The following is a 72,089-nucleotide window of genomic DNA, read 5'->3' as shown; positions in this document are numbered from 1 at the left end:
ATTTTAGCAAACAAATCTAAGAGCAAGATGGCTGAAGAAATATCATCCCTATTGATACAATCAGAATTTAACACTATTTACAAAAGGATTGTGACAGGATAAAATTTTAATTATTGAGATGGGGCGGAAGGACTTTGGTCGATAGTACTTTTTAGACTTAATATAGAATGTACATTATGTTGTTGTTTATGTTATATATTGCTTTTAATTGTCGAAAATACATCCATTGTCTCCCTCTGCTCCAGCAAACATTTGTTCAAAAAAATCAGAACACTCGATTTTTGAGATATCAATTTAGGATTCAGAAAATGCTTAAGCAACATGATGGAGTATGTTTTGGTGCCGAGAACGGCTGTCTAGATCGTTTGGTCACTTTACTATGGCATGTTAACTTTTCGAAATTTGGAAGTACCATAACTTAATTTTTTTAGATGGCACCCCCTATATTTTATTACTTAGTCGTCTTCGTCGTCTCATTTTACATCTTTTATACTCCATATGTCTTATACCTATACCTAACGATTCACGAATCACGTGTTAAACTGACCAAACAATTAAGTAGATAATGCAGTGGAAGAGGTGAATACCTTGCCTTTTTTCAAGCCCAGTCCCAACGCCTCAAGTCGAACTGCCAAAGAAGATCTGGGAATCATACTAGGAACTTTGTCGCGCTTTTCATGTATAAAAAATAAATTAAGAATTTCTGGATTTGTGTAAATATTATTTTCGTTATTGTTATCATTTTAACTCTTTTTAGTACTAATATTAAGGGACCTAACAGATAATTATTAGCTCACATGCATCAAGTGACGTAAACAAGTGAGATTTTGACAAGAAGTCATTGAGAAGGTTTGTTTTCCATGGCACACTAGGCTAAATATCCATATGATATGTCGGCATTTTTCAAAAAACCCTAATCTATATCAGTTTGTATCTCCCAAACTGTTAATGTTAGGTATGGGACATATCGGATATAAAAGATGTAGAATGAGACTAAATAAAATAGTACTAATACTTCCAAATTTCGAAAAGTTAACATGCCATAGTAAAGTGACCAAACGTTCTAGGCAGCCGTTCTCGGCATCAAAACATACTCCATCATGTTGCTTAAGTAAAAAATGTTGCTTATTTATTTTAAAGAAAACCAAGCAGGAGATTTTTTCCTCAATCCCGTTAGCAGTTTGAAGGATAATTATTATTCTCAGGAAGGATTGTGGGCAATAAAATCGCAATTAATTGATTCACCAATATTTCGCATCTATTTTCAGGTGAGGTTCAGTTTGAGGTCGCTGAAAAATAACAAATATAAAAATACTACGGAATATAAAATCGATTGGAAAGAGGGAGGAAAAGTTGAAAGTGGTCGCTACCGATTATGATAATTTGTCGACATGGTATCCTTGCCAACCGAAACAACCCTCTAGGGGAATGTTGCTTATTAGAAGGAGAGAAAAAAGAATTCAAATAAAGCAGAGCAGATCATTTCCGATGTTATAATTAAATTTACTAAATCTTTATTAATTAAATTTACAATTAGTTGTGATGTCTTATATCGATATTGTTGGTTGAAGAGGTAGAATGTGTTCTAAATTCCAGAATTTTTCGTTGAAATTTTGAATACACGACTGAGCTAAAATTCAAATTCAAGCGACAATGTGTTTTTTAAAGTATTTGTTTTCATTCCTTTCACAAGATTTAGCTTTAAGATATTGCTCCGTTACGGGCTCTTACAAAACCCCTTGGATTAGATAAGTAAGAACAATCTTCACACGATTTATCTGTGTTAGTTAAATCTACTGCCCTCCATGAACCTCCACGTATCTTGCTTTCAAAAAAATGTTTACAATCTGTTATTTCGTCTACTCTCGACTTTAAATTCTTTAAGAGTTGGTCTTTCATTTCTGATTTAGCTTTGAGTTTAACTCCTCTAGAACATTTTTCTTAGCCATCTTGAAACATTAATAAATAGAAATTAAAAGATAATTTTTTTGCACTTGATAAGTACTTGAAATAACGAAATAATACTTCACTTGATGACTATTATAAATATATCAATAATTTTCACAACAACTTTAAGTATACTCTGGAATTAGAAAAAGACATCCAATTGGTCTGGAGGTCATCCTCGTTCATCGCATTGTCTGCATAGCATAGGATTTTGATGTTCTTATTTTCCATTTTGTATCCTCTTAGTTTACGTACTTACTTGCGTACGAAGAATTACAACAAAAACATAACATCTTCAACATGCACAAAAGAATGAAAGACATAACTGGAAATAAAATGATTCACTAACATAGCATATTAGTTTCAAATAATAACAAACAAACAATGGATTCAGCAGAAGTAGTAACAATATGGCCACATTATATACAGGAATTCTTTGATGATAATTGATTGGAACAGAAACCAAGAGAAATAGACCAGCAGGGCCAATCAATGATAATTCTTATGTCAGAGATGAATCGCGCAATAGAACTGTCAAAGATACGGAAACTAATTTATGGAATATTTATTTTATTCTGGGTATTACACACAAATTTGTGCAGGATGTTACATAACGGGCCGTTCTTATAGAATACAGATAGAAACGACTTGCGTGCTAAACCTGGTAGTAAATTTAGGTAAATATCTGTTTCATACAATGCTCAAATCTTGGACTGATTAAATAACGACTAAACTTTAGAGCGCTTTTATTCCTCTAATGTTCTTACACTTGTTCTCTCGCACACTCCTCCTGCGATAATGTTGTTATAATATTTATAAGGTATAGTAGAATGTACCATAACCCTAACCCTATAATTCGTAGTTATGTAGGTGGTTATACAGACCATGATATTATGCAAAGAGAGCAAATGTGGACTAAATAAAACATTTAATCCTCTCATTACTCAAACGACACGCGTGAGAACTTGGTCCACTTTTGCTCATCTTGCCTCATTTGTGTTATTTGCAGGAAAATATGTAAGAAAATTTTTATTTTATATGTATTGTTGATAAAATTCCTGCATTAATGCATTCTTTTTTTAAAAATAACAGGTAAACCATTTTTGCTTGTTAAAATAACTCCAGATAAGTTTGCTTCATGATTACTGATTGGATGTAACTTGAATTGTCTAATGATGTAGCTGAGAAAAAATTTCATTTCAACAATTGCAACGGTTTTACCTAAAAACATTAATATAAAATTATTAATAATTATTTGATAAATATTGGATTTTTTCACCTATACAATCCCTTGGCCCTAATGAAAATGGTAAATAGGCGTTAGCAGGAATGTTCAAGATATTTTCTGGAAAAAATCTTTCCGGTTTAAATTCTGTAGGATTATCGAAATTTGAATAGTGCGAATCAATTATTGAAAATATTATGTCGATATTGCCAGGAAAAAGTTTACCATCTAAAAATAATTAATAAAAATAGTTTTTATTAATTAATTATCAAATTAGTTTACCAATTTCTGTTGGTTTAATTAAAGTTCTAAAAATAAAAGGACCGGAAGGAAAAAGTCTTAAACTTTCCTTTACAACACATTCAGTAAACGTCATTTGTTGGATATCTCTAAATTCTGCAAAAACATTTTTATCCATACCCAAAATAGAAATGTACTCCTGATAAATTTTTTCCTGTAATTCAGGGTGTTTAGCAAGTCTATAAAGAGCAAATCCAGTTGCGGATGAAACAGATTCAGCACCCTTAAAACAAATATTAAACTAACGTAACAAAGTAATAGTAAACAATTACAGCAACGACGAGTGTACGAATCTGAGCTAAAATTCTTTCATAACTCAAATTAGATTCTAAAAGTAAATCGACAAAATCTTTACGATCACTTGTATTTGGTGATTCCTTTTTTAATTTGATAACTTTCTTTAATGTACTTTCTACAAACTCTCTGGCTTCATCAGAAGATTTAATCCAAGTCTTATAATTTTCGGTTAATTTAAAAATTGTATCATTTATCTTCAAAGGAGAATTAATTCTATCGAGGTAAACTTCGAAAAATGCCTTCATAGATTTGGTGTAACGATTTACACGATTATCTTGTTTACTTAAATCTTCATTAAGTAATAAATCTAGAAAAGTAAATTAGCTTATTTGTAATGACGTAAGATTCTTGGTATTAATTATATTTTACCATAAACAATGTTCAATCCATATCTTAATAACAACATTTGTAAATCAATAGGTTGGTTTAAGTTTTCATTTATAAATTCATACAAATTAATGGCATGTCTTTTAAATGTTGATGTATAATCGATGATGAATTGGTTGTTAAAAACATGGGAAAATGTTTTTCGTTCTTGTCTCCACAAATTTACTAAAAACAGATATATTTGGATTTCTATTTCGAAACAAAAATGTTTTTTTTGTAGTGTCTAAATAACATCGATTATTAATTTTAGGACTTCTTGAATTGTTTAAACCTCCAAGATTTTAGCGATGTTATTTAGAAATTAAAATAAATCTAATGTACGAATTAATTACTATCAGTCATAATGGGTAATCCATATCCCATGAACGCTCCCAATAATGCGAAATGACTTGGTTTATTAAGATGTTCTTTCGATAATAAAATGCTCTTCATAAATTTTCCATCAGATACAAGAAGAGTTGGTTTAAAAGGCTTCAGCCAAATTTTAACTACTGCACCATATTTTTTGTTTAAAGACACGAAGTATTTATAAGAATCTTAAACAAATATATTCAAAAAAAATAATAAATTATAAAATTTAAAACTTGCCTACTGTTGTTTTAGGTAATAACATAAACTTGTATAATTCTAATGCCGATGGTCCCGGGTAATCATCAATTATTTTGTATTTATTCACTTGATAAATATAATAAAGTATAATAATAGAAATTAAAATCACAAAAAGAATCAAGAACATTTTCGTTGAAACTTCAAAGACACAATGAGCAAAATCTAAACTCAAACTGATCAGAGTTTATAATAAAAATTCTTTAACCTTGACATGTTGTAGCGAAATTTCATTTCCAAAATAAAAAACATAAACATTAAAAGATAACAAAAAATCTTACCACACAATAAAATATAAACAATTAGATTAAGTTTTCATTAATATCGGGAGAAGATTTTGACTGAATCCTTAGCGTGCCAAATACGTTTAGCATTATATATTCAAATATAACTCAAATAGTCCCATAAATGTTAAGATAAATTTGGCAGTATAGAAATTAGAAGCATCAAAGATGTCAAAATTACTACACTAAACAGGCATTCCTGGTAAGGTTATTTATGAGAAATCCTTTTAAGACATCTTTAATTAGTACTTGATGAGTTAAAATCATTTCTTTATTTCTAGAAATTTCGATATTACTTTTTTTACAGATTTGGGTTACAAATACCAAATTTGAAAGAGTTAAACCTCAAAATGTAATTAAGATATGATGATAGTTTAAAAACCGTTTTACTGTAAAGTTGAGTGTATACCAGTTGTTTTCATATGGAACGAAACTACGGCTACGAAATTTCTATTCAAGAAGCTGCTCACTAGGATTCCTCATCATTTTGTAATAACTTAATTACACCAATAATCTTCTTATTTGGTTTGCATTGTCGTGGATTTGGTTGGCTTTTATAGACCATAATTCAATAAATTGAATGGTGTAGTTTTAAGTATGGATGAGGTAGATAAAGTGAAATCGATTACAATGTCCATAAATAATACGAATGTAGTTGGTTATAATGAAGTTTCAGCTTTTGTCCTGAATGTCTGTGTTGGTAATATTCCTAAATAAACAATGTCATAAATTTCTCTTTAGAAACTATCCGGATTTGTAGGGTTAAACAGAAAACAGAATGATATCATCTATGATGGAGCTGGCAACGAAATAATCCAGAACTTGATACGGGTTCTATAACGAATCCCGCAAGGAACAATAGTAATTGAGTTTAACCAACTTAACATAGAAAAAACATGTATTACGATGTTTGGGAATGGAGCAAAAAATAAAATGGATACACAATTTTTAATAGTACAAAACTTGTAGGCAAATAAGAAGTTGTGTTCCTAGAAGTTAAGGTAGAGTACCGGCCAGAGTGCGGTTAGCTAAAAGTGCATTACGCTTATATTCCTTACAACTTCGCTAAGTGAACGAAAATAATATTTTCACAGCTTAAGAGAAGACGTGAGACATTTTATTGTCTTCAAACCAAGAAGAATGTAAAGCTGTTTTTAACTATTATGAAATCCTAATACACTACACTAGAACAAAATACTAGAAACAGTGTTATGAAACATTTAGATTAGAAATTTCTGCTTACAACCACCAAAAACGAGGTGCAAAAAGTACTATTCACTTTTGCATTAAGGTATATAATTACCTTCTAATTATCCTTCCTAATGGTTTAAAATTAAAGTTGTCTGAGACTGAAAATCAACGTAAATTGTGCACTTATGGAGTGTTTGACTTGATGTTAAATGTGTGATTGCAGCTGTTCTTGTAGTTGCACTTTTCTTGTTCTTAATAACAAAATTATGTTGTAATAGAAACGATGACATTCGTCGTTATGTGCAGAATATATTGAAATTTTTATTTCACCTCGAAATATTGCAAGAATCGCATTTGAAGGCTAAATCTGAATTTCTCATTAAAAATTATAACTTTCTTTATTTTCTGTTTTTGAGGCCGAAGTTTCAACACAAATTTGTCTAACTAGTTTTTCAATTTTAATGACTCGTGTTCGTTTGGTTTGCACATATTAATTGGGGCAATTTATTCGTAGATTCATTTGATCGTTTTTGTACACATTTTTGTAAATTGCTTAACATTTTTGTTAATATATTATGTTTTCTAAGATATGGTACGTAAGAGTACATAATGTAGTCTCACAGTGACGCGGAAAAAAAGATACACACAACATAGAGAAAAAATAAAAAACTGTTAAAACATTAAATTTATTTAACATAATTAATTGTTTTCTGTAACATAATTTTAGTTCTGCGAAGAATCTGGCTGTGGGATTTGGTTACATTTGAATGACGTTAGAGTATTACTCCTCCGAGCGAGCTCCAAGGAGATTTCGCTGTGTAAGTAAATAATATAATAATAAACAGAGAGTGAAATGTGACGACACAGTATAGTCGCAGTTACGGTTTCGTCTTTGTAATATATAAGTACGAATTAAATGTTTGTTTTGTGTGGTAGACCGACTCATCACTTCTGTCCCGGATGTTTGAGTGAAGTTTCCTAGTGTTCCCAACCGTGCTATAAATATATTTGCACGATAATTAATATTTTATATAGTACATACAACATTTCGGAGTGGATATAGTACGTATATTGTTCTATAGTTTTATATTATCAATAGATGTTTACCTAGTGATAAATGGATTTCAGAATATTTACAAATAATACTAACAAACAGCCTTCTCTAAAATACTAATGTCCTGTTATAATTTGAGAAACTACTCGCACTGCCATCTAATAATCAAGTACCAAGTGATGTAATTATATTATGGTAGGTTTTTGAATAATATGATTGTGTTGGAAAATTCTTTTTCTAATGTTTTTTAAAACAACAAAGTTGCCGTATTTCTGAGACCAAACCAAAAGGCATTCTAGTGAACTCGCAGAGACCGAATGGGGTTGTGATAGCAGTCTTAAGAATATCTTCTTCTGCTACAGGAATTTGGTGGTAAGCTCAAACTAAATCAACTTTTGCAAACATTTTACATCCGTGAATATTTAACTTAAAACCTTGTATGTGTGGCAGCGGATATCCGGAACAGTTATTAAATTTAATGGCGAAAAAATTTGCGAAGTATAACGGAAATGTCAGCTCCTGTGTCTATTAAGACATGTAAGTGATCTTGATTATCAAAAATAAAAAGATGTGAACTTATTGGTATTTGATTTCTTTTTATTATTATATCCTAAATGATTATCCATTGAAACATTTACTCGTTTTTTGATTCGGATTTAAAAGGTGATTTTGATCGATTATTGACAGAATTATAAAACTTGCACCAACCATGATCCTTCACAATTAAAAGCTTTATTATCAAACCGTGCATGATATGAACACATTGGAGAAGAGCGTCCACGTAAGTGTGAACGATGACGTGAACCGGAATGTGAAGTGTTATGACGATAAGTGCAATGAGAAGAGCAGTGCGAAGAATTCAAATTATTGAATTGTTTTTGTAACAAATTGATCTGACTTTCTATTGACACTTGTTTTTGAGTGAAGTTATTATTAATTGACTGACATATCAAAGTGAAATCTGAAAATGCTTTCAAAATATCAGAATTATTAGTGTTGGGTGAATTATTTGGTATATGATTTACACCTGCGAGTCCATATGTATGAGTACATGAGCTGTTCATAGAATCCGACATTTTATCTGCAATATTTAATAAATCAGCAATATCATCCTTTTCAGATGCCAGAAGGGCAATGGAAATAGTGATCGACAATCTACGTTTCCAAAGTTTGATAGTAAGTCGTAGTAAGTCGAGCAAATCTCGACATACTACTTGTGAACCACCAGCAGTAGTTAACATACTTCTAAAAAATTCAGACGGTTCTCTCAGACCCATCTCGGAACCTGACAATAGATCATCTAAGCGCCTTTCTTCACTTAGAAGTAGATCATAGATTTGGAAAATTACATCGATTGATGAATTTACAATAACTAGATTATATTTTGATTTATCATTAAATATTCTCGAAATGGTGAATTCTGCCTCGACTTGAGCGAACCATATTTCTGGTTTGTTGACCCAAAAAGGAGATACTTTTAAATGTGAAATATTGTCTATTGAGTTGTTGTCATTATATTGATCGTCTTGTTGCATTTTAAATAGATGAACGTGGGAAAGATATTAAGTTTGAAAAATATCGAATTTTGAAACGGCTCTACCTCTACCGGCTTTTACCTTCGGCTCTAACTATTCTGAGAGAAAAATTATCGTGACCACTCACCAACAGTTTGTATACTGTGATTTCTGGACACTTCTAGTAGTGGTGGTGGTTTTCTTTGCTGCTATATTTGTAAGTCGTTGAAGTGGCCCTCTACTTCTCATAGATTCAGACATGCAGACATCAGTAAATAATTGGAAATAATTTGCACGAAGGTTTGTGGTTGTCGGGGTCACCAATTTATAGAAGGTTTTTGAATAATATGATTATGTGTTGGAAAACTGTTTTTTCCAAACGTTTTTTAAAACAACTGTTTGCATTAATATAATATTTACCTAGATGCTATTTACATAGTTATAATTTTAAAGTTATGGTTGGCTGTGGTGCCGCCACAGATATAATACGTCTCTCTGTTAATGAGGGAATTCCCCGAACTATTCCTAATTTGCTATCAAAGTACGAAACGAACCTTCCAGTTCCAGTTTTGTAACCGGAAGAAGTGAAAAAATATTGCGATGAATACTTGTAGTATGGATTTCCATTGGTAATTATTGAGAACGTCATTAGACTTGAATGTGTTCTTTGCGAAGAAGTACTGTGCAATGGTAGTATGAAGTCTTCACTACTTAGTCGCCTTTTGCAAACGTTTTCATCTTCGATTGTCTATTAGCATAGAATATTGGCGTTATCTTGGATATGCTCTGAATAATTCAGTGGTAGTTTTTGAGAACCATGTCCTTATGTTTTTAAGCCTTGATATTTTTGTTCTTCCCGGTCATCTTCTATCATACACTTTCCCTTGGAGGACGGATCTCAGGAGGTATTTGTATCTATTTCTCATAATATGTCCAAGATGACCGTATGGTTTTCTTCTCTTGGTGGTGTTTAACACTTTCAAATCCTATCCCGTTCGCTCCATCAGTGTAGTGTTAGTTACATTATCCACCCATGAGATTCTTTGACATGTCCGATATCTTTTCGAAATTAAACTAGCTAAATGTGTCCCCTTTAGAATAGTGCAGTAACTATATTCCAAGTAACCGACAAAACAGAGTATTGAGAAAAAGTAACCTGATTTTTCCAGTCTTTATTAGTCCGAGAAAAAGTTAAGTTGATTGAACTGTTCAACAAGGCAATCACTATTCTATTACCGGTCACTAGCACCGTGTTGGTGAAGCTATTCTTACTTACAAAATAAGTACCAGAATAGATGTTGCACAGAACATGGACCTGAGACTGTATTTTCCATCTGAGTGTTGCTCCAACGTTCATAACACTCTTAAGATGAACGTGTGACGTTATTGATGAATGATAACGGATTGTGACGTCAAACAAATATTTTAACAGGTCGGTATCGTACACAGTGCTACAATATCCAGAAAGTATCATCTTTCAACATGACGGTGCTCTTCATGACTTTACGGACACACTGTATAACGATAATTATATACGGTGAAAGTGAAGTGCATGCAGCAGTGATGATAGCCGAAGGATAACAAAGAAAAGGTTGCGAAACGCTGGTTTAGATTTCTCTTTTTATTTGTATGGTGACATAGTACCTAGACATTTGCTTATGTTGTGTCGATTATGTTTGCGAAAATAAGAAAATATCACTTTCTTCCGCAAATTGTTATCGTATATTTATTGTTATATTTGTATTTATAGTTTTGTATGCAATACGGTGATTGACTTTACTTAATTTTTTCTCCGACACAAAATATTTCATTATTTGTATCAAATCACTAATCTAAACAGAACGGACGTTTCTTCTGGAATTTGAAGTTTGATTTTATAGAAATGTTTCGAAGATTTGAAGGCTTTTCAAGAACCGCATATTCTTTTTATTGCAAAAGTAGCACTCAGGCTTTGTAATTGGTAGTCATCATTTCGTTTTCTCGTATAGAACTAGTATTCCCTTTCTGCACAGCATATTGTTTACTGTTTGAATCCAAAGCGAATCGGCTTACCCCTAATGGACTGCTTGAATAAATGATGATCGAGTACCGAACCATTTGCTCGTAAATACTTATATTTTTTGAAAAAAACTTTAAATTTTGGGATATTGTTGTTTCATTAGTTTTATTAGTAGGTTTAACTGATTCTAGTTTAAACTCGGATTTATCTCGGATACCTTATCTGAAGATATTTATTTCTAAATATCTACTGATAGAAAAGTATTACAACGCAACAATCTTCATCTTCACACCAATAAGTTTGCTTTTGATTGAGACTGGTGTATGTGACACAGCATTTCAGTATAATATGAAAACCCAACCAAAAATATCTTGCTTCAAATACGAAAATTTTGTTATATTCACGAATGAATTCAACAACAATTTTGTTTACTTGTTTAGACCCAGCTGATGTTTAGACAACATCGGCGGTGATTCTCACCTTATACGCATAAACTTGAGGATTTATTCCTCATGACAAATAATGACTAATAGATGAAAAAAATTGTAGTAAAAGTTTTTTAGTTTCCTAGATATCCGATATAATCGGCGACATCTAGATCATGTGTTTCCTGGAGGATGGATAGGTCGAGATGGTCCAATGGCCTGGCCACCGTGATCTTAAAAAGCATAATGTAGACCACGTAAGTTAATACTGAGCAAATATTGCAAAATCAGGTACATGCTACTGCACAGACAATCCGCCAACACCCTGATTTAGGCTGCGCTAGTTGGAGATCGTGGATTCGGGGAACCCAATTGATAGAAAATATGGGAAATAACTTCGAACACTTGCTGTGATGTTATTTTAAAATGTTCTATGTATTCTTGATTTGTAAGTAAATATCACGGATATCTATGAAACAGAAAATTTTTTACTACAATTTTTTTCGCCCATTATTCGTCATGAGGAGTAAACCCCCAAGTTTATGCGTATAGGTTAAGAATCATCCTGTATAAAGTGGCATTAAACTGTCAAGCGTTACATTGAACTAATACTTTTCGCGCCAAATGGCGTAGGTTAAATTCTAAAATCCTTAAATGGCGATCGTGGCAGCTAATGGGTTAAAACAAACAGTAATTGTTTAGAAAAATAGATAGTGTATTGCAAGAACTTGAGCTTAAATCAATTAATAGCCGTTTGCGTATATGATTGCTTGACATCAACAAATTAAGAGGCGAAGACGACTATTGTAATTTAAAATGAATGAAATATCAAACATCAATAATAACATCAAAATAGATGGTTTCCGTTTTAAATGTGAGAGTCGTTTACATACAAATTGCTTATAATGAATAGAAAAATCCATTAACATTACAATATCCTTGTAGATTTCACTAAAATATTTCAAATTAATACAATAATAAAGATAAAGAAGCTATGATAAATTGAACACGGACGCGCTCAATAGAAGGGAAAGTTGCGTTTTCTGCGGACATAAAAATTCACTACTTCTTTCAAAATTGCCTTGAATTCATGATAATTTCACGAAGTGCATAGAAAAATCATGTAGGTTTTAAGGATTGACAAAGAAAAGCTTTTTCATTTCCGTAAATGTACTGCTTGCCCGCGTAATTCTAATTCGAACCTCTTGAGAGTTGTTGTCGTCCTCATTCACACATTCGTATTCATATATTTGTATTGTTTTATCATTTCAATAGGTTAATTATATTATATTCGACAGTTGTCTTGAGTTGTTTTTATTATCAGCATATGTTTTGTTTTGCTTCAATGCTATTCAATTGCTATTTAATGATAAGTCGATATTTGTCACTCATTATGAGAATTTATGGGAACCGGATGTCGGCATAACTTAACTTATTGCAACGTCATTAATTTAAATGAATTAGAGATTTGAAATTATTCTTAAGTCTCTTAGGTCTATCTTTCTCCGTCTTAACGTTTGACTAAGTTAGTTATGTCTAACTATATCGAGGCTTTGTTATAGTCTATAAGCATACGAATAGGCCCTGGTTTATGTCTAGGCATCTTTGTTAATGATATTGAATAGAAACAGTGCGTCCCTTGTTTCTAGGTCTTTATGGAGTCTAAATTGTGTGTCGTTGATGAATCTGTATTTAATTTTCTGGTTATTCTATTATATTACCCATAATAACAAGACTTCAACAAGACTTTTAATGCATGAGTGTGGGGGTTTTCTCACATATTATAAAATAATATAACCAGTATTTTTAAAAAAAGATTTAGTATTTGTAAACTAAAAAAATTCTAAGTCTATTCAATCAATAAAAAAAATGAACTTATACATAGCAACGCAAAATAACCGATTTCTAGATTTTTTGGAAAAGTAAGTAAAATCAATGTGGCAGGGAATATGTGCAACGCCACAATGAGCTATCGGGCATATCATATGGTAATTGGAGCAATATTTGGCATTCTTCTTTTTGAAGAATGAATCTTGATAGCAACCATTCATTAGGAATAGACCAATCAACTTAACTTCATTTTTCCTCAAAGGGATGAAAAAGATACTCGATCAATATCTTGGGAATAGAGTGCTTGTCACCAATCTTCTTCATCTAAGCCAACATGCTTATCAGAAAGCAAAATCAACAATTATTACTCTCCATGCTTTAACGTGCATTTTAGAGGAGACAATTGCAACCAAAGAAATAGCCTTATGTGCATTCATAGATATGGAATGTGCTTTTGATATTACCTCCTGTTCGCGCCGCGTCACCCTCAGAATAATTTACACGCATGTGCGTGCGCTTAACTGGGCTGTGTTATCTTAACACGAGAGCATGCGCTCACACTCGCCTTTTAACGCGACTACAGTATTGTGCGCATCAAAAAAGTCGTTTAAAATTATTACTCTAGTGCAGTGAAAATTAAACGTAAGAATCGTAATTTAATCATCTTCTTTTATTTATTCTACTTTTCCTACATTTTTTTTACGCTTTAATTTTATTGTTTATATCTCTGAACCAGCACCGTTTTATTAAACCCAGTTCTTTTCTTATACTGCGCGTTCATTTGGTCCTTCGAGCCGGATTCTTCCGGAATTTTCGTTTAATTTTGATTTATTTCTCGTTATTTTTACATTTTTTCGCATTTTTCATTTAATTTTCGTCTTAAATCCGCGTTTTTTTGCATTTATCCACGGGGTCACGTCTCTTTGTTGGCCATCTGGAAAATCAAAAACTGGATTACGCTATTTTTAGCACCGCATTTTTCGACAATTCTTACCATTTAAATATTTAATTTCTTTTCCCTTCGATTATTTAAATTATTTTCATTTACCTTTTTTTTTGAGAATTCTTTTTTTTAATTTCGTTCTTCTCCATAATTCTTTTGGATATTTTATTTGATTTTTCCCGTGATGACAGACAAGATTGTTAAACTTACCCTACGTCGCAACGGTCTATACAATCGTTTAAACGAGACCATGGCCCTTGGTCAAGCACTCCCGTCTGACCCTATCCAAAAACAAATTTTTCTTGAACGAGCTCCAGATGCCGAGGAAATCTACAAAGAGTTCAAAAGTACTCACAATACGATTATTGGTTTGATTGAAGAGAAGGACTTTGAGGCTCATGACGACATACGACTAAAGGCTGATACTGCTTACTACACTACAAGGGCGATATTCCATCAACTGTCCCCTCAACCTTCAACGGAATCCTCTGAAATCTCATCTATATCTGCTCTGAAATTAAATAAGTTAGCATTGCCTACGTTCAGTGGTAATCATAAAGAATGGCATACCTTTTTCGATCTTTATCGAACGATGGTTCACGAAAACAAATCTCTTTCTTCAATTGCCAAATATCAGTATCTTCTCATGTCCCTAAGTGGCGAAGCGTTTAACCTGTTAAAGGGTTTTCCTGTGACAGACGCCAATTACGAAATAGCATATAAAACGTTAAAAGGCCGCTACCAGAATAAACGTCACTTGGCAACGTTATACTTTAACGAAATCGTTCATTTAAAACCCCTGAAAGACGATTCCTCTAAAAGTCTTCGAATTTTGATTGATACCTTCCATGAAAATATTGAAGGTTTTCGTAATTTGGGTTTCCCTGTTGATAAGTGGGATTTTCTATTATTTAATATCGTGCTTCAAAAACTGAACACACCTACAAAAACCACTTTTGAAGCTGAACATACAGCATATGACATTCCAACTTATAAGCAACTTGTGGATTTCTTAGAAAAAAGAGCAAAGGCCCTAGAATCGGTATTATTGACATCAAGTGACAGCACATCTCCGAGTTCATCAAAATCAAACATCAGAGCTAAATCAGTAAATATGAAGATTGAAGAACATCATTCTAATTCATCGACTACTAACTGTATCTTATGTCATGAAGCCCATCCAATTTACCGTTGTACGAATTTTACATCCAAATCAGCTGGAGAACGGTTATCCATCGCTAGAGATCATAATCTTTGTCGAAATTGTCTAAGTCAACGACACACTACTCATAATTGCTCGTCTTCTCATAGATGTCGTACCTGCAATCAACATCACCACACATTACTCCACTTCAAGACACAAACTTCTCCATCTGTTCATGTCGGAACATCTTATAATACAATTCAGACATCAATGAAGGAAAGTAATCCAAACATCTTACTACCTATTGCTATTGTAAAGATTCAGGATCGATTTGGAAAATTACATCGTGTCAAAGCATTAATCGACTCGGGCAGTATGTCCAATTTTATAACATCTAATCTATCAAAACGACTTCAACTACCACGAAAGCAAACTTCTTGTCTAGAAATCCAGGGATTAAATGCAATGACATCCATCTGTAATAAAGGCTCTGTTACCTGCTCTATCCAACCTATACAGTCATCGAAACCTTCCTTTGACTTTGACGCTATTATCACTCCCAGCATTTGTTCTGACCAACCATCCATTGCGTCCCTTGTTCCGCTTTATCCTCATCTTCAACAATTGAACATCCCTCCAGAGCACCATTCAAGTCTTAACTCGGTGGATTTGTTACTGGGCGCAGAACTAGTTCCTCAAATTATCACTGAAGGACGTCTTCGTGGAGAACCGAACCATCCAATTGCAGTTAATTCCGTATTTGGTTGGATTCTAATGGGGAGATCTTCGCTCTCAGTCACGACCTCACTGTCAACGTGTTTATCTACTACTGATTATTCGCTTGATAACTCAATTCAAAGATTCTGGGAACTGGAATCCATTCCTGAAAGAACGCTATTAACGTGTGAAGAGGATAAATGTGAAAATCATTTTAAAAATAATTATAAACGAACATCAACAGGTCGATTCATCGTTTCTCTGCCTTTTAAGAAACCAAATCCAGTCCTGGGCAATTCCTACCAGACAGCGTTGAAACGTTTTATGTCTTTAGAAAACCGTCTCTTAAAAACTCCGTCGTTAAGAAGTGATTATATCAACTTTATGAAAGATTATCTTCAGTCAGGCCACATGTCTCTTGCTAACTCTTTCAAACCTCCTTCTGATAGAACCTACTACATTCCGCATCACTGCGTGCTTCGTTCTGAAAACCCTTCATCAAAAATTAGAGTTGTGTTTGACGCATCAGCACCAACATCTAATGGTACATCGTTAAATGACACCCTTTTGGTGGGACATAAATTGCAACAAGACATAATAAAGGTTTTATCGTCTTTTCGATGTTTTAAGTATGCATTTGTCTGCGATATCCAACAAATGTATCGACAAATTCTTGTTTCACCTGAAGACAGAAACTTTCAGCGAATCTTATGGAGATTCTCTTCAACTGAACCTATTCAAGAATATATTTTAAATACTGTGACCTATGGAGTGGCATCGGCACCTTTTCTTGCCTTGCGAACACTAGTCGAGTTATCTAACATCTATTGTGATCAGTTTCCGAGGGCTTCAACCGTTCTAAAAAACAACATTTACGTTGACGATATAGTCACAGGAGCTCAATCAGTGCAAGAGACTTTGGAGCTACAGCGAGAATTGATTGACCTATTGAACAGAGGGGGATTTAAATTGAGAAAATGGGCGAGTAATTGCACTCACGTCTTACAAGAAGTATCTGAAACAGATTTACAGCGTCCAATATCAATGGATTACGATGAAATCAGTTACATTAAAGTTTTGGGTCTGCAATGGGATCCCACAACAGATGATTTTAAATTTTCCTATTGTCCCCGCAATTCCCTTTCCACAAAACGTTCCATACTTTCGGAAATCGCTCGTGTCTACGACCCCTTAGGCTTCTTGACTCCGTGCACCTTAAAGGCTAAACAATTTATCCAACAATTGTGGCAATTAAAAATTGAATGGGATGAAAGTCCTCCTGGTCACATATCTAAAAATTGGGAAATCTTTAAGAAAGGTCTTATTTTTATTTCTGATTTAAGAATACCTCGATTGATGATTCCGTCTGACACTAAATCCGTTCAACTTCATCTTTTTTGTGACGCCTCGCAATCAGGTTATTGTGCAGTAGCGTATTTACGCTGTGAAAGTCATAACCAATCTATTAATACCTCTTTTCTTTGCGGTAAATCTAGAGTTGCACCTCTTAAGACAATATCTATTCCTCGTCTCGAACTTTGTGGCGCTGTTCTACTCGTTGATCTTCTTAAAACTATTAAGGACATGTTATCAACCACAATCATTTTCGATGTAATTTACGCGTGGTCCGATTCCAAAGTCACCCTAGCGTGGATTTCTTCATTGCCTACTAGATGGAAAATTTTCGTTGCCAATCGAGTCTCATATATCCAAGAAATTTTACCTTCAGATTATTGGAGATACATACCATCTTCCGATAATCCTGCAGACTGTGGCTCTCGAGGTCTTTTTCCAGATCAGTTAATCGCTCACGATCTATGGTGGAGGGGCCCCTCCTGGCTCTGTCATCCTCCGGAATACTGGCCATCTATTAAATCTATTCCCTGTGAAAGCACAGAAGTAATTAATGAACAAAAATCAAATATAATTACTACCATTGAAACAAAACTTACTTTTATAGACACTCTCCTCATGAGATTCTCTTCACTTTCAAAAATCCAACGGATTATGGCCTACATTCAACGTTTTATTATTCACTGCCGCAAACAAAACCGTTATTTTACCATCCAATTATCCCCGTTTGAGCTCCAACAATCTTTATCTTCGATTGTCCGTTATGTCCAACATCAACATTTTTCACAATTATTTACTACAATTAACGAGAATAAGATCCCTGATAAATCATTTAGAAAGTTAGCACCTTTTCTTGATAGAGATGGTTTGATTAGGGTGGGTGGTCGTATAAAATTTGCTATGATCCCCTTCGATCACAAACATCCGTTACTTCTACCTAAAAATAGTCGTGTCAGTGAATTAATTGTGGAACATATACATGAAAAATACCTTCATCCGGGACAACGGTCGCTACAAGCTCTGGTAATGCGTCAATATTGGATCATCGCTTCTCGAAGTGTCATTCATCGGGTCGTATCACGATGTATCCGTTGTTTTCGATGCAAGCCCCGATCATATGCTCCGAGGATGGCGGATTTGCCTCAATTTAGAGTAACCGAGGTGAAGGCGTTCTCCAGAGTCGCTGTCGATTTCGCTGGACCGATTTATACCACCATTAGTCGCACCAGAGGAGCGCGGTTTGTCAAATCCTATATTTGTGTCTTTGTGTGTACGTCTACCAAAGCGATACATTTAGAACTAGTTTCAGATCTATCTACTGAAGCATTTATAGCGGCTCTACGACGATTTACCTCCAGAAGAGGTCGATGTACGTTAATCTTATCAGATCAGGGAACTAATTTTGTGGGCGCCTACAACAAATTACGAGAGATGGCTGAGGTTTCCGGTCAAAAATTGGAACTCACATGGCAATTTCATCCTCCAGGGGCTCCCCATTTTAATGGGTTGGCTGAGGCTGGAGTAAGATCTGTTAAATCCCATTTGATTAAAGTTATTGGAGATCAAAAACTAACGTTTGAGGAAGTGTATACCATCCTGACGCAAATCGAAGCTGTATTGAATTCGAGGCCGCTTTCCGCAATGACTGAAGATCCCAATGATCTTCAACCACTAACTCCAGCACATTTCTTGTGTTTGGAACCCCTTAATGCTTCTGTTGTAGATCCTGACGTCACTCAAGTACCGATCAACCGTTTGGATCGCTGGAAACTGATACAGAAGATGGTACAAGATTTTTGGAAAAGGTGGCACGTTGAATATTTGTACTCACTTCAACAAAGAGGAAAATGGAACGCTTCGTCTCCAACACCGTCTATTGGTGATCTGGTACTCATTCGAAATGAACAGCGACCCCCACTTCAATGGGAAACAGGGAGAATTGAAGAGGTTCATCCCGGAATTGATGGTGTTATCCGAGTCATCACCATTAAAACCAAAAATGGGAGGTTAACTCGTCCAACCACGAAGATTTGTACCTTACCGATTTAAGACAAAACCGAATCTAGTCACATGTTTTTTTTGTTTACTTGTCAAACTAATTAATTATTTTCGTCTACTCACCGTATGTTATGCTTATTCACTCAAACTTTAACCTTCACACCGTCAAATAACTATTCATATTTCATAAATATTATTGTAAAAAAGGGTTATTTCACCTTTTGTTGGTGGGTGGAATGTTCGCGCCGCGTCACCCTCAGAATAATTTACACGCATGTGCGTGCGCTTAACTGGGCTGTGTTATCTTAACACGAGAGCATGCGCTCACACTCGCCTTTTAACGCGACTACAGTATTGTGCGCATCAAAAAAGTCGTTTAAAATTATTACTCTAGTGCAGTGAAAATTAAACGTAAGAATCGTAATTTAATCATCTTCTTTTATTTATTCTACTTTTCCTACATTTTTTTTACGCTTTAATTTTATTGTTTATATCTCTGAACCAGCACCGTTTTATTAAACCCAGTTCTTTTCTTATACTGCGCGTTCACCTCCTATGAATCCATAGAGAAAGCTCTAAACGCAAAAGGCAGGTATATAGTCCTGCTGAAAACTCGACAGATCACAGCCAGTCTGGGAGGAGAATCGTTGACTATTAAGGCACTTAAAGGTTTCCCCCAAGTGGGAGTGCTTTAACCTCTCCTATGGTGTCTCGTACTTGATGACTTGTTGAACCCCTTAACAAAAAATGGATTCACGTTTCATTGAGCCATTAGTGGCTTATCACTGAAAACATGCTCTTCACTCAAGTTGATGCAAGGTAACCTCAGAGGACACCTCAAAATCCTCAGGGACCAATGTGTAAATCACTTGATTGAAATTAAAACCGATCATATGCCGACAGAATATAATTTCGACCTGCTGTATAAAGTCATATTTAGAAGCAGGGATGATTGGACGAAGGCTGAGCCTCAACTCAAAAGGGGAGTCCTTTCCTGGATGCTTCAAAGACAGTTGGATCCGGAGTAGTATGGGCATTAGTGGACCAAAAGGGCGCATTAAGTTGCCCCTTAGGTCAGATATAACCATTTTTCAGGTCCAAGTTCTTATATAAATTTATGCACCGTTTTGAAATTTTATTTTTTCATTATATCCATGTTTTTTATGGCAATTTGATAAAAGTTTTAGAGTAATTATGTTTTTTTTTGTTTTTACTGACAAACATATTTAACAAACAAAGGATTTTCAAATGCTTCTTCTATCTCCAGTTGATGAAAATGGTTATGAAAGCTTCTTTGTTTTTTAGCAAATGTTTCATAGATGTTGTTTAATGTTTCGAAGTGCGTCTTCTTTGTTATTGTATTCTATAAATGGTTCTTTGTTGACGTTTTTAACTTTTTTCATGTTATCTTTGCAAAATTTGGTGTGACTTCGTCTTGAAGACATCTGTTTATAAAATGAATGTGGTTTTTGTTATTTCGAGTCTATAGCTTGTTAAATCCATGGATTATGTTTGAGGTATGAATTTGGACTTGAACCATGGATAACATTACCTAATTATATTATCAATATTGCAAAACTTAACTTGATTGTTTTGATACATTTGTTCATCGCTGTTTCCCCCGGAGATTCGATTGAGGAATAATTTATTACTCCGAATAATTTAATTCTGAACAATGCCATGATGATTTTCATTATCAACTCGATAAATAATAAAAAGTGGTTCAAATTTAGGTTCAGTTCAATTTAGGTTAAGAAATTTTTAGTATCTATGCTACAATGAAGAGATTTCATTGAATCGTAAAAAATAAATTTAGTAGTAAAGATAAAGAAGTTATGGTGGGTTGAATTAGAAAACGTTCAAAAGAGGCGAAAATTACGGTTATTGCGGATATAAAAATTCACAACTCCGTTCAACACAGCACTAGAATTATCATAATTTCACAAATTTTATAAGAAATAATGTAGTTTTTAATAAAACACTACATTCTCAGAGAAGCTATTTAGAAGTTGTTAGTAATCAATTACAAATAATAAAAACGGGTTCGATGTTATATTGAATTTTAAATAGCAACCCACAAATTTAGTAAATTCTGAAGGGTTGTTTTTGCGTTTATTGTGTTGGTTATTTTTGCAGCAGAATGCAGTTCTTGTGGACCACTGAGCTGTGCATTATCTATTTGTGTACAATTTAAGAAAAAGTTGCGAGTAGAGTGGTTATATTTGAGGAAGACAACGCGACAGTTAACTTGTAGTATAGTTATCTCATTCTAGATATTATACACAGGTTTTGTACATCCGGTCTTTTCTATGTAAAATAGGTATAAATGCGTATTTAACCTTATAGTACGTTTACGAGGATACGGCTTTAATTATAGGGTACTTCCTATTCCTCTAATTTTCTGTTGCACTTGTTCTTTTCCATACCACATTTCCGGTAATGTTGTTATGATATTAAGGGTGGTATAATGTAATGTTCGTAGTTATATAGCGAGGGCGGCAATAGCGGCATGCAAATAAAATAGAAATAAGATGAAACAAAGCTATACTAATGTATAAAATGAAAATATTTATTTTATTTTTTATTACAAAGGTAATAAGTTAATCCGTAACTGAAATAAACGAATTATTATCTCAAACTAATTATTTTATCGAAGTGTAATCCGGAGGAAGTGGCCACGCAACTAGCCCACTTCTACCAATCCAACGATTTGGAAATAGTATATTAAAAAACAAGTTTCGTAAAACATGCTTCTAATGCACGAATGCAAGTTGAAAAATGAGTGGCGAAGCCACGAGTTTTTTAATGAATGAGTGCTGTAGGTCTTATGAAACGTGTTTTTTATGCTATTTTTTTGTAATTCGCGTTTTTATCCTGTTTTTTAACAAAAATAAAATAAATTTTGACAATGTAGGGAAATAGGTGCTACATGCAGTTGGTAACACCGTAACACTGGAAAATAGAAATATGAATTGATAATTAGAAATTGTCAAAACACAAAATATATGGAAATTCTTGTATTCGATGGTAAGAACGTGTTTAAACATTCACAGACAAAAATTGTCACACTGATAACTAGAAAAATTAATGACCCAATGTCACCAACTTGAACTGGTTCCATAAAATGTTACTAAAATCTCATTACAGCATCGGATGCTGTAAGGAGTCTCATTACAGCACCCGTTTGAGTGTTGTAATAGCTTTCATTGCCGTCGCGAATTACAAAAAGTATAGTTTAAGTACTTCCAAGCAAAAAGGCTGAAATGTGGTGGAGCACTGTCCAGCGGAACACCATCAAATAAGGTAGGTAGATCATCTTCCAAAAAATTTCTGTAATTGCCCATTTAATCTGTTTGGCAGCAACATAGATCCTATTAAATAATCGTCAATAATGCCAGCCCAGATGTCTTGATTGTCTAATTATACGGAGATTTTCTGCAACTCATTGTTGGTTATTATGAAAATTGATAATTCATAATCAAATATTATATAAATATAAATTCATAATTCATCCCTAGTAAATTTTTCTTCATTCGTAAAAAGCACAACGGATTGGAAGTTCGAAATGATGCACTGCAGTAGAAACCAATTACAAAATATCAGTCGTGGTCGAAAACCAGCTTCATTAAGAACCTATGGGTAAAGTAGCTGTTCATGCACATCTCTTCTTACTGTACTAAGCAAAACCTGGTACCGGTTTTACAATTCTTAAACGACGGTGTTCTAGTGCTTTTTGAAACCCCACAATCTGAAGTATTCCGTATAAAATATCCTGTTTCACGAAGACGTTGATGGATTGCCGCAAAACTCCCTTTAGCTGGTTATTACATCTTCGGTTCGGAAATGGTTTGGCATAAAGCAGTCGAGCCAAATTACTGTTACCATTTGCACGTCCATATAATATGCCTCTATTCTATCAAATTTGCTTTTAGAAAAAATCACTCATAATCACTTTGCCGTGTTTCTTAATGTTACACAGGTTTTTGACAGTGTATGGCATGAACTCCTACTTAAGAAATTAGAATCATTTCTTACTGATCATTTTTAGTAACTTTTAATATTTTACCCGTTTAACAGGAACTATTGCGTAAAACACAAAAATTCTTTTTGGTATTGAAGCTGATTAGAGCTGGAGTGCTACAGGTGTGCTGGGGCCAGATTTATATCTGATTTAAATGTATGACATTCCAACAACATTATGACACTGCAATCATGATAGTGATTGCACCACAACCCATCTACATTAATGACTCTTGATACCAAGCTGTGGCGCAAAGACCATATTAAGAAGAGAAAGAAATGTTGATTGTCGCAACTATGAGCTATCAATTCACAACAAGCTTATATTGTATAAGCAAGTATGGCGTCCAGTAAGGACCTATGGAATTCAGCTATGGAGCTGCGACAGAGACTGCAATATCCCGGTAATGCACCGTTTTCAGAACAAAGTGCTACGGTATAGAATGAATGCGCGTTGGTACGTGCGTAATAATGATTTATATCGTGAAATCGATGTGATAACAGACATAATTATTAAGACATAACTACTATTACAAATACAGCTTGTTATGGTTAGTTTTCAATATCCGTAGACTCTGTATCGAACCCTATACATAGCAAAGCATTTGAAGTTGTAGAGGTCCAAATTACCTGATTTTTTGCTCATTATTTATTTGTTAACGAAAATGAATGAACGAATCTTTCAAATATTCCGTTCTGAAGTTGGACTTCAAAAGGTAGCGTAGTTTCCTACCCCTGTTATGTGGGTCATTACAAAGATCATGTAGGCATGAGATAAATGTTATTCATAAAATTTATAATACATTTTTTATTTTTTTTTTAAATATACAATATTTTGTTAATAATAAATCAATTAATAATATAGATAAGATTATAAAAACAAAGTTTGTTAAAGGCTTTTGAAAATTTATGTTTTAATCTATTCTCTTTTTAAAAATAATAGGTAAACCATTTTTGCTGGTTAAAATAATTTCTCCAGCTAATTCTTTTTCGTGATTACTGATTGGATGTAACGTAAAGTGTCTAATGATGTAGCTGAGTAAAAATTTTGTTTCAACAATGCCAACTGTTTTACCTAAGAACATTAACACAAAATTATAAATAATTGTTTGGAAATGTTTAAATTTTTTACCTATACAATCCCGCGGCCCTAATGAAAATGGTAAATAAGCGTTAGCAGGGATTTTGACGGCATTTTCCGGAAGAAATCGTTCCGGTATAAATTCTGTAGGATTATCGAAATTTGAATAGTGCGAATCAATTATTGAAAATAATATGTCGATATTTCCAGGAAAAATTTTACCACCTAATGTAAAATGTTAATAAATAAAATATGATTTTTATTGTTATTTACTTATTAAATTAAGTCACCAATTTCTGTTGGATTAATTAATGTCCTAAAAATAAATGGACCAGGTGGGAAAAGTCTTAAAGTTTCTTTCGTAACACATTCAGTAAACGTCATTTGTTGGATATCTCTAAATTCAGCAAAAACATTTTTATCCACACCTAAAATGGCAATGTACTCCTGATAAATTTTTTCCTGTAGTTCAGGGTGATTAGCAAGCTCATAAAGAGCAAAACTAGTTAAAGATGAAACTGTATCAGAGCCCTTAAAAAAATTAAATAAACTAACGTAATAAAATAACAGAAGAAAGTTACAGCAATAACCAGAGTTCGAAGTTGAGCTAAAATTCTTTCATAACTCAAATTAGATTCTAAAAGTAAATCGATGAAGTCTTTTCGATCACTTTTATTTGGTGATTCCTTCTTTAATTTGATAACTTTTTTTAGTGTACTTTCTACAAACTCTCTAGCTTCATCACAACATTTAGTCCAGGACTTATAATTATTAGTTAATTTATAAATTGTATCATTTATTTTTAATGGAGAATGAATTCTATCGAAGTGAAGTTCCAAAAATATCTTCACAGATTCCATATAACGATTTACACGATCATCTTGTTTGCTTATATCTTCATTAAGTAATAAGTCTAGAAAAATATATTGACTTATTTGTAACGGCGTAACATATTTGCTATTATTCATTTTTACCATAAACTATATTTAATCCATATCTTAATAATAATATTTGCAAATCAATAGGTTGATTTAGATTTTCATTTATCGATTCACTCAATTTTCTAGCGTGCCTTTTAAATGTTGATATATAGTCGATGATGAATTGATTGTTAAAAACGTGTCCAAAAATTTTTCGTTCTTCTCTCCACAAATTTACTAAAAACAGATGATGTATTTTCAGTTTCTATTTATAAATAAAAAAAATTTTGCGTGGTGTCTAAATAACATCGATTAATTTTAGGAGTTTTCCTGAATTTTGTACACCTCCTAGATGTTGACGATATTATTTAGAAATTTTGATTTTCTAATTACTATCGGTCATAATGGGTAATCCATTTCCTATAAACCCTTCCGATAAAGAGTAATATCTTGGTTTATGAACGTGTTCTTTCGATAACAATATACTCTTAATAAATTTTCCATCGGAAACAAGAAGAGTGGGTTTAAAAGGTTTTAACCAAATTTTAACAACTGGACCATATTTTTTGTTTAACGAGACGAAGTAATTATAAGAATCTTAAACAAATATAATATAAAATAAATTATAAAGATAAAATTAAACAAATTAAAAACTTGCCTACTGTTGATTTAGGTAATAAGTTAAACTTGAATAATTCTAATGCTGATGGTCCCGGATAATCATCAATTATCTTGTATTTATTTACTTGATAAAAGTAATAAAGTGTAACAACAAAAATTAAAATCGTCAAAAGAACCCAGAACATTTCGTTGAAATTTCGAATACACGACTGAGCTAAAATTGAAATTCAAGCGACAATGTGTATCAGTTTTGATATGTATCTTGCAATGTAATTTGCGTTATAAAGTAATGTGGTCGTTAATTGGTCAGAGTTATTAATAAAAAAATGTTTAAACCTTATCATTTTGTGAGGAAAATTTTTAACTGCAAAATAAGCAAAATCAACAAAATGATGTTGAATAAAAACAAATTGAACAACTAACAAGAAAATACAAATTATTTGAAAATAATTGCAATATGTATTTGTATTAACAAATATATCTTCTTCTTTTAATATCCTTCTCCGTTTTGCATGAATCCTTATCCTACCAAATACGTTTAGCAATACATAATCAAATACAGTATACAAAATCCGTATTCATACACCTACCGAAAAATTAGAAAATCACGAGTTATTAAGAAAGGTAGTACAAAACATCCCACCATCACAGAGCCTCCACAATATTTGAACGTAGGTATTAGATTATATAGATATAGGCTCGTGTTATTTCCTTACTTAGTTCTTACTAGTCTTAATTTAGACTCATTTGTGTAAATTACCATTTTCGAGAAGTTAAGTTTTTAGTTAGGAACTACTATAAAGGCACACTGTCGGAGTGTAAAAATAGTATTCGTCGAAAGAAGAGAGGGGCGTGGAGGAGATTTTGCGAAGAAGTCACCTCTGGCATCGAACTCTCTCGTCTTAAAAGGGTTCTGGCCTCAGACCCAGACAGACGAATAGGCGTATTAAAGAAGGATGACGGTGGTTATACCGACAACCTTCTAGAAAGTTTACACTTTCTAATGAATGTGCATTTTCCAGGGTTTGGTAGACTCTATAGTAGCTCAGGGAGACACCAACCACACACCGACTGCAGAATACTGGCTGCTAGCCGAGATCTGCACGTAGGACAATGAGATGGGCAATAAACAGCTTTTCACCTTTCAAAACTCCTGAACCTAATGGTATCGTACCCGCCCTGCTGCAGTGGGGATTGGAAGTATTGATACCTCACCTAAGGAGCATCTTTCAGGGTTGCCTGGCATTTCGCTACATACCCAGTTGTTGGCGTGAGGTCTTGGTGAACTTCATACCTAAACCGGATAAGCAAAACTACTTTCTTCCGAAGTCTTTTAGACCAATCAGCCTCTCCTCATTTATATTAAAACCCTTAGAGAGACTGTGCGATCGTTAGATATAAGATATCTGTCCGCCTTGGGAGTATTCATAGATATAGACGGCGCCTTTAATAAGACGACCTTCTTTGGTATTAACCAAGGTTTGGCTGAGCACAATGTTCCTCCTACCCTTTGTGGCTAGATAGAGAGCTACTTCAGACAAAGAATCGTTATGCTAAGGGCTGGAAATACCATCCTTAAAAAGGCTGTAACGAGAGGATGTCCTCAAGGAAGTGTTCTTCTTTCATCATTTTTATGGAATCTCATTCTGGACAGCCTTATTGGACACCTCAAAGAGCCTAAATTCGTTACCGCCGGCTATGCTGATGATCTTACTATCCTTGTCAGGGGGAAACATGTGGGGGTGTTATTTGACAGGATACAAGAGGCTCTCAATATAATCGAGAAATGATATGAAAGGCAGAAATTGTCGTTTAACCCCAATAACACTGACTGGCCCTGGTTAATTACTGCAAGAGAACATTAAACACACTGAGTTGTGATAACAGAGTTTATCTGATCTGGATCCCAGCTTACTCTGGGGTTGCTGGAAATGAAGCGGCAGAAGAGTCAGCACGAGAAGGCAGCGCTAAAGTATTTTTGAGACCAGAATCAGCAGTTGGTGTATCGTTTGCGATGGCCAAACATAGGATTAGACTATGGGCTGAAGAGAGACTTCGCCTACTGTGGACCATTTCTCCTGGAATGAGACAAGGTAATCTGTGTAATGTAATATAAACGTTTCAGAAATAATTTTTCAAAACGTTTATGTACAAACTAAAATAATGAGATTTTTCTATAAAAGCTGCTTCCGTTTGGAGGCTTTCCTGCTTTCTAATTCAATTTCTATATCTTTTTGTAGAACTTCGTTCGTCATCGTATAGACTGCATCTTGTGGATAAGTTGGTTGAAACTTCTTCTCCAGATAATTGGCACACTCATCTATTTCTTCTTTGTTGCTTTCAAACCAGATTCTATTTAATTAACTTTAACCAGTTGCAAGCTTTCCACAGCGTGTACCGCTAGGTTGTTCTTTATAGGGGCGGATTTTATGTTTTTAATTTATTTTCTGGAAAAGATCTAAGTTGGTTTAAAATTGCTATGTCTGACAGATTTCTGGTGTGATACTGCAACCGCCCGTTCTTGTAAACTTTGGTGTACTTGTCCAAGTAGCTGAATCAAGTTACTCTACTTTGTTTAGAGAAATAATTAACCAAATTTTGTTAGATAGATCTTCTTCAATCTGGCTCCAGTTTGTATACTTATCAGTAAATTTTATATAGATCTTCTTTGCAATTAATTTATTACTTAATGTAAGTATTACAGAGAAGTGATGAGTTTATTAATAAAGACATTTATAGGTAGAGAATGCCAAATGTCAGAATGAAAAATTCTCATCTGTCTTGTATACATATATACTTTGTATAATTCTCTGATTTTTGGTTGTAATGATTCTTGATCCCCAGTATGTTTGGCTCTGAACTAGAAATTTGTAGTCGCCCTGTTTTAAATTATATCTTGGCGAGCAGTAAATATCTACAAGGATTAGAGTACAACGCTTAGTTTTAATTTCGATTCTTGTTCATTTTAGTGTATACCACTTTAATACTACCTTCTTAACGAAGGAGTTGATGAAATAGAAATAATCACTTGACTGATCATTGAAAAAACACTCGAAAATAAAAGTGTGTGCCCTGTCATGTTTCTGGATGTTGCACAGGCTATTGACAGATTATGGCATGAAGTTAACATACAAGTAATCCAAGGTTTTCAGAACAAAGTGCTAATGTGTAGAGTAAATGTAGCGTTGTTACGTGCGTAATAATAATTTATATCGTGAAATTGATGTGATAACAGACATAATTGCTAAGTTTGCCAGCTCTCACAAAAGAGAGTCCAAAACTAGTGATTAATACAATACTTCAATATTTCTAACTACAAGAAGCCCATTAATTAGACCTCTTATAGCACTGTCAGTTGCGACACTAACTTTTTAATCGCTACAGTTTGAATACAGTGTTTTCGAATTACATCAATCTTTTATTGTAAAAAGTCCGATAGTACTTCCTTCACATCTGTTATTTGTTACTTAACGAACAAATACGGCTGGTAGTGGTTTATGTTTATTGATTCTAGCATTTACAAATATTCCGTTCTGAAATGAGGTTTCCTAAGGTGGCGTAGTTTGCCACTTCATCATGCTACCATCATGATATGAGATAAAGACCGATATATGTTGTACACAAGATTTATAAAAAAATTTTTATTTTTGAATAACAAATTTTGTTAATAATAAATCAATTAATAATTAAAGTTTGTGTAAAGTTTTTGGAAAACTGTTTTAATCTATTCTTTTTTTAAAAATAATAGGTAAACCATTTTTGCTGGTTAAAATCATTTCTCCAGCTAATTCCTTTTCGTGATTACTGATTGGATGTAACGTAAAGTGTCTAATGACATAGCTAAGCAAAAATTTTGTTTCAACAATGCCAACTGTTTTACCTAAGAAAATTAAACACAAAATAATAAATAATTATTTGGAAATGTTCCAATTTTTTACCTATACAATCTCGTGGCCCTAATGAAAATGGTAAATAAGCGTTAGCAGGGATTTTGATGGCATTTTCCGGAAGAAATCTTTCCGGTATAAATTCTGTAGGATTATCGAAATTTGAATAGTGCGAATCAATTATTGAAAATAATATGTCGATGTTACCAGGGAAAATTTTACCATCTGAAAATTAATTCATAAAAAAATGTTTTTCTGTTAATTAATTATTATAAAATTAAGTTACCAATTTCTGTTGGATTAATTAAAGTTCTGAAAATAAATGGACCGGGAGGAAAAAGTCTTAAACTTTCTTTCATAACACATTCAGTGAACGTCATTTGTTGTATATCTCTAAATTCTGCAAAAACATTTTTATCCGCACCTAAAATCGAAATATACTCCTGATAAATTTTTTCCTGTACTTCAGGATGTTTAGCAAGCTCATAAAGAGCAAACCCAGTTATAGATGTAACTGTATCAGAACCCTTCAAAAAGAAATTTAATAAACTAACATAATAAAGTAATTGGAAAAAATTACAGCAAAGACCAGCGTACGAAGTTGTGCTAAAATTCTTTCATAACTCAAATTAGATTCTAATAGTAAATCGATGAAGTCTTTTCGATCACTTTTATTTGGTGATTCCTTTTTTAATTTGATAACTTTCTTTAATGTACTTTCTACAAACTTTCTAGCTTCATCACAACATTTAGTCCAAGTCTTATAAATATCGGTTAATTTAAAAATTGAATCATATTTCTTGAAAGGAGAATGAATTCTATCGAACACAATTTCTAAAAATATCTTCATAGATTTGATATAACGATTTACACGATCATCTTGTTTACTTATATCTTCATTAAGTAATAAATCTGGAAAATAAATTAGCTTAGTATTAAATCTTTGTATAAATTATTTTTTACCATAAACAATATTTAATCCATATCTTAACAATAGAATTTGCAAATCTATAGGTTGATTTAAGTTTTCATTTATCGATTCACACAATTTAATAGCGTGTCTTTTAAATGTTGATGTATAATCGATAATGAATTGATTGTTGAAAACATGTGCAAAAATTTTTCGTTCATGTCTCCACAAATTTACTAAAAACAGATTTTTAAAAGTTTTTTTATAAAGAATTATAACTCCAATATAAATTAATTACTATCAGTCATAGTGGGTAATCCATTTCCTATAAACGCTTTAGCTAAACAATAATAATTTGGTTTATGAACGTGTTCTTTCGATAATAAAATACTCTTAATAAATTTTCCATCAGAAACAAGAAGAATTGGTTTAAAAGGTTTTGGCCAAATTTTAACAACTGGCCCATATTTTTTGTTTAACGAGACGAAATATTTATAAGAATCTTAAACAAATATATTATAAAATCAATTATAAAAACATTAAATTAAAACAATTAAAAACTTGCCTACTGTTGATTTAGGTAAAAAGTTAAACTTAATTAATTCTAATGCTGATGGTCCCGGATAATCATCAATAATCTTGTATTTATTTATTTGATAAAAATAATAAAGTGAAAGAATAAAAATTAAAATCGCAAAAAGAATCAAGAACATTTTCGTCGAATTTCGACAACACAACTGAGTTCAAAATTGAAATTCAAGCGATAATGTATATCATTTCTTGCAAAATAATACAGAGTTATTAATAAAAATTCCTTGTTAAAGAGAGCAAAGTTCTTCCGATTACTAATCTGATTTACGATATTCAACATAACGACGTCAAGGATTTTAAGCTTCTTTTTAAATATATCTCCGTAGCCAAGAACGCCGGTTTGCAAATCAAAAGGGTGGTCGAAATTAGGATATGGAAAATTGGGAGCAGGATTATGACTCTCAGATGAATCTCCTTCAAAAGATGAAAAGAAATCTCGCTTTGCTAACGTATCCATTCAATAATCAAATACTCTTAATAAATTGTCCATCGCAAACGAGATGTGTTGGGTTGAAATGTTTTAGCCAAATTTTAACAACTAGATTTAAGTTTTTTAAAAACGTTTTATTCAATTTTTGAATTAATTACCGGTTTGCCAAATACATCTATCTCAGCATTGTTCTCAATACAAAAGGTAAGGAACAGCTATAAGTAGTAACTCCATCCCTCTTAGAATGAGCTAACAATAAGGATGGCTTTTATGCGAAACTTTTATACCATACTTTTCTTTCCCTTTATACCAATGTACAATAACAGCTAAGATTAAAAGACTAATGATACACAAAGCGAGGCCAATGAATTGTCTAGACTGATGAAATGGCTGCTTCTAAATTCACGGAGTTTTTTGTCCAGTTTCGTGAAGTTATCTTTTGCGTTATTAACACGTTCATTGCCAAGCTGAAAATTGAAATTCGGGTGGTGGCCAAATTCTTTTTATTTTCTGATTTAGTTGTTATTGTGCTCAAAATAAGTTATATATTCCTATTATTTATATACTTTTATTATTATGTACATAGGATTTATGTACTGTAAATATCTATCACAAGATAATTCGGTCAAATAAGTTATATATATAACTAACATATGTTACAAATTAAAAGCATACATAATAATTATAAGTTTAATTATGTCTTTTATGACCACAAAGAATTTTTAAGAATAACGTACAAATAGAAAAAATAATTATCAAAAATTAACATTTATAGTGAACTTACTAGTTTTGATTTCGTTGAACTAATTGGTAACTTATATAAGTACTGACTTACTCTAAATTATAAACCGTATTTAGGGATACAAAATATAAAATTATTTAGCAATGCAATAAAGCAATTCAAAAAAGCAGTCAAAACATAATGGGGGAGAACCTGGACATTTTTTACATTCAGTGGTGGTGTTTCCCCTTTTTTCATTTTTATAACAATTTCTGCAATCCTTTCTTGACGTTGCTGAGACATCGCGGTTTGGTTTTTTCAATTTTAGTTAGCTATCTTGGTCTTGGTCTCCACGTGTCTTCTGTGTTGCTTGTCGATCGGATGTTATTTCTAACAAATAAGATTCAATAATTTTTTCCCTGAAATCATAAAGTGTCGTGCCCTTCTGATTAGAATATTTGTTATAAAGTAACCGGGCATTTATCAGACTCATCTTATGTATAAAAATTTTCATATACCAACGCAAAGTCTTCCTGTCGCATGGATAGTAACTGAGTATTTGATCTTGTAGATCAACGCTGGACATGTTTTTGTTCTAATTTATGATGGTTGCAGGTTTTGTTGTCACAGTGCCGCGACTGGTGGTCACTTCTTGCATTTCGTAAGAAAATTCAGTAGATATGTAATTTATCTCTCTTTTGTCCTTCCATTTCCCTATATGGACACCGTTACGACACTGTGATACATTTTCGTCTTTTTCTAATTTTGTCGTAGTTATGCTGTTTGGGTTATCTTTAAGTTTCTTGTTCACTGTACCGGTGCAATATGTATTTTGGCCCAATAGTTTGACAGCTAAACTGTAGCTGTTATAAAAATTGTCCATGAACAGTGCATGACCAGCGTACAATATTCCCTCTAACAGCTTTTGGGCTATTTTTCAGTGTGGCCTTTCTCGGCACTTACGCGCACTTTGAGGATGGTACTATTTGGTTCCGCAAGTACACACAACGTGATTCCATTGTTGTCTTTTTCTCTTCATGTACTGGAGAAAAATAAGGCGACCACACCACAAAATCATCGATTCATTTAAAAACAATTTTTTACCGGGGTAATAAATACGTTCCATAACATTATTGAAATTATCTATTATTAATTTGCATTTATCCATGCGATCTCTATTATTTTGTTCTTCAACAAAATGAAGGCATCTAAGAATTATTTGAAATCTATTTCTTGACATATATTGAGGGAAAATGATTTATATAAACGGTGAATTTTTCAGTAATCAACAAGGCGATTCATTTTTGCTGCACTAGTGTGTAATAGTGCTAGTGTGTAATAATAACCCAATAAAGATTTTCAGTTCTTCCAGAGTGAGCGACTTCCATTGTGTAATTCGAGACTGAACCTGATTAGATGAAGTTTTCTGCGATCTATTTAACCAATTGACGATTTTTTCTAAATAATCTTCACTGACAAATAAATCAAAATAATCGCTTGAATTATTTGGAGCTGGCACTAGTAGTGCATTTGTCCGAGTAAAAGGAATTTCCTACATACAATTGAAGTCAATACAATGTCGTGGAAACTGCACGCGATGGCTGGTCAGACGGACATTCATGACAACCTCATTATTTTGTTTCACCTGCCTTCGTTTTCTTCGGATTCCGAGTCACTTTCACTATTAACAAATACATTGTTTATATCATCGATATCACTTCCTGCATAAAAGTCGTCTCTTCCACGCCTATATTTTTTAGACGTTTTGCATGATCCATTGAATCTTTTCAAGGGTCTTCAAAAACAATACTCAAAATAAATAAAAACCAAACTTCAAACTGTACGCACTTTACGCAATAAATAATACAATACGCTCACATAAACAATAGGCAATGGCTTCCCTATTGGCCTTTAGGTGATCCCTTTCCTAGTGGTCTATGTAAATGTCCTTCCCAAATGAACGCTGCAATAGATAGTAACTTCAACCAATAGGTTGCTCTGTAATTGACGGACTTGGTAGATAGTTTCGACGATTATATTTCGTAGATAAAGGATCCACTCCGATTCTTTTGGGATACCTTCCACGTCTATCCGCGATATTTTCTTGTGGGTACCTGTGAATATAGACAATTGTCCCAGCAGTTCTTAAGCACAAGTGAACGCAAGTAAACGACGTCACTATATCTGCTATAAAGTGGATAAGGGACTTTATTGATACGCCAGATTAGCAATCTATCCATTGTAATGAAGAAATATAACCCCAAACAACCACGCATAGCCTCGGAAATAGGAGATACACAGAGACGACGACTAGACAACGTTATCCTCGATATTTTAAGAATTTATTGAGATCAATGATCTTGTTTGTAAAGAATTTCTTGAGAAAATTTATCAAAATAAAATAGAGAAAAGCTTTAACCATATTTATCGGAAAAAACAGTTTTTCAAAGGGCATCTCGACAGTTAGTTATTGGTATTTATCTATTCCATTTTGGATCATAAATACTTTCTTATTCGATATTGAGGCATTTCTTGTATTCCTCGATGATTAGAGAAGCCTGTATGATATGATGTATAAATAATAATTTTTCTCTCTTCATCCGTAATCACTTCCGTTTGTTGGAAGCATCTAATAATTCTCGGTTTGATAAAAATGTTCATCCTTTGGGTGGACATAAAAGATTTTCTCATTCATGTAATTTTTTAATAAATTCAGAATGTTTGGAATGCGTACCAAATCGATTTTGCATTCATCTCTACTTTTGATCTGAACTTCTAATACTTTTTCTATACTGGTTGTAATGTAAGTTATGTTTGTGTGGTACGGATCGTGTTAGAACCCGAATTATCATGGTCTTTGTTCGTTCCACTGGTACTCGGTTCCATTCCGAGGTTAGATTAGCTTGTCGGAATGTCTGTAACATTTTAGAAACGAATTTCTGTGATCGTAACTTTCTCTTGTCCTGTTTTCTGGAGAGGATTTACCTCTCCATTGTTGCAATTTCAAGTCAAAGCAATTGAAAATGCTGTCAAAGTCATTTTATCCGAGATAATTCTCAATCATCTTATATTTATTTACTTGATAAATACCATAAAGTATAAAAAATAGAAAATACATCAAGACTTCCTATACACATGTAAATTATTTAAAATGATTCGATTTTCATATTGACATAAAAATTCCTTTTTCCACCTAATCTTTGATCGTACCCGTTGAATTATTAACACATGGAATCATATCTTGAAGACCATAAATTGACTTTTGTATATCTATCATCTTATTTTTTGCCATTTTCCCCTTTATGTTTCGGATGGTTGACAATGCTGAATCAGGTGTATCGAACCGTACAAAGAACGACTCTGTTAAGGATTGAAGGATGTGGGACGAGAAAAAGGGATAGAAAGGTGTCGGGATACAAATTAAATTTGGTTCTGGGGAAAAGACGTGAGCTGTAAACGAATGTCACTCGGGTTTTTGGATATTTTCAAACTGTTGGTTCTTTTATTTAAAAACATGAGTGAAATTGAATTACTAGATAGGTTTTATTTCGAAACGATTTTGTTTTTTATTTTATTACAAAGAAAATATTAATTATAATTTATCTTTATTAAAGAAATTACGTTTTGATTCAGATTAAAATTAAAATTGCGTAAAATTAAGGTTAAACATGAATGAGATTTGTTATTAAAAGTTCGAATATTCTTCCCTTTCCAATTAATTTCAATTATTTACTGCTCGCATTCAAATTTAATTCCATAATTTACTATCACACGAATCGTCCCAAATTAATTAATTTAAAATGTCACTAAACCGGTAATTAAATTTAGCACAACCAAACGTCCTAAAATGTTATTAATTGTTGTTACATTTGTGGTTTTGCATCAAAAGTTTTTCTATATATGCTATATGAAATTTACAAATTTAATTCATTTCTGTTTAAGGTTATTTCTTCTCCACAATAATTAATTATCTAGATTTGACTACATATAACCTACTTTATAACCTTATACACAAATATCGGTAAATTATCGATAAATTAATCAACTTGTCACGTGAAGATATCCTTAGTGACCTAGGCTCGAAACATAGACCGAATCATACTAATAGAAGGGTGAAGTTGTTGGTATTGTTTATTTAGATACCCTAGGATAGTAAATAGGTGTCATTAATTGTTGGGCATCCGAACACGGAAACTGTTTTACCGTTGTTGAATGCTTCTAATAAATGTCTTATAACATTTAAAGGATCTAAGCTGATTATTTACTGTATTGATTTTTGTATTTTATAGTGAATAGCAATAAATAGAAAACATTCATCTATGGGCTGAGAGATGCAAATATATTTTGTAGCCCCTTGTGTTATATGCAGCAACATTTACTAAGGTTTTGAGGGCAGGGCTGGTTTACTTACCTTTTTCCGGTTTCTTAAACATTTCTCAAAAACTAGCAAGATGGCCGCTTTCCTACCATAGTAGGAAGACAACTAAGGACAAATCCACCTATCACGAGCACTAGCTATAATGTGCACATAATTTAAAAATGTTGACTCACACGATTTGAATCAACTGTAAAAATTTAAGGATTTTATAGTTTATAATAAATGATGTGAAAAGTTGTGCAGTTGAGAGAAGAGTTGAATAGAAATAGTTGAATCTTTTGGGGGCGGTGGGGAGGTATATTCGCACTATCTACTATCTGTTGCTTCGGAATAAATATTACGATACTGTGTCGTCATCTGTCAATTATTATGGATGTCCATGTGAATTACATATGAAACTCTCATCCTAGAAATAATCTTTTACGCATAATATAGCTTCTAGTTACTATCTTTACAGGTTATATTTTCTTTTGTGATTAATCCTTTTAATAAGGCAAGATACAAGAGTGTTTCGTAGTAAAGTAGAATGAGAGCATGCCAGAACACAGATTGCAGAAAATTGCCAGCAATCTTCAGCATCCTAACGGAAACTCTAAACTGTTAAAAAACAGTGGGTGCGTTATGTTAGGGATATCAAGCTAGTTCTCAAATCAAGTTTGGTCTGACGATTTGTTTTTTAAATATCTATTTACATTTATATTTGCTAATGTTAGAAAACCCGTCACTACAGAGTACCACATACGACCATGAAAATTAAGTAATTGCAATAAAAACGTGACATGGAAATATAAGTTTACTTGTTATACACACCAAATAAGGTAATCAACTGCAATTTGCGTTTATTTGTGGTTGATTTGGTCTATTTTTTAATGGCCCACCGTGGACCATGACGTACACTGGTTTATCACCGGAAAAAAATCAGCTCCGGCAGCCTTCGGTCCCAAATATATATCAATACAACCCTTGTACCTTCTATGCGCTACTTTGGAAAATAATGAGAATTAAAGTAATTATCACCGAACGCGCACACATAATGCGGCGGAAAATGATTTTAATATAAATCTCTGGCTTCCCCCGGCGCTAAAAATGTATCAATATAATCCTTGTACCCTCTATTATTAGCTGCTAAAATTTCAGTCTTGACCACTTTGAAAAATAATGTTAAGTAAAGTAATTATCACCGTGCGCACAGAGATCATGCGGCCGAAAATATTTCTAATATACTTCTCCAACTTCCTTCGGCCCCAAAAATGTATCAATACAATCCTTGTACTCTCTGTTATTAGCTGTTAAAATTTTAACATCTACAGTATGCTACTTTGGAAAAAAATTAGAATTAAAGTAATTGTCACCGAGCGCGCAGAGAACATGAGGCGGAAAATGCGTTTAATATACATCTCCGACTGCCTCCGGTCCCGAATATACAGTGTGTCCCCGGATAGGTGAAACGACTCTTATAAAAGGTAAAAATTTTTCGATATTGATTGTAATTTTTTGGGGTTTAGCCGTGCTTGGTTAAAGACTAATTTTGAACATATTTTTAATTTTTAAAAAAAAGTGAGCCTTGACTGTGAAAGAAAAAGTTTTTTTGTGGTAGGTAAAGTACCTTTTCTGTTTACAGTACGTGAAAGTGTTACTAAGAAGATTTGTTCAGAATAAAAAACTATGGCCATATACAAATTTTCGGAATGATCGGCCTACTTTGATAAAACTCATTGTTTATTATTTGCGTCAATAGTAAAATGTTCAAAACAAATTAAGTGTTTATTCGCCTACAAAAAAAACTACTTCAAATACTACTTTTTAGTACTCTCTCGGTTAAAGCAACAACCGATACAATTGAGAAGTACCACTAAAAAAGGTTCTTAGCAACTTTTAGTCGAACAAAAATATTGACGTGAACTCGTCGAACGTCTGCTCATCAACTCCGCTTTTTATATGAAAAATACAACAGAAAAGGAAAGAGGAAAAGGAAAGGAAAACATAATAAAAAAATCACACTTAATTATTACAAATGAAGTGATCGAACTGCCTGTGTTATTCTATTTTTTAGTATTTCGATATCATTCGGAATGTGTTCTTGGTAAACTATTTGTTTTACTCTTCTCCAAACAAAAAAATCCATTATTGTGAGATCTGGAGATCTGGCCGGCCAAGATATCTCGCTCATTCTCCCAAACCATCTTTCGTCAAATTGATTATTTAGCCAATTACTAATCATTTTTGTTGAATGGGCAGGGCAGCCAACATGTTGAAAGAAATGAGTCTGTCGAACATCTAATGGAAGTTCGTCAACAAACCTTGTCAGAATTTGTAAATAAGTTTGTTGGTTTAATGTTCCTTCAATAAAGAACGGTCCAAATATTCCTAGTTTGTATGACACGGCACACCACACATTAACTTTTTTAAAATACTGCCTGTTTGCATTAATTACATAATGGGGATTGTCTCTGCTCCAATACCGATAGTTTTGGGAAGATGGAATACCATTTGTGGTAAAAGTACATTCATCAGAAAAAATTATTAGTTTATGAAAACGTCTGTTTTCTAAAATTAATTCCCCCAAAGATAAACAGAAATGCAACCGCTTTGCGTCGTCACCTTCCTCCAAAGTGTGGCAAAATTTGGCTTTGTACGGATAAATTCTGTTTGCTTTATAAATTCTTTGTAAATGTGTTTTACTTATGTTTGTATTTATGCTTCGATTTCTTAGAGACATGGTAGGAAATGCATCCGTTGAATGTAAAGCAACTAAAGTACCTGTATCAGATTCATCATATTTTATTTTCTTTTTTCTTATAGTGAACACCAACAAGTACTTTTGTTAATTCCAGTATTTGGAAATTTTTCATTAAATAGAGTAATAACCATATTCATCGATTTTTCCCCGGTTCCATAACACTGAATCACATAAACTTTTTCGTCTAATGTTAACATTGTATTCAAAACACACATTAAGTATACTAAATTATACTTTGACAGATTAACATAAACACGAAAGCAATTTTGTTTTTCCATGGTAGTCTTTGTTAGAAATAAAATTGTTTGATATGGATTTTTATCAAAGTATGCCGATCATTCCAAAAATTTGTATATGCCCATAGTTTTTCATTCTAAACAAAACTTCTTAGTAACACTTTCACGTACTGTAAACAGAAAAGGTACTTTACCTACCACAAAAAAAGTTTTTCTTTCACTGTCAAGGCTCACTTGTTTTTTCAAAATTAAAAATATGTTAAAAATTAGTCTTTAATCAAGCAGGGCTAAACCCCAAAAAATGACAATCAACATCGAAAAATTTTTACCTTTTATAAGAGTCGTTTCACCTATCCGGGGACACACTGTATATAAATACTGTAATAATAACCGTTTACCAGTAGTTTAGTCTTGTTTGATTATCGTATTGATCGTAGAAGAGTTTTTTTTAAACAATTATAAAATAATGTTAGATACTATACGCTAGTGAATTTCGGTACATTTTATTGTTCTTTAATGTTCTAATCCTAAACTATCACTTGTAAAGTCGATGCGAAGTAATTTTAAAGATTCGATATCAGATAACCTCAATTTAAATTTTTCAAAATTATTTATTTAAATCTTTATCTACCCGGATCAAACCTATTTAGAACGATAAACTTAACTTGGTTAACAAAGAAAATAATTAATATTCGTATGGAATAATGAAATTTGGATGAAAATTTACAAAATTAATTTGAACATATTGGAAAATTTATCGTTGAGATTAGAAGAAAATGAATGGATATTTGAAAATTGATTTAAAAGAGCATCAAAATTACGAAATATCACGCATAATTATAAATAATTTTAAAAATTTAAATAATAATTTGACAAATTGAGTTAGAGACATTTCAAATGTCAAAGTTGGCTACATTGAAAAAACTAAGACACAAATTCCAAATCCATAAATTTAACCAATCAGGAGAGGTTATTTGGAAATTTAACATCCGAAAAACGGAATTTATCAACAAAAAGAGTGTGCTTCATGCACCAATCACTCGTATTAATAAAGTGGGGAAACATGCGTTTAATTCTGGATACTGTCACCTATGGCGTTGCTTGCGATTACAGAAACCATTTTGGCCGTTCTGTTACAGGAACGTCTGTATTGGGAAAAAACAGGTTAGAGTTGTAAGTTGAATTTGTTTGACAAGGTTTGACATAGGGCATAGTAATATTCAAATATTTTTGATTGCGCTGTATTGTGCTAGCGATTTGAAGAAAGAGCGATTTGTTGTTGTTGTTTAATAATTTATAGTAAGTGTAGTGGAGTTATTGTTCTTATTCCACACACATATATTTAAAAGTGAAATAATTAATTTATAATTTATTATTTCGATTGAAGTTATAATCAGTTCTTTAGAACAGTATTTTTGGATACTTTTATCACCTTTTTGAGGTAAGTTGTAACAATTGTACCATTCTACCAGTAGTCATTTCAATCCGTACTCTAAATGTAGTACTTACTGAATAACTTTTAGTTTATATAGTAGAAACATGGTTTTTAAGTGTGCAGTTGCAGGGTGTTACAATACTAGCAAGGAAGCTATTATGCACCGTTTACCCAAAGATGAAGAGGTGCGTAATAATTAATATATAATTATTAATACAAATAGTATTTTCTATGTACAAAAGGATGATATAGTCATAATAATGTTATATTTGTTATATTGTTATATGTATGTTTAAGCTTTTTATTTTATGGACTGAATCTATTCAGCGAAAAGATATTTCAATGACGAAGAGGAGCACATCTTTTGTATGTGATGTTCATTTTGACCCCGAAATGAAGCTCATCATTCGAAATAATAAAACCAACCTTAAAGCCAGAGCATTTCCTACATTAAAGTTACCCATTAATATTTTAATAACATCGAGTCAAGAGGACTTTATTTGCAATATTGCGTCAGTTGAAGCACCTATTGAAGGTAAATTTAAGAGATGACCTATATTGATATGACCCTTACTTTACTGATTGCAATGACGGCATATGGTTATTTTTAAAATTATCTACCAAAAAAATTTTTTTTAATTTTACATTAGCTCAACCAACAACCTCTGGTAAGGAACCCCTAAACAAAGATAACAATTTAAAAGTGTCAATTCAGCGTAAAGGTAAAGCTGGATATTTTTATTTATTTTATTCTTTATTTTTTATTTATTTATTTTTTATTTATTTATTTTTTATTTATTTATTTTTTATTTATTTATTTTTTATTTATTTATTTTTAATTTATTTATTTTTTATTTATTTTTTTTGTTTATGTACTTTTTGTATATTATATTTAGATTATAAAAAAATAAAAAAAATTAAAAAAACATTATTTAATATTTTTTTATCTAGATTTGAGAAAAAAAGTATCACTACTTGCTCAGGTTAACGTAAATAAAATATCCCGATTGCCGTCAAATGCAAAAAAAATGTATACGGTAGCAAAGAGACTTTTGGGAATTGCTCGTAAACTTGACAAAGAAAATGTTACGTGCAAGAAACGTTTGTTGGAGACGCAAAAATTGCTTTGCTCTAATGACTTTATAAAAGATTTGGTCAATACTCCAACTTTCAATTTTATAAAATTGCAGTTAGCAATGCAGAAGAAAAAAAGCAGAGGCCGTCGGTTTGGGATAAGCGACAAAATCTTCGCATTATCCTTGCTTAAACAAAGTCCTCGAGGTTACCGTTTACTACAAAAAACATTTGCACTGCCTTCCAGAAAGACATTAATATGTTTTTTAAATAAAGTGCCTTTCAATACAGGAATCAATTCGCGAATTTTGGATACACTTAAAATAGCAGTGGATAAAATGAAACCACAAGATCGTGTTTGTTGCCTGTTATTTGATGAAATGTCATTGGATGTTGCGTTAACGTATAATAGGGCTAGTGATGAAATTGAAGGATTCGTCGACTGTGGAAATGGCAAAACAAAAAATTTGCTGATCATGGCATGGTTTTCATGGCGCGAGGAATTCATAAGAAGTGGAAACAGCCTGTCGCTTATTATTTTACGGAAAATGGAATGTCAGCTGCAGATCTTGTTCGCAATATAAAAATTATCATTAGGGCATTACGTGAAATTGGCTTAAAAGTTATTGCAACAGTTTGCGATCAGTTATCAATTAATTGTATGGCCATAAAATTATTGAAAGAGGAAACTAAAAGAACTCGTTTGCAACAGCTGGGCGAGAACAAATTACTGGGATTCTGCATCGATGACACTGAAGTTATTCCACTTTTCGACACACCACATTTATTAAAAGGATTGAGGAACAATTTTTTAAACAATAAAATTATGTTTTCATGGAAAAATGGGTTACAGACAGCATCCTGGAACGATGTAGTCTCTCTTTATGAATTGGATGTAGGTGACTACGATACGAAAATGTTAAATAAGCTGACAGATGCGCATATATATGAAAGTAAAATGAAGAAAATGAAAGTAAAATATGCAGCTCAATTTTTTTCTCAAAGAGTTTCGTCTACGATGAGAGGATTTGCAAAATTCGGTATATCATTAATTTTTTTAAAACAGTAAAATTAAGTAAAGTCTGTTTTTCTTTTATATTTGTTATCAGGAAATGGTTGTTTGGCAAAAAGCGCAGAAGACACTGCCGATTTATTATTGTTTGTAGACAAACTTTTCGATAGTGTGAATGGCAGTATTTTGAAACCTGATTTTGTAAAAATTCTGAAGTGCGCAGTTTCCAAAACCTCTCCTCATTTACAATTTTGGTATGAGGCTATAAAAGTTTTGAAAACCATGCGTTTTATTAAAGGAAATGGGAAAGAATTTGTGCCTCCAACTGTGGGAAATTGGATAATAACACTCCAAGGATTTATTTATGTATGGAAAATTGTTTATAACGAGAAATTCCAGTATTTATACACTAGAAATTTAAACCAAGATGCCATAGAAAATTTTTTTGGGTGCATACGATGCCATGGTGTACGAAACGTCAATCCAACAACAAATGCTTTTACCAACTCGTTTAAAACGTTAATAATCAATAATTTTGTTTCCTCTCATTCTCCAAATGCAAATTGCGAAGAGGATGAGAGTGAACACGCTCTAAACACCTTAAATACATTCTTGAATGATAATGTGAAAATTAGCATTGGTGTTGAAATTGTTGATGAAAACAACTTCCCAATTAAATTTAAAGAAACTAGTTATAGTCAACTAAACATCGACTCTTATATCGCGGGATATTTAGCTAGAGGGTTGCTGAAGAAATTAAAAAATTGTCGTGCTTGTAAAACATTTCTTTTAACGAAACAAAGTGAGACTCACCATGAGTTAATAAACGCCAGGGCTTATAATGCAAACGCTTTGTTGCGACCAAATTCGCAATATACAACATTATTTGGAAAGTGTACACAATTAGCACATTATTTGTTGCCCATAATGTGTGAAAAAAGTCATGTTTTAAAAAGAATATCTTCTCAAATGTATAAGTATATAAATATTCAATCATCGTGTTCTGTTCATGATTTGCAGGCTATTTTTATAGAAAAGTTTTTAAATTTGTATGTATTTACATGGGTGAAAAATGTAAACTTAGTATTAAAAGAGCAGGACCGACGCAATATAAACGACAGTATTAAAGAAGCAGCATTGGATAAATGCAATAAAATTAAAAGAAAGCGAGCTATTATAAATAATATTAAAAAAATTAAAGAATAAAGTCTTTGTTATTCATTTAAAGACTTTTTAATAAACCCTGTACCAAATAATAACTTAATACCTAGTTATGTTTTTTCGATGTTTTCTTTTTTGGAAAACATTGTAAACGACAAAATTTAATGTGTTTAAAATTATGTACAGTTAATAAAGTTTTGTCGTCAAGCAATGTTTTCGTAAAAAAACATCGACAAAACTTTCAAATAACAAATTTAATTTATATATCCCGCCTGCCAATGATTTCAGCGCTATAGGTGACAGTATCCAAAACTAATTGCGCATTTCAATCAAACGTTTATAGTTGCCTATCTATATAACAAATATATTATATCTTATCTATGGTGTGCTTCCTGTTGTCTAAAGAAACACACACATTTTTTTTTGCTCTGCTGAAAATTAATTAAATCAACGTGTCAATGAGTCAAAAATTATATCCGTTCCTGTTCAACTCTGAAAAAACAATTCATCCTGTTCCTATTAAAGAAAAATATCCGTTCCTGTTCAATAATTTCGAAGAAACGATTCAATTCGCTCCTGATCAAGTAAAGCAATTGGTTCCGTTTCTGGTAGAAACCATCATCACTAGTGAAGAGAAAAATTGGTTCTCAATCCTGAATCCAACCATCACCTGTCACGAAGAAAATATTATTCTGAGTTTGACCTCCAAAGTTCCCATAGAAACAAATTGGCTAAGTTATTTTTTTTAATAATTTATTGTTTTTGTTGATACATTTTTTTAAAGAAAAAAACTCTTCTTACCTTCAATACGAGAAGTTCTTGATAAGTTCAATATAAATTTTGAGATTACGATTACAATTTCCTAATTAATTTAATATTTGACGAGTTGTTTAAGACCATAACATATCCGAGTTGATAAATATTACTTCGAATTAACTAATGTAGAATATTTGTTTATATAATCAGTAAATTTTGTTAATTTTGTCGACAACATCCCAATTTGATTGCACCTTAAGTTGTGCACATGTTTGTCTTGACAGTGTTACCAGAACCTGCCTTAACCCTGAGATAATTCGACAATTCTGTTTAAATATTTAAATTTTTTTCAATTTAATAAAAAAACAAATTATTATAAAATTTAGTAATGTTGTTTTCATTAAAATAATTCTTTTCAAAAGAAGAGGGACTATTTGCGGTCCAATTGGAAAAACATTACAATACCATCCTTGTACCTTCTATAATTTGCTGTAAAAATGTTAGTCGCTAAAATTTGCTACTTTGGAAAATAATGAGAATTAAAGTAATTATCACCAAACGCGCACAGATCATGCTGCGGAAAAGATCATTTTGCGGAAGTGTCCATTGTCATCACACATTCTGATAAATAATTAACTAAAAACCAATTTTAATTCTAACCAATTCAGTGTTAAATGTTAAAATGACGACAATTTCAATTTATTATTCGGAGTTGTGTCAGAGTTTTTTGGATTGTGAACGTGTGATCATGATAGCCTATGTGAGAAGATGAAAGATAAATATTACAATTTAACTAATGCACAAATGACAGTCATTAAGAAGAAATTACAAAAGAGATTTTTGTCTAAATGTAATGAAAAGTGGCAGAAAGCCTCGCGAATAAAAGAAACATTTTTTAAACAGAACGAAAAATGGTTGGAAGGTACTTTCAGTGTTGAACTAGAGGAGGAAGAATCAAAATCACCGTTAATGGCTGGAGGACGCCCAAGAAAATCTTTTGAAGAATGCTGTGAAAGAGCAAAGCGATACAAGGTGAAAGAAATATGTGAAACAGAGAATAAAGAAAAAATTATACGTGCTGCTGAGAAACTAACGCATAAAATACAAGCTGACAGTGTTATAGACACCCAACAAGCCCTTGTATTACTGGTAGATTTGCAGCTAACTAAACGTCAATATGAAGGAATACGAATTTTACAAAAAAAACTGGGCATAATGTGTTTCTTTCATACTCTTAAATCACACTGCACAGCGACTTCTCTACAGCAAATCTGATGAGATCGGCCAATTTACTGAAAACAGTTTTACATTGATTAGTAAGTGGGGTTGTGATGGTACATCTGGACAAAGGAAATATAAGCAATGTTTTACAACAAATCCAGAAATAACAGATGCGAATTTATTTATGTTGCCTATGGTCCCGTTACAACTAAAGTCTGCACTAGACCAAACCCGTTTAATTTGGAATAATCTCGGCCCCGCTTCTACGCGATATTGCCCACCCATAAAATTTGAATACGCCAAAGAGACTGCTGAAAAAACAAATGCGAGATTCAAAAAAAGTCAAAGGCAAGAACTTTATCCAACAGAAGTGATTATTTGTGGACGTCAATTTACAATTACGCATGAGTTGCATTTTACAATGCACGATGCTAAAGCGTAAGCAGTAAGAAGTAACGGGTACTTCTTCGTCATCGAGATGTTATATATGCAAAGCTACACCGAAAGAAATGAACAAATTGTCATGCATTGAAAAAAAAATTGCTGCAGACACGTCCTTAAAACTTGGCCTGTCAACGCTCAAAAGGTATAGAATACCTTTTAAAAAATGATCGACTATCACAGATGAGGAAAAAGAAATGAAAGAAAATAGAAAAAGGAAAATACAGGAAGAATTTAAGAAAAGAATTGGCCTCAACGTTGTTTTTGTTAAGCAGGGAAGTAGGACAACCAACGATGGGAATATTGGTGGGAATTAGCTGCGGATATAACAAATGTCGATGTGAAATTAATTGAGAGATTCAGCATAATTTTGCAAATGATAACCAGCAGTGCACCAATTGACCCTTATAAATTCGCAAAATATGCACGTGATACAGCCGAATTGTTTGTAAATAAATTTAGTTGGTATTACATGCCCGTCACCGTCCATAAGGTTTTAATGCATGGCAGAAGCATAATTGAAATCGCTGCTCTACTAATAGGGTTATTGTCAGAGGAAGCACAAGAGGCTGAAAATAAAAACTATAAGAAATTTCCCTATCATTCACGCAAAATAAGTCGTGTAGTGACTAATGAAGATATTATGCATATGCATATTAATGTCGTCAGACTCTGTTATTTCAAATTTAAGAAAACTGCCACCTAAAAAGGTAGTAGTAAATTTCGTAACTTTGATGGCCTGTATCTTTGCAATTTGAGGATTTTTACCAATTCTTTTTACATGAATCGTCATCATTTTCACTCTAGTATATGTGGTTAAATTTGTTCCACGAGTAACCGAAACACCTGTATATTATACTTTTTGATAGGATGAAAGCTCCATAAATACTCGATAATATTGAAAAACTATCAAATACCAAATTATAATCAAAAATACCTTTCCTATTAACAGTTATAGATTTTTTTCAGAAAACGGGCGATTCTGAACCACTGTGCAACGTTTACTAATAAAAGTTTTTTTCCAATACCGTACAGTAAATAAAGTTGTTTTAATGATTTTGTGCTTTAATGAACCATCTGAGATTAAAACAATGATCCCAATTAAACGCATCAAAACTACAAAATAATAATTCCTAGAGTTGAAACTTTTAATGATCTGACACACTTTTTCGATTTTAATTGTAAAAATCAATGTTAACTAAACGATAAGGAAACCCCTACATTAACACAATGAGATAATGGATATCATTGGGATCTATGGAAATAGAAGAAATAGTTTTGACCGAAGTGGCCAAACTAATAGTGCGTGGAAATCCGAGATTCGTTAAATTCATTATCAACCATAAATGTAAAGTTGAGAGTAAATCACTCAAAAATCTGAATCCAAACCGGCCCAACCCAATCCAATATACGATAAATTTAACAAACAGCATCCCAGTGTAGCAAATTCCATAAGCATGGTAAATCACAAATTACTACACCCGTATTTTTCAAAAGATGATCTTATGCGGTACTTCGTCTCTCTTATTTTACATTTGGATTCGTAATTTAATTTATTATTACATAAACACAAAAGCGATTAGGATGGAGTTTATATTTATAATGCTCTTTGAACAGCTTGAAATGTTTCTTCCCCCGTTGACTCATATCTTTAACTTTATCTCCTAATGAATAGACCAGAATGGTTGGTATATATCCTCATTGCTGTTGTGAACGTAATACTACCATCTATAATAAGTAACTAAACAATATCGATTTTACAGAAAAAAATTTTCTAAGAATTTACTTCGGTTTTATACCGTTATCGTATGAATACCATTTATTGGGAAAAGGCCGTTGCAAGCACCGTTGCACCGAACACCAGGGCTTCTCCTATTAAAACATCCCTAGTGAAACATCCCGCACTCACAAGGCATCGTTCGATGGATGGACGAAGTGGACTACGTGGAAAGCGAACACGAAACGATTTTAAAAATTGTTTAAATAACTGAAATTGATTTGGAAAAGTAACCGTATCAATGCGGGAAACGTAGACGTGGATGTTTTGATTACAAACTAAAAATGTATTTTTTTTTGTAAGAATTGCGCTATATTTTCTGTATTCAGTGGTAAAATAGACGTGTTGTATGTTTTCGATAATTATAGTGTAACTAGGAAATGTTTTCGTGTTGACATATTTCTGTTTTATTGACCTACTTTTTACAGAACTTTTTCACATGATTTTTTATTCTCATACATGATTTATAGTAACGTACCAAATGGAAATTTCGAAAGCTGCAAAGAGCCTTTACAAACGTTGTTGGGCTGAATGCCGCACTGTTTTAGGGTCAAGACGGTATAATACGCATGTGAGCATGAAGAAAGCATTTTCAAGCACGCGATAACTAAAATTTTTATTACTTAATGAACAAATTATTTAACATGTATTTCTTATGTTTTTATTTTGAAGCTTTCAAGAACGGTAATTATGCATAGATTGAACATAAGCTACACAATAAAGTTGCAATCACGTAACACACTATACCTACTCGTAACACAAAGAAAACGTTCTCGAGCAATCTTTGTATACATTTATTTATTAGTGAACTCATTTTGTGATGAAGTTAACAGTATAAATAGAAAATAATTTTTTTTGTTTATACTAGAAAACGCAAAAAATTTTAGGAAAAAATCATCGTTATGTTTTCTATCTGTAAAACTTAAGTATTTTAACAATAATTTTTTCATCATACATTCTTTTATTTCAAGATGTAGAATAAACCTATCTTTAAATTAATAACGATGATGAAGCATCTTTGGAATGGTGTCCTATTAGTTGTCCTCCCATCCCGCATGTCATAATTCTGAATGGATTTCTAAATATTCTCATTAAGGGTATACTCATACGATGGCTATTGCTTTTCCGATTATTGAACGATATTCATAAAATTAAACAACTTTCTGACTAAATATATCACGTATATTACACTATTGTCATATATTATAATAACATAGATTTTAAACTAAAATTGTTTTTGAACAGAAAACGTCACAGTTATGTCACGTTATATGAATTAACAGCAGTGGTGAGAGGGAACCTGACAGGTAAAAGTGGGATCATACATCCTTGTACGAGAAGACATGACTAATATGATTTCTGCACCTGTGTTCTACTTCTACTTCAGCTTTGAGTGAATGTAATAATAATAATATAAAGAATGAAAAATGAATACGTGAACACCGACCAATATTTCCCTGAAATCGGGGATGACGTATTAACTGATATAACTTAAAGTTAACGGACAATATTGATAGATATTAAGACAGAAGTTGAGGGAATCGAGGAAATGTTGTGATATGCCAGGCTCGAATTTGATACCATGGATGATAATGAAGATCAATGACATTATTTGAGGATATTAGAGATGCTATTATGAGATATTACGAATGATGTTATGATATAGCAGCGACAATTTTTAGTGATATCAAGTATATTGCAGATAAATAATGGGGAAGATGTTGAGGGAAACTAGGAGAGCATTGAAAGATGTGAGGAATGATGTTGAAAAATGTCAGAGACATATCATGTATCAGAGAATATATTAGAATATGGTAGGAACGAATTTGATGCCATAGACAATATTTGTACATGTCCGAATTAAAAAAAAATATTTTAAACGTTCTGACTCATTTGTTATTGATAGATAATAGGGAAACACTTAAAGATATAAAGGACTGCGCTAGGAAAGATCTTGAAGGGTTTGACGGCAGCGTTGAGTGATGCCAGGGACTATCTTGATGTTGTAAGTAGTCGGTGCCAAGATAGGATTTATTGAAGTATATCATGGACAATAATTTACAACACAAAAGACAATAATATCAGCAGATGATGTTTGGTGAAGTTCGGATAGCATTTTCCGATGTTAGGATTTTGTTCAGATATGTCACGCATAATGTTAATGATCTTTGATTCATGAATAGATATCGGGAATAATGTTTGGAGATATCAAACACGATATTGAAAGATGTTTGTAACAACTTCATACTACCGATGATTGGGACCAGAAACGATACATCGATGATGTTGAGCACGATATAGAAAGGTATCATAGATGAAATTTTGCGATGCACAGGATGATGTCGATAAATTATTGATTTAAATTGAAATTATTGATTGATGATAGGAAAAATGTTAATGGATATTAGGAATGACCTTAAAAGAGGTCAGGATAGCATAGATTTCAGGAATTATATTAGGAAATGTCAGAGACAGCGTATAGAGATGCCATAGGTGATGTCAAGAAAGACCATCGACGATTCTGTAGAATGTCACCTTGGTGAAAATCATGTTGGTGGGTAAGATGTTGGCGGAGGGTAGGATAATGTTAAAATATGTTAGAGATGAAATTGATATCATAGGTGATGTTGAGGAAGGCGAGGAAAGCAATATGCAAGAATATTAAAGACAATGTTTACTGATACCAAAAATGATGTTAATTGGTAATATATTGAGTACATTTTGATGCCACACACTGTTAGAAAAGGCCAGGGGTGATATTCGAGGATATCAGATACAACTATTAGTGATATTAATGAGGATATGATATGAACGATGTTGAAGAAAGATAAGTAAGGAACGATTTTGATGACATAAGCAATATTCGAGTAATCAGGGATAACATTAGAGTCGATATTAGATTAATGATATTAGAGTCCATGTTTAGATGCCATGGATTAAGACATTAGAGTGACAACATTAACGAATGATAATTAGATAGACGATATATGATGAAGTTGTTGGACTAGGCCAGGGTACTGTTGAGAGAGGTTTCAGGGGCACTGTTTAAGAATATCAGGGACATTTACCAACGTCAAGAAGTATGACGGGGTTGAGACAAGTTAAGGTTTATGTTGTGATAAACTATTTTGATACTATAATCAAAGATATCTGGGATGATGCTGATATATGTCGCAAACATTAACTATTAATTATCATAAATATCATGGAAGATATTAATAAATAATGGAGAAATCAAAAACATTGTGGAATACATCAATATTAGACCCGATGTTTAGAGATATCAAGGAGGATCTTGATAGATGATGGCGAACATATTTAATTTGGTTTACGTAAGATCGCGTCTGGTAATAGCAAGCATAGAGGGTTACACTAAATTTATTGCTTTCAGTTATCTTTAACAATTCAGTTGACATTAACACTTTCTTGTAATCGTGTTTTCTTTATTCTTGTGCTCTGACAGGAACTTTGTTCATTTATTATATCTAGATAATACTAAGCTAATTTAATTATACAAAGCGTATCATGATTAGTAACTCAAAATATTTTGCCCTAAATTTTAACAATAATATGTCGGCCTTGAAATATAAATTTCGAAGAAGTTGAAACAATTCTTGCATACAAATATATCTTGAAGATTTTAAGAATTAAATATTTAATTTTGAGAAATAAATCTTCACAAAATTATAGCTGAGTCTAACTGCGATCTACGCGATACTATATATTTGGCTGTCAGAATAATTACTTAAGAAGCAAAGAAATTATAAAACCGTTAATTACGCTGAAGAGTATAGCAGGTTTTGAAAGCAGTTTTCAGGTAGAATTGGGATTAACAAATTTACATTTTAATTTTTCAGTTATTCCCAACAAAACCAATTACAAAAATAAAGGACTTCCGGAGTTGAATAAATCATAATGAAAACAAAATCTCTGATACCTTAACAAAACGTCAAAATTGTTGCACTCCATCGTGTTGAAAAAATATTGCATGATATTATGCAAAATTTATTACCTTGTGCCGAAAAAAGAATGCTAAGTACTTGCAACATGTTGCATCGAATTTTAATAAAAAAAAATATTCTTCATTTTGATATATTTAATATTTGATAGATATCAGGGAGGATACTTAGAGATACAAAGGACGATGTTAAGGGGGAAATGTTAATGTTCTGATCAGCGGTGAGGAAGGCCATGGGCAATATTCAAGGATATAAGATTTTGGATATAAGGGAAGAGATTTTGTTGAGTGGTATTATAGACAATAATTTGCGATATAAAGGATGATATTGGTAGGTATTGGAAGAAGCCCGGATAGTATTTATAGATTTTTGGCATTTAGTTCAGATATGTCAGGTACGATTTTGGCATAAGCAATATTCAAAGTCATTAGGGACTATTTTGAGGGATATCATGCACGGCATTGAGAGATGTTTATAACGACATTGATATTGGAAGGTATCATAGATGAAATTGGCGATATGAAGAACGATGCCCAGAGATGATAGGACAAATATTGACTCATGATAGAAATGGTGTTAATAGATGTTAGGAAAAGTGCAAGAATGAGTGATTTCAAGGATTATGTTAGGAAATGTCAGAGACAAGGTAGAGGGATGCTGTAGATGATGTAAAGAAACTAATTCGACAATGTTAGCAAGAGTGTTGGTGAAAATCAGAAACCATTGTAAGAGATATGAGTGACGAGGTTAAAAGATGTTATAGAAGATATTGACGAAGGCTAGAATAGCGTTGAAATATGTCAGAAAAGATATTGATGTGATAGATGATAACGAGGAATGCCAGTGATGATGTTAGGGAAGATTTTCAGAAATGTTGTTGAGAGATATCAGGCACAACGTCTGCTAATATCTAGTTTGATTTTAATTGATAATAGGGGAGATGCTTGGAAAGGTGGCGATTGCACTGCAAGATATCAAGGAAGTCAATGTATAAAATTGGAACATATTTGACTTGGCGTTTCTTTTTGTGCGGATACATTCAAATGATGGCTTATTAGCGAGTTTTTGAATCGGATGTTTCGATCATATAAGTCGCCAAAGTTTTAAGTTTCGCTTACGATACAAATCATTAAAATCAGTCCATTATTTCTTTTATCAAATCACCAAATAATGTTAATCAGTTTGCTTTCTTCGTATTTACCAATTCCCATCAAAGAGAATACACCCATCAGATTGAGGTTACACATGACGATATACACTTATGCACCATATAAGTGGGTTGTATGAGGCGAGAAACTTCGTTGCAGAGTTTGCAAGATACTAACACAGCTTTCCCAACGTTATAAACCTACAGTTCACTTAAGTTTACCACTAAATTATACCATTATTGCAATAGGATTAAATCTGTTTTAATTAATAAATGATAAAGTTGGTCAAAATTATTAGCTTATTGTTTAAAGGCTTAACAACGCAAACAAACGCAGTAGCTTAATTTTGTTTTCGAATCATTCGTTTTGGAACAAAAAATGTTTCCACCGAGATCGCGCATTGTTTATTTATTTATTTTCTTTATAAATAAACATTTTATTAAAGCTTCGGGCGTAAATTAAATTTTAAAATTCACGATTTATCGAGGTGTGTCCATACTTTTATTACATTATCGACCCCAAAACTATTTCATCGTTCTCATAACAAATTCGGTAAATCAACAAAGGGTAACGCTTCCGACCGATTTCGCATGAATAAATTTTACACCACCGCTTTGTCTCTTTGAAGTGAGTCGACCGAAGGGTGCCTCTGAATTAAACATTAGTTCAGTCATTTTAAAAGCTAGGTATGCAAAACCGTTTCTTGACCCATTTTCAAATTTAAATTTTATTTCAATCTAAATTTTTGCCAATTACTTATTTACTTATTACTCAATTTTCATTTCCTTTTTTTTTAATATGATCCTCGGTGGCAATTAAAATTCGATGTTTTTAAACCACTTTTAATTCGTACGGCGAAAAGCTCGACTTGAAGATATGAAATTTAATTAACTGCCCCGGGCAGCGTGGTGTTCGCGATGTCTTCTTGATTTAAATGCAAATGAACCAACCCTCTATTTCGTTGTTTTTTATTCTTTTTTTCTTTCGTATTCGTTTCCAAAGATCATCCTTGAAGACTTTTTCATACAATTAAATGGGAATAAACTGGGCTAAGACTTATAGCAACTAAAAAGAAATCATTTTTCAACATCCGATTTATTTATTAGCTGTAACAGACAAATAACAAACAACATCGATGGTGTAAGCTTTGTATATGGAGCAGGTCGTAATTGGATGTCCTACATCTGAGAACGAACCCCTCCGTTCGGATAGAGAGGAGAATTAATCTCATTGATGTCATGGCTTTAAGCACAGAAACGTGACCGAACATGTGCTGGAAATAGATATAATGAACAACGACGACATTCGAGAAGTTTAAACGACGTTATCATCACAAAACTTTATAGTTATTATTTTTATAGAAATGGTTTATTTTGAAAAACTATATTTGGGAAAGTTATTGAGATATCTTAATAAAACAAAAAACATTCTTAAAGTAATTTAATCTGGATTAATCTAGTACAATTAAGTGCATAACTTGAAACAATTTGCACGTTGAGACGTTTAACAAAACGATCCGACGTTGGTTTTTATTTCACTAATGTCGGGTACTTTCAGTTCTCTTGTTCTTAAATAGTTTCTTCGGTCGTGGTCTAATTCGCGGCGTATTCATTTCAACAGTCCTTGAATTACTTAATCCGAATTACGTTTTAAAATTAGTTGCTGAATAGAAAAAGAAACCTGACATAATTGACGAGAACAAGTGTACTTATCAAATTGAAAAATGACAACTGGGCAAGAAGTAATAACCAGCAGGTAGAGATTTGCCGATCATGTAAAGGGACGTCAGGAACACACCTCTGAGCTGTATCCTAGCCTTCGGAAATTCCTTAGGCTGGTTGATGTAGCAGGAGAGAGTACAGGAGCATGTACAAGGGGCCCGTTGGGACCTAGGTGCTGTATGCGGAAGTATATCTTTAAACGTCCCTTATCTACATATAAGGGATGTTTAAATTCAATGACAAAGAGGCGAAGAGCAGAGATGTAAAGAACCAATTCAAACGGAAGAAAGGATAATCTTGACATTGCCTAAATGAGTAATAACAGAGATAAAAAAGCATAAATCCTAAGAGAGCTCCAGTATATGATCTCATAGCAGGAGAGCTATTATAAAATCTAACAAGAAAATTCATAGTTAGCTAATATTACCATATTTCGGCTCAGACATCTTCCGATTCCTATTCCCCACTATTCTCTGTCCTTCAACAGATCTTTCTCCACCTCTTTCTCTCTCTCATTTTCTTATGAATTCCCTCTCCCCAGCTGTTCCATTTTCTTCATCTCTTTCTGCGACCATTTGGTTTCCACTTTAGAATTCTGCTTCCCTTTTTGTATATTGTTGATATTATCTTCTGTATTAAACTGACCAACTCAATAAATGCTGCCTTCAGACTGAGATATGTTTCCAGATTTTAGAAGGTAGTAGAAGTTATTATAATTGCAAAACCAAGTAAACCTCCCCATAAAGTGCCCTTCTACATAGCAAAATCGCTACTTCCTATCTGATATCGAATCAATAGTTTGGGTTTGGAAGCCAGTATTATTCTAAACTGAATCAAGTTTACCAGATAACGGATATAATAAAAAAATCGCTGAAGGAAAAGTCTGCTTTTGACAAAGTTAGGCATAAGAATTTGTACTACAAATTAATAACTTACGTGCCTAAACCGTATTCGGAAAGCTTAAAATCAAAAATTATGCAGCATCAGAAAAGTATTGAATAGTTGGAAGAAACCATTCACAATAAATTCTCAAATAATATTGAGACTAGTATCGGTATATGAATGTCAACTTTGGAGCTATGAAACATCGTCGATACTCCATGGTACATACGCAACAAGAAGAGAGGACTTGGGTAGGAAACTGTAGCTGAAATAATTAGGAAATGAACAAAGACTACATGAATGTTGAGGCAACGCAGCTCCTCGATAATACTGCATTAAATAAAAGGCTCAAAAGGACAAAATCATTTGAGTTAATTTAAATCTGTAACAGTTTAAGTTTTTAAGTGCAAAGCAGGGCATAGTGTAGTGCACTAATAAATTTTACTAAATTTTAGAGTTCCTATCTTTTAATCATTTAAGTGAGAGAAAACCTGTTGAATCTTGGACGAATTTCAAATGTTGGTAAAGGAGCAAAACAGCGCCACAATTTTTTTGGCAGGTTTGGTGACACAATTCGCTGTCGAAGTAATAAAAGGTTAAGTATCTGCAGACGCCTTTCTAAAACTAAAGCTTTACTGAGCAAAAAGATTATAAAGGTATTGTGTTTTCTTATTAATGATTTTTTGGACGAAATACCATCAGCCTGTTAACATACAGAAACTCTATAACTTGGAGTAGTGCCCTAAATCAAACAGGACAATAATAGCGATCTCATAAAACCCCCTGCTGATCCTGGATAACATTCGACTCTGATATTGTTTCCAGGATGTCAAGTTCGAAGATGAGTTGCTTCTGATTTCTCATTTACTTCTCCGATTTCTCTGATTTGATCGATTTACTCGGTCAAAATTATTTTATGATCTATATCAGTTCTAAACAATAATAATTCGGTATTTTTCATAATAATTACTATTTAATATGATTATTTAAAAACAAATACAGAAAGGTCAAACATACTCCTATTAATTAACACACTTATAAAAGGTATCTTAAAAGACGTAATAATCATAATAAGCATTTATTTCAGAAAGAATGTTAGTAAATATTCCATATTTAATCATAAATCTTGATCGCTATCCGAAGAATCTGGCGTAGTACTGGCTTCAATATAAGGCTCAGCTGATATTAACATTTCTATTGTTTCTGGACAGAATGATTTAGATTTACACCTTTTTTTAATTTGTTTTGTGCTGCTCAAAAGTGAATCTGAGCTTAATAATAATCTATTATATATATCGCGGTTACAATCTTCTCTTAAAAATTTCTTGGCAAAATTTTCGCGGTACATTCGAAAATATTTGTTTCGAGCCTCTTGGGCTTCTTTTGATAATTGCAACAAAGCATTTTCAATGATGGTAGCACCATGTATTAATATGTTATGCATGGGTGGTGTTATCGGATGTCATCCATACAATTGAACATACAATTTAGCCGTATCCAGGGTATATTCATCATATTTCTTGGCATCAATTTTATGACCAGATGAAATAACTTCCAAAATTACTTTAAGCCTGTACAATAAATTATAATCAAGTCCTGTGATCTCAGCAGCTAAACTTGCATTTTCTTTGCCTTTGGCATACCTATTAACAATCCCGTCTCTTTTCTAAATCTTCTTGAATGTGTAATTTCGTTTGTTCTTCGACGATTTGTTCCTCCTTACATCTTTTCTGTCTGTACTTCTTGACTGGCAATTTATAAGCCAAATGTAAAATACTCTCTAACAATAGTATTCTGGCGTGTAAAACAGATAAACCAAATTCGATAGCTAGTTTACTCACTACGTTGCAAACCTTTCCGTCAACCATAATTATTTTCAATATGTGTCCAAATAGGAATGTCTTTCCCTTCAAAATGACTTCGGTAGCAACTAAACTTTGTCCAGACTCTTCGACATAACTAATTTCTTCTTTAGTAACATCCGTGTTTTCCTTCAGAAATCTGAATCTTATTGGTCGGCAATATTTTGGTGAAGACGGTGTTGGGTTTTGCCAAATGTCTTTTCTTTTATCCTTGCCACAAACTATTTGTATTGGTACGAAAGAACTCAGAAATGTATCACCATCTGAATCAGCATCATTATCGAATTTCTGTTTATATTGAGCTTGCTGCGAACCATCACAACCCCATTTACAAATAATTAGCAATGAATTCCTTTCTTCTTCATTAAGGGTTGCCAGTACCTCTCCCAGATAAATTGAAAAGCGCGTAACGGTGTTTTTCATGAGGCGTTGTAATGTACTTTCGGCGCAGGTACTTATGACCCTTATACATTCTTTAGGTGGATGGCAATCTTGTTTTGCTTTAATTACTAGATTGTAACACGGATAAAGTGCTTTGTTCCTACTTCTAATAACTTCATATTGCCGCTTTGTTAAATCAGCCTCCACAAACATGGCTAATGCTTCTTGCGGTATTAATGGACGAATTTCTTGTTGAAATCATTTGAAAGTTCAAAGGATCCATCCAACTAGACCTTATTAGTTTTTTCGAGAACATCTTCTTTTCTATGAGCTTTCGACCATTTCACTTTTATTGAAGATTTAAAGTAACCAAATCTTTTCTTCAGACATCTTATCTTATCTTCAGTGTTACAGGAGTACGACAAGAAATGCTTTTCCAAATGATTCAATTTTTTATTTAAAGTTGGAAAATTGAGTTGTTGCAGTTGATCATATAAATATCGACGAGTTACTTCTTTTATTCCAGACGTGCTAGATGATGTTGAAATCACTTGAAAACAGATTAATATGGAAAAATCAAAATCCGCCTTTTTTCCTCTTTTTCAAGTCATAACGTATAAGTCTCTCAAATTTATGAAACGCGCCGTATCCGCAGCTGATTTAATCGCCATCAGTTAAATGAAAGTACAAAGTATCATAATCAAACAGATTTATAGCTCGATCGGGCGCAATATTACAACAAAATAAATTTTAAAAGCAAAAATACCACTGGAAATTTCGTTTCAAAAACAGACAAGGTTTGAATCCATTGAAATTTACTTTAAAAACATCGCAGGTTGTTAAAATGTTGTGATCCCTATTGATTCTGACCTGAACTACGGGATCCATCACCCTCACTTTAGTTACAGACACATAAACTCAAATATTGACTTTGTAAGAGTTGCTTACGCAAAGAGTTCCAAAAACTGTAACGCGTACTACGCACTGCGATCAGGTTCCAATGACATGTGCGAGCATATACTGCCACGGATAGGATAGATGGTGTTACCTTTTGCTTCACCGTATTCTGGAAGTACCAAAAAACGGTTGCCTCTGCGATAAATAGCAATGCTGCCTATAGGCAACGACTGGTCAGGTATTATACAGTTCGTAGACAACCAGATCTTTATATATTTTATTTATGAAATGGTGAGCCTCTGGAATCTGCTTGAAGTTTATAACTACTATAAAAAATCAATACAAAAACAAAACCAATGAATATAACGATTAGGAGCGTAAGAAAATTAAGGAGGAAAAAATTCTTGGCGTATCGAATAGTATAGATGAAGAAAAAGTTTCCAGATTGTAGATAGAATTGTATCCAGATTATGATGGATCTACACGATGTGAAACCCCCCTAATCCACTACCATGTTTAGAATTTATATACCTGCACATATATCAAAACAGTTTAATATTGCCCATGTTATATGTAAAGTTTCCTCTAAGAAAAGAAAATGTATAACTGAAAAGTCGAATTTTTCAGTACGGCAAGAAAATAAGTATTTTCTTTCTAAACTTTTGTTAGAAAACTTACTTCAAGATCCACATTTACATCTTTTAAATCACAAAATGCTTAAATACGTCATTAACTTTTAATGCGTCTTAAAGTTTGCGCGTTTTGTAGTTATAGAGATAATTCTTTCAACTACATTATTACTTTTTTAAAGTTTAATTGAGGTATCATAGTGAAATAAAAAGAATTTAAAAATTTAGTAGTAAAAATAAGCAATTTGAATTTATCCGGTTCTAGTTGACACAATTTTTCAAACTGTATTTTGGATACATTTTTGCATATCAACGTTGATGGATTTATAACTGTTTCCGGAAAATGTACTCACTCAAATTACTTTTTTAAACAATGGTCTTTGTTTCAGTTATTATTTCGGTTTGAATTTTAACAAAAAAAAACTTTCAACAACAAACCCTCCATAAATTTTTAACCATCAAAAACTCTTTTCAAACTTTCCATCGATTCTTTAGAAGAAAGTCATCGAAGTCTTCTTACCTATAACCGATTTTTACGGTTGCCCCGTTTGCTTTCTTTCTACCACAGAAAACTTCAGAATTCGGCTCGTTAAATCGTCTTCTCAACCACTTGACGAATTAACTTTTCCAACTCATCCCCTCCCTCGTTTAGTAATTGCAATTTAGTGGTAAAAACGGACGAGAATTCGTCCCGAAAGTAAATTTAAAACTTGTTTTTTTGGAACTGTTTTTTTCACCTAATTAGCACTCGAATCGTTTTGTTTTTCCTTTTTTAACCACATCCGAGTTTCTTTTACTGTCTCCGGTTTTATGTGCTTCCCAGGCGAATTTATTGCCCGCCTTCGGTTTTTTTCGTCTCTTTTCTTTCTCTTTCCACTTCTGATCAGAGCAATTCAGGTCTTTGGATGGCTTCGAAAAACTTTTCTACTGGAAACTTTTAGTTACAAGACGGTTATCGAATACGTAAAAAATTTAGTGTTTAATAAATTGAAAATTTTAAGAAATTATTTTTACTGATTTAAATTCTCTCGGTTTATATTTAAGTACAACTACCCTAAGCGCTTTTCCTCGTACTTCCTACCCTTGAGAAATGGAACGCAGATTGCAGCGAAATTGTCTTCAGATCCGATACAAAACACGTTCTCAACGTCAGGCTTTATAAAAGCGGAAGGAATACTTTAAAACTTGGAGTGAAACGTCAGTGAAGTGAAGCAATTCAAGTCATCTCATTTACATTCCGTGCGAAAACTGGCGAGTTAAAACTTAAAACTATAAAAGATAAGTATTCGACCGGTTTTGACAAGGTTCCTAATATTTTTTCTTATAAAATAAAATTATTTTAAATTTGATTTATTCAATCGGTTTTATACTGAAAAAGGTCTGTTTTGTCTCACGAGAAGCGCTTATCTGAAACTTCCATTGACTTTTTTGATATTTCCGACCGTAAGTCCGAGAGGATTATCGGCTAAAACGTTGTTTCTCCCCCTCGTTTTTTGGGAGGGCTACGAAAAGCTCGTTGAAACAACGACCCCGGAAGAGATTAGATTTGAAGCCCTACGTTCTCCTTTAAACCTACCTCAGTACAGTTGACAAGTTTAAACTTTTTTATAAACGCTCATTAATTTTTTTTTAACTCTACCTTTTCGAAGTAGTTTTAGTTGATTACTTTACAATTGAATTGAAACATTTTTTTTTGTAATAATAATTGTTATTTATTATTTTAATGTTATAAGTGTATGAAAAAAAATTTAGTCTTAAATGGGTTGATATGGAGATATTAATAAAAACCGTTTATTGTTGCATACAAAACTTCAACTACTATTTTTCAAGGTACTTTATTACCTACTCTACATGATGAAATGAATTCAGTAGGAAACTTTGCAATACAGGACATGAAATCTGGCTTTCAACACATTGAATTTGGGTTTCTCATAAAGTGCACCACATTTATCATATTTGACTTCCTGAAGAAAATACAAAAATTCTTAAATTTGAAAGTCCATATCTTAGCCATTTATAGGTTTAGATTAAAAATTTTTACACGAATCGTCATCATTTTTATGCTAGTATTTGTGATTAAAATTATGCCACGACTTACAGAAACACTCTGTATATGTAATAATAAAAATAACATGGAAATGGTGTCGATGATATCAGAATGCATTTAAATGTCAATCAGTTGCGGGTATTCGATACCATGATACTCGATATTGCGCTGGACCGAGAGATACTTGAATAACATTTCTGTATAGTATCCTTTTGAGTTAGTGTGTCAGAGGTTCGCAAAGGTTTCAAGTTACCTCTTCTATTAAGTGTAAATTCCGTTTACGGATTTTGATATCGATGACTCCATATCCGTATTTATAAGACGCTGTGTAGTTAATTATCTGAGACGAAGCGCCGATTTTGCTTATTTCTCACTGGTGGTTGTTGATAAATGTTTAAAAGATGTTAAGCGGTCCTTTCAATAGATTTTGAACAGGTTTTGACCCAAGAACGAGACTTGATACAATTTTTGATCAACCATTATTTCTGGACCAAAATGAGTCAAGTTATCAAAGAAAAACACACGTAGGTTGGTGTTAATAAAACGTTGAGAAAACAATTGGTTTTGTAAGCGAAATGAATCCAATAGACGTTGAATAATTCTCTTATTTCAGTAGTGCAAGCGAAATGTGTTTAGAAGGATCGGATTAAACGAAAAGGAAGATTGATTGTTCTGCGTCGAGGTGGTCAAGTCTCGATGCAGAACGATCTGTAAAGTAGAGTAGTAAATATATGTGTACAATTCTTGGAGCACATTAATAGCAGCACATCCGCAAGTGATCTCGGATAAATCGGTGCTGCAATACGTTGATCAACCGTTTCTGTAACCGTTTTAGATTGATATAATATTAATTATAAGAGAATTCGTTAAACTTAGAACTGAAAGTAGTATTTTACCAGATCATGTTGAAGTCGCTTGCGGTTGAGGCGGTGTATTGGTGGTAAATGCTCTGTAGGTAGCTATTTTGTGTGAGTAATCATGAAAGGAATCTAACGGTATAGTCAAGTTAGTTTATGTTGGTTTTCTTTATAAAATAGCTACCTACAGAGCATTTACCGATAGAACTTTCGACTCTGAACTTAATAATGAAAGATTGAACAGTGAGATTGATACAATTAAGCAGATGGCTATGAGTAACGGTTTTCCTATACACATAATTGACAAGCTTGTTAGAAGAAGGAAACAGAAATAAGATTTGACTTGTCACAGAACCTTATTACATACATCTAATGAAAAACGTCTTATATATAGATCTGTGAATTTTCAGGGTAATTTCTAGCAGAAACTGAAACGATTTTTTCGCAAACACAACATAAATTTAACTTAAATTAAACTTAAAATTTAACTTAATTATTCACTGATGCCACAACACCTAGGAATTCATATACCGTATTTTCTCGAATCTTATCCGCACTCGAATCTAATCCGCACCTCGATTTTAAAAATGCAATGATGGTAAAAAAAAGTTGGTTTTACAATGTAATCCACATCCGATTGTAATCCGCATTTGATTTTAGAGCATACAAAATTTGTAAAAAGGGTGCGGATTAGATTCGAGAAAATGCGGTAGTTGCCTCCAACACAAATATTCCAATTTCAATTTCATGTTCAATAGACTAATAATTAACTACCTTCTAAGTGATGTAAACATAAATAAGAAAATAAATAAAATACTAAGCATAGGTGTTAATAATAACTTCAAAATTACGGAACTTCAAAAAATATTCAATATAGCTCACAAACGACACATTAACAGACTAATATATCCACATCATAAATCTGCCAATCAATACTTAGCCATCCGCTACAATCCCAGTATAGAATTTAAAATAGGAAAAAACCTATCCAAATTTAACATTGTCCCGGCCTTCAATTCAGGTAAGAAACTAATCAATCAATTTATAAATAACAAGCATAAATTCGATATGTTAAAGTTAACTGGCATATACAAAATGTCTTGTAGCAGTTGTGATAACTTCTATATAGGACAAACAGGTAGAAACTTAAAAATAAGAGCTTATGAACACCTTAATAGAACATCCTCTACCTTCTGTTGTATAAACACCTACAAAACAACCAACACACATCTAACATAAGTAATATTAAACTTTTTATACTTAAATATAAAAACAAATTTAAAAATAACGGTAATGACAACCTGATAAACGATATTACCGACTTTAATAACTTCAGACATTTCCATAGATTTATTAATACACAAATATAATTTCAGATTTTCCTGAACCCTTAGATTCTAAGTTTAGCATGACAATATCACTATGTCTTGCTGATTTTGATTTGGTTTTTTATTGTGATTTTTATTCTATCTTTTTATTTACACTTGCGCACGTGTTCTTGTATTACATCTGGCCAATTTTATACCTGTTTATCTGAAACCCCACCTTTTCTAACCCTGTTTGAAGCACAAAGACCGCAGTTCTACATTTGGTTTCAAAAGTTTAAGATCTTTACCCTACAACAAAGAATATTAATTTTTGGTCGTATTAAAAGTTTTCCTACACCTCAAATTTATCGAGGATGTTTAACATCTTTTTTAATACCTAAACAAATTGACGGTAAATATGTTTTTTAATAATGTTTTAATAGTATTTAGTTGATTTTAACTTTTAATTTTTAATATGTCCTGTGAAATAAGTTTTGTTCAATGTGTTATAATGTTTAATTAAGACACTTACCTAAGTTTTGTGCCTGAGGATAAATTCGTATAGCACTACAAGCACCGAAAACATAAATAAATAAACATTTTCATCATCTAAATAGAAGAAAAATATCTTTATTTTCTACCACCCTAATAAATTTAACATTCAAATCCAATAACACTTTATGTAAAATGCTAGCTAAGAACAAAGATGTCATAGATAAACTAGATAATAGTGGAGTCTATAAGTTGAACTGTACAACTTGTGGAGCAGTTTATATAGGTGAGACTGGCAGATCTTTACGCACTAGAATAAAGGAACAGAAAACCAGAATAAATTCTAACTTTGATAGACATTTGATGGAGCACAACCATGATTTTCATGATGTGGACAATACTAGTTTATTACATCAACAAAATAAAGATCATCTACTAGAATACTTGAGGCATATGAGATCGGCAAATTTATAAAGAACAATCCTGGATTAGAATGTTTAAATGATCAATTCAATTTAGTTCAAAGACCACTTTACTTGGAACTGCGTTTACCCCCTCCTAAACCACCAGATAGACGAGGATCGAAAGGGTACTAACTATTTCATATTACACCGTCCAAGTTTCTTCCTGTTACCTAATTTTTCATTATAATGACTGATTTAAGTTGTAATTTGTGTTTTTGTATGTATTGTTTGCCGCTCAACTTTACAGGCTCACTTCATTGTAATACATAACCTCTAACATATGAGAGTGGTTTTGTCACGTTACCGGACTCTTTATAATCTTCATCTGTGAATTTGCTTTTTAATTTATATTAATCTTGTCATAATAATTGATTATTTTATTTGTATGATGCTGTTTCAACTTTGTTTTATACGTTTTTGACGTGAGTATAAAAAAAGAAAAGGATTTTTTAGGTTACGTCAATTAATAATATGCTAGGAAAAGCCTGTCTTTAGAATTAGTAATATTTTTTATTCACTGTTTTACTTAGGACCTCCTGAGAATGGTATTGTAAATACCGAAACCGGTCGAGTAAAATAAAGTTATCACCGAATAGTACGAAGTTTCTTTACTTTTTTCCTTATATTTACGCAAGTGGTGATAAATCAAAGAATTTTCTCATATTACATAATTTCGAATATACCGTGTGAGTCTGGAGAACGGACCAAATTTGTCAAGTGTATTGTACGCTTGAAAATAATGAAAAACACTCCGATTTTCATTTGTTTTCAATTGATTGCATAACTACAGTTAAACTTTTAACGTAGATTTGACATTTTCATTTGCATTAAGTGTTACAAACTGCCAAGTAGTTATTCACATTTAGAATATACAGATATGTTATTTGTATATAGTTTTTGTAATGGGAGTGCTACAGCTGCTGCAGATGAGTATCGTCAACGGTTTCTAAATCGTATACATTCTTATAGAAACGTTTTTATTAGGGTTTTCAATAAACTACGCGAGATTGCGTCGCCAGAGGCCATCTAAGACACAAAGCTCTTTTGACACCTACCGACATAAAGGAACATGACTTCGGAGCAATACTAAGATTCATTAAGAACCTACATTTACCCTAAACTTTTGGAGGGCTAAAGTTACAATAGATCTTATAGGTCGCGGTGACGAAAGGGGCCGCTCCCCTCAGCCTGGCAGTAATAATAATAATAATAATAAACTGCGCGAGACCGGTACACTTCCCAACGTTAAAATAACATCTGAACGAGCTATTTGTCAATGTTTAAAATACTATTTTGGATCTAGTAGAAGAAGATCCAACGACCAGCTGACGAAGAATTGCTCAATTAGACATTCCACAAAAGAGAGTAATAAACACATTCTACGAGCAATGCTTATATCCATACCATTTAGGTACTGTACAACATCTACTGCCAGAACGAGTCGAATTTTGTAGGTGAATAAATAATGATCATCGTGTTGTATCACATATTCTTTTCACGGATGAAGCAACATTTACTCGTGACGGCCTACATAATACTCGTAATAGTCACGTATGATACGATAATGCATCGAAAACAACTTTCACAAAAGTTTTCGGTAAATGTGTGGTGTGCTATGATCAACAGTTATTTAATTGGCCCTTGGAGAATCGCCTCAAAGGAAACGACTCCCTAGATTTTTTACAAAATGAATTAAATGATTTACTGCGGTATGTTCCTCTAAACATTAGAAGACAAATGTACTTTCAACACGATAGAGCTTCGGCGCATTCTCGTCAAGCAACATTTGGACCAAAGGTTTCTAGGGAGTTGGATTGGTCGTGGTGGTCCTATTAGTTGGCTTCCAAGATCTCCAGACCTCACAGCACTTGACTATTCTTTGTGGGACTGGTTCAAAAATGAAGTATACAAAGTCAAAGTTTACACTAGGGATGCACTTCTTAGGCCCATTCTAAATGTTACAGTTAATATTCAAAAGAACCATGCAGCAATTAGTAAAGCAACAAGAGCTCTTCGTAAACGAAACCGGAAATGTTTAGAAGTTAATGGCGATATTTTCGAATAATTATTAAAATAACGCTGATGATCAATATTTAACGTTAATGTATAAGATTTTGTTTAATTGTAGTTATGCGGTAAGAGTTATGCAATAAAAAGAAAGAAAATCGGATAAGGACGTATCAGTTTTTTTACATTATTTTTTAGTGTACAATACATTCCTAAAGTTTGGTCCGTTCCTCCCCACTCACCCTATAAATTTTTTTCGTCTTCACATATTAATTGTTGAGAAATGAACTCGTAACTTTTTATCAACCAAACTGTTTATCTCAAATTGCTAATTCTTTCGTTTTCTCTTTAGTCAATAGAGGAAAGAGTCTAGTTGTACATTCTATGAATGATGTGCTCTTAAGCAATATTGTTGATTATTATTAATTGATTTGGCAACACTAATTCTTACAGTATCCTGCTTTATAAGTGACTTTAGTTTACTTGCCAAATGGGTTTGGACACATACGACATTTTTCATACGCGATTTCATATTAAAGTAGGTTTGATTATTAAAATATGTATTAATCTGGAATTACTTGATGCATCACTTTTGTTAATACTGTGCTATCTAGGTTCGCTTATTCAACTTTTGATCTTTTTAAAAATAATAACTTGATAAATACTTTAAATTTGTATTTATCTCTAAAATATTGCTCAGCGTTGATGAATATGAGAAATGATACACAGCTTTATTGCAGATTCAATTATAATACATTTTTAGAAGCACATAAAATTTTCACTTCATGTTAATTGTGCCATAACCATCTTATTATTAATGCCCCAAATTATTCAGTCGTTGTTTTCGGGGTGGTAGTGCGGCTAATTACATTAGGGATACATTGAATATCCACTATAATAATGATGTGTTGGATGTCCGGCATGAAGCGCGACCTGGACATTGTTATTTGCTCCCATTGTGGTAATGTCTTGTACGTGACGAATATACAATGAGTTCAAAACTCCTAAAATTCTTTATATATGGTTTAAAAAATTTGATTTCATATAGGATACTCTCTGCATAAACACAAATTATTACAACAATTTATCAGCATTGTTTTAAAATTTTTAATCTTATTTTCATATGCAGTGTTTAATATTCTGTATAATGCACCCATATAACAATGAAAATAAACCTAGTTTTAAGACTAAATTTTCAATAAGGTCCTATATAAACTAATCTTATATCTTTGGAAACCATTATAGATTATCTAGAAATCCTCATAAGGCCTTAAAATACGAAGAAATTATTACCTCCGAGATACCCATTCGAAAATCATAAATATTTTCGAATAATCATAAATTTCCTATGTCAAATGAGTTCTATATAAAATATACTTATTTGATTATATTTATTAATTTAATTCTATATTTGAGGGTATATTAAATTAGGACTGATATATTATTTGTATTTTAACCATTTATTAAATTTTAATTGATATTTTGATTTCTGCACATTTGGTTTACTTACGCTAAACAAATTTTGCTGTCTATCAATAACGTTTATTATTTTAACATTAACCGTCCGACCTCTGGGATTGATAGTTATGAGATCTACCTCTACTTCGATTATTAAATCTAACTTAAATTATATGCACTATTATTATTTCTTTGGTGCCTTCTATAATATGAATTTGTATAGTTGTACGAGTTCAAATATATTTGTAATAAAAGTCTACGTTATTAGATCCTGAGTGTATCATAGCTAGGGCTATTAACAAATATTTCTCCATTTGCACCCTCATGAATAGCAATTTTTAGAAATTAACAATTTTTTGAAGCTATTGTTGTATTCAAGCAAAAGAACAGATCAAAAATATTTAACCAAAAAGGAGATCGAAGTAAAAATGTATGTAGGGAGTCAATCTGAGTTCATTTTGGTTATTTAAAATTAAGAATTACCGATTCGCATTGACACTTTTTTAACGCTAAATTTAATTTAATTTTTTACCGGTTTCAGGCTATAAGAAGGTCCTTAACATTCACAAAAGTTGGTTTGTAATGTACCTTATAACTGTATTAGGAATGTAAAAATGACATATCGGTATTGTAAAAATGACATATTGGTAATGTTATATTTTTACAATACAGGAAAAGAAGCTACATATTTAATAAACCTTAATTATGAAAATTTTAAGTAACAATGGAACAGAAACCTAATGCTATTTTTAATAATAGTAATTATTTGTGTTCACCATACAATTAAAACAACCCGAAAAAGAGTGATGCATTAGTTAGTTTAGGTAAATTAACGTCACTCATTTTACAAATTAATGAATTTTAAAAAAATAAAATATTTGTTGACAAATAAACATCTTTGTGACTGCCTAGCAACTAACTTGTATAACGACTTTGACATTTACGGAAAAAGTTGCAAATGAATTTTTGATTTACTATTGTTCACATTAAAGTCATCAAAATGCGAAGGTGGTCGCCTGAAACCGATAAACTATTGAACAAACCTCGATGTTATGACACATTACAGCCTTAGATGTCTTAAAATCCTCGCTCTTCGAGCTCGGATTTCAATCTGACATCTGCGGCTGTAATAAATGTCATAACATTTCTCGGTATGTTAATAGCTATAAACATGACAAGCATATCTACAGTACAGATGTCAGTAGATAACTTAATAAATTCATAAGAAATAGCATCAACAATAAAATCGCTCTTAAAGGCGTTCTTTTGATGTATTGGAAAAATTTACAAAAGATTGGGTGGTGCCGACACTAGCGTGAAAGCAGACACATGATCCATATCCAGAGAAAGAATCTGCAAGAGTTGATGAGATATTGAATGACAAGCAATGACTGGACAAGGACAAGAACAGAGTAAGGAGTGACACGCAAAGTACCCATACTTTTCAACTTGATCATAGACGAAATAATAACTGATGTGAAAAGAGTTTGAAAGAATTACCAGTTGGGAAACGAATATCCAAAAAACAATTTGCTATGTGTACGATACTGTCCTGTTGTCGGCGGATGAAGATATTATTCAGAAGATACCAAGTTCAGTATATTCAACCTACCTGAACATGAGGACGTAATGAGTTTTCAATATCTTGATATTAATATTACGAGTAACAGGAATCTCCAAGAAAAAATTATAGTTTTAACATCAAAAGGAGCTTTGATATCTGGTTACCTGAGAGACCTAATATAAGAGAACAAGTATTCATCGGTGGCACAAGAAAAGCTCATAACTCCACTATTTTCTTAAAATATCATCATAAGGTTATTGTAAAAAACTACGTGTGCAACAATTCTCAAAACGGGAATGAAGAGGCCATATTGAACGTATAGAAGTCTCAAGACTACTAAAGATGATCAAAGATGGACTCCCAAAAGCAAAGTTCCCCTGCGGAAAGGCTATACAATAGTACGATAGCTGGAGCTTTTTGTTCTAATTTAGTATGTAGTATACTACATTTTTCTTAGATTTGCACACTTGACAGCAATTTCTCAATATTTCTTTCCAAGGGTTTAAATGTTTCTTTTTATATTTTCGGATATTGGGATACTACCTACAATATGTGGAGTATCTTCTTCCTTTATGTGTTTGGGAGCAGTTTGGGCATTTCTCTGTGATTTTACTTTCAAACCTTTACGATATTTAAAAAAAAATCATTTACTGGCACTATTAGCACAGTAAATTTCATAATAATTGGAAAACTATTCTCTGGGATGCGTCACTAATCGTATCCTAATCAGTACAACCACGTTAAAATGTTCATCACTTGCAATATGCTTATCCAAATTACAGTTTTTGGACAACCGCGAATATTTAACAAAAGTCCATAGGACAACAATATGCATAAAAATGTACAAAATGATTATTATCGAATAAATAACTTGAATGCCAGATGTAATAGTTTCTCCTCTTCATTAATAATATATTGTCAGTGAAAATTGTTTATAATTAATCAAAAGTCTTTAGTTTCATTAATCAATTTTTAGTTTAATTAATCAGTTTTTAGTTAGAACTCAATAAATCATTCTCGGAGAATGCCTCTATCTGCTCCGTCAATAACCCAACCCAGGCCGACACACCCGATGCTCCCGATGCTCTGATCCGCGAGCACGAATAATGCTCAGTATGATCATGTTACAAAAAATATTCTAAGAAAGCTAAATCCTCCTAGTCATTCCTACATAAGAAAAATCTTAAACTGCTGCCTCACCAACCAATCTTTTACCATAGATTGGAAGATCTCCGCTATAATTTGTGTTTCCAAAACAGATTCATCATAATTCTTCCCGTCATTGGTAAGATCTTGGAAATACACATCAAAAAGATGCTATTTACGTCCCACAGTCTGGATGTGCTGATTTCCAACATTCAAGTGACACGCTTCCAAAAACGTCATTCTGGGGTTCCTGGATGTCCGAAAAGCGTTCGATTCAGTGTGACATCTAGGACTCCTATATAAGCCTAATAGGGGGCGTGATGGCTCAGCGTGTTAGCTCTCGAGTTAACACGCAGACGTCCCGTGTTCGAACCCCGGTGAATTCACGTTGAGTCGCCCCCCGTCCTTCGGAGGGGACGTTAAGCCGTCGGTCCCGGCAACCAGTCTAACATCTCTGGTTGTCGTTAGCACGCATGTGTGTGAGGCTCGACTTATAGGGACGAATGCGCGTGAGCGCCCTCTGACCCCTCGGGGTCGGGGCGGCGGTAACTCGTCATTGGAAACGAGTAAGCGGTATCGTCACCTAAACGAGATCTTCTCTACCATCTCGAGCCTCCAAGGGAGTATGCACAAGGAGCCCAC

The 72,089-nt window shown here is 32.8% G+C and overlaps 4 protein-coding genes and 1 long non-coding RNA gene across 5 annotated transcripts; 2 read left to right on the top strand and 3 right to left on the bottom strand.

Annotated features, from left to right (window-relative positions):
- Positions 1 to 1,040: 1,040 nt before the first annotated feature.
- Positions 1,041 to 4,892, bottom strand: LOC139431795 (cytochrome P450 4d2-like). The gene is made up of 7 exons (XM_071199973.1): positions 4,745 to 4,892; positions 4,489 to 4,692; positions 4,139 to 4,321; positions 3,745 to 4,076; positions 3,455 to 3,695; positions 3,227 to 3,400; positions 1,041 to 3,168 (listed from the first exon to the last, which is right to left on the bottom strand). Exons 1-7 carry the CDS (start codon positions 4,890 to 4,892, stop codon positions 3,011 to 3,013), a joined length of 1,440 nt encoding a protein of 479 aa, XP_071056074.1. The 3' UTR covers positions 1,041 to 3,010.
- Positions 4,893 to 7,350: 2,458 nt separating this feature from the next.
- Positions 7,351 to 7,844, top strand: LOC111413598 (uncharacterized). Its single transcript, XR_002706195.2, has 3 exons — positions 7,351 to 7,486; positions 7,553 to 7,663; positions 7,742 to 7,844. It is a non-coding gene; the product is annotated as an uncharacterized lncRNA (long non-coding RNA).
- A 6,408-nt stretch (positions 7,845 to 14,252) lies between these two features.
- Positions 14,253 to 19,265, top strand: LOC139431793 (uncharacterized). Its single transcript, XM_071199972.1, has one exon. It carries the CDS (start codon positions 14,253 to 14,255, stop codon positions 19,263 to 19,265), a length of 5,013 nt encoding a protein of 1,670 aa, XP_071056073.1.
- A 4,770-nt stretch (positions 19,266 to 24,035) lies between these two features.
- Positions 24,036 to 28,556, bottom strand: LOC139431949 (cytochrome P450 4c21-like). Its single transcript, XM_071200258.1, has 7 exons — positions 25,894 to 28,556; positions 25,629 to 25,832; positions 25,290 to 25,472; positions 24,897 to 25,228; positions 24,606 to 24,846; positions 24,367 to 24,540; positions 24,036 to 24,309 (listed from the first exon to the last, which is right to left on the bottom strand). The coding sequence occupies exons 1-7, from the start codon at positions 26,039 to 26,041 to the stop codon at positions 24,149 to 24,151; spliced, it is 1,443 nt and encodes a 480-aa protein (XP_071056359.1). The 5' UTR covers positions 26,042 to 28,556; the 3' UTR covers positions 24,036 to 24,148.
- Positions 28,557 to 28,665: 109 nt separating this feature from the next.
- LOC139431948 (cytochrome P450 4c21-like) lies at positions 28,666 to 31,376 on the bottom strand. Its single transcript, XM_071200257.1, has 7 exons — positions 31,219 to 31,376; positions 30,952 to 31,155; positions 30,707 to 30,889; positions 30,324 to 30,655; positions 30,030 to 30,270; positions 29,795 to 29,968; positions 28,666 to 29,736 (listed from the first exon to the last, which is right to left on the bottom strand). Exons 1-7 carry the CDS (start codon positions 31,364 to 31,366, stop codon positions 29,576 to 29,578), a joined length of 1,443 nt encoding a protein of 480 aa, XP_071056358.1. The 5' UTR covers positions 31,367 to 31,376; the 3' UTR covers positions 28,666 to 29,575.
- Positions 31,377 to 72,089: the final 40,713 nt, after the last annotated feature.

The sequence above is a fragment of the Onthophagus taurus genome, chromosome 11 (assembly GCF_036711975.1).
Source record: "Onthophagus taurus isolate NC chromosome 11, IU_Otau_3.0, whole genome shotgun sequence".
Classification (NCBI taxonomy): domain Eukaryota; kingdom Metazoa; phylum Arthropoda; class Insecta; order Coleoptera; family Scarabaeidae; genus Onthophagus; species Onthophagus taurus.
Note: the sequence above shows the minus strand (reverse complement) of the source record. Positions and strands in the feature narration are given on the sequence as shown.

Coding starts and splice junctions, on each gene's coding strand:
- LOC139431795 (XM_071199973.1), bottom strand. CDS start 4,892: ATGTTCTTGATTCTTTTTGTGATTTTAATTTCTATTATTATACTTTAT. Junction 4,077..4,138: donor TGGATTGAACATTGTTTATG/GTAAAATATAAT, acceptor TTACTTTTCTAG/ATTTATTACTTAATGAAGAT. Junction 3,696..3,744: donor TTCGTACACTCGTCGTTGCT/GTAATTGTTTAC, acceptor ATTTGTTTTAAG/GGTGCTGAATCTGTTTCATC.
- LOC139431793 (XM_071199972.1), top strand. CDS start 14,253: ATGGCCCTTGGTCAAGCACTCCCGTCTGACCCTATCCAAAAACAAATT.
- LOC139431949 (XM_071200258.1), bottom strand. CDS start 26,041: ATGTTCTGGGTTCTTTTGACGATTTTAATTTTTGTTGTTACACTTTAT. Junction 25,473..25,628: donor ATTACCCATTATGACCGATA/GTAATTAGAAAA, acceptor ATCTGTTTTTAG/TAAATTTGTGGAGAGAAGAA. Junction 24,847..24,896: donor TTCGAACTCTGGTTATTGCT/GTAACTTTCTTC, acceptor AATTTTTTTAAG/GGCTCTGATACAGTTTCATC.
- LOC139431948 (XM_071200257.1), bottom strand. CDS start 31,366: ATGTTCTTGATTCTTTTTGCGATTTTAATTTTTATTCTTTCACTTTAT. Junction 30,656..30,706: donor TGGATTAAATATTGTTTATG/GTAAAAAATAAT, acceptor TTTATTTTCCAG/ATTTATTACTTAATGAAGAT. Junction 29,737..29,794: donor AGGGCCACGAGATTGTATAG/GTAAAAAATTGG, acceptor TAATTTTCTTAG/GTAAAACAGTTGGCATTGTT.